This window comes from Lactuca sativa, chromosome 6, assembly GCF_002870075.4.
Source record: "Lactuca sativa cultivar Salinas chromosome 6, Lsat_Salinas_v11, whole genome shotgun sequence".
In the NCBI taxonomy this organism is placed as follows: Eukaryota; Viridiplantae; Streptophyta; class Magnoliopsida; order Asterales; family Asteraceae; genus Lactuca; species Lactuca sativa.
In genome coordinates, this window is record NC_056628.2 from 51,730,464 (window position 1) to 51,802,552 (window position 72,089).

Sequence of the window (72,089 nt, forward strand, 5' to 3'; positions counted from 1 at the left end):
GAAGAGGAAGGCTTCGTCTAAGAACTATCGCAAGGTAAAAGCCCGAGATGGTGCCTCTTCTAGTGGGACCAAAGTTGATCCTGCTAAACCCTGCCCTAACCCGAAGGAGGCAGAGTGCCACCACTACCACATGATACGACATTGGAAGAGAAGTTGCCCAGAGTAGCTGCAAGCCATCAAGGAAGGAAAGATCAAGCCATCTTTTGCAGGTATATACACAATTAAATCTAACGATTTTAATCATGCTATTTCTTGGGTTCTTGATACCGGTTGTGGTTACCACATTTGCTCTAATGTGCAGGGACTAAGAAGAAGTAGGGATGTGGAGCAAGGAAGGATCAATCTAATCATGGGGAACAGAAGATCGTCGCCTGTGACCAAGATTGGAGTGTATTCTTTAGTGCTTAGGAATAGTTTATGTTTAGATTTGAACAATTGTTGCTATTCGCCAGAAATGGCTAGAAACATCATTTCATTGCATGGTTTGTTTAGACAAGGTTTTAGATTTTCTTTTAATAATGAGAATGGTTCTATTTTAGCTTATCTAAATGGTGTCTTTTATTTTGAAGATATACCATGTAATGGAATATATGAAACCGTTATGATTGTTGATAACTTAGGAAATGATGTTTTGAACATAGATTCTTCCAATACTATGGATAGAGCATCCTTGTGGCATTGTCGTCTTGGACGTGTCAACAAGAAACGCATAGCCCAACTCCAAAAGGATGGAGTGTTGGAGTCATTCGACCTTAGGGAAGATGACACGTGCAAGTCTTGTTTACTTGGAAAGATGACTAAGTTACCCTTCACAAGTACTTGCGAAAGGGGTGAGGGTCTATTGGACCTAATACATACCGATGTATGTGGACCGTTTAAATCAATCAGGAAGGATGGGAACCGCTTCTACGTGACTTTTACCGATGACTATAGTAGATATGGGTATATCTACTTAATCAAGCAAAATTCAGAAACTTTTGAAAAGTTCAAAGAGTTCAAGAATGAAGTGGAGAATCATTGGGCAGGAAAATCAAGATGCTTCGATCTGATCGAGGAGGAGAGTACCTAAGTCTTGAATTCCATGATTATCTCAAGGAGTGTGGAATAGTTTCACAATTGACGCCACCTAGGACACCACAATTGAATGGTGTGGCAGAAAGGCGTAATCGAACCTTATTGGATATGGTTCGCTCTATGATGAGTCGTGCTTCACTATCAATCTCTTTTTGGGGGTATGCCTTAGAGACTGCCGCCCATATCCTTAACCGAGTCCCTACTAAGAAGGTTGCCAAAACACCTCACGAGATGTGGACAGGGAAAGCCCCCCGTTAGCACATATCAAGGTTTGGGGTTGCGAGGCTTTCGTAAGACGAGATACTCACGACAAGCTCGAACCTCGTAGTGAGCGATGTATTTTCATCGGCTACCCGCAGAAATCCTTTGGATATCTCTTCTATAGACCGAAGGACAATGTTGTCTTTGTTGCGAGGAGAGGGGTTTTCCGAGAGCGAGAACTCATAAGCCAAGGAGACAGTGGGAGGCAAATCGAACTTGAAGAGATTCAAGAGTCGATAGATGAAGGAACCTCTACCGCTGGCATTCAACCCGAGGAGGAAACTCCGGTTGAACCGATTGACGAGTCCTTACCTCTTAGACGTTCCGATAGAGTTAGAGTTCAACCCCAGTTTTATGGTTTTCATATTACTACCGAAGGAGATACATATATTAGTGATGGTACACTAATTAATCTTGATGAACCTAATAGCTATAAGGCAGCCATGGCAGGCCCAGAGTCTGAGAAATGGAAAGAGGCAATGGATAGCGAGATCCAATCCATGTATGATAACCAAGTTTGGAATTTGGTTGATTATGTGCCCGGACGTAAGACCGTTGGGTGCAAATGGATCTTCAAGAAGAAGACCGACGTGGATGGAAACGTACACACATATAAAGCGCGATTGGTCGCAAAGGGCTTTACTCAAACTCCCGGAGTTGACTATGATGAGACCTTCTCACCAGTTGCGAAGATAAAATCTATTAGAGTAATGCTAGCGATTGTCGCATTTCATGATTATGAGATTTGGCAAATGGATGTCAAGACCGCTTTTCTTAATGGAAAGTTGGCTGAGGATGTTTACATGGCTCAGCCAGAGGGGTTTGAGGATCCGAAGCATCCGAATAGAGTGTGTAAGCTTGAGAAGTCCATTTATGGACTTAAGCAAGCGTCTCGCAGATGGAATCTTTTCTTCGATGAGAAAGTCAAAGAGTTTGGATTTGTACGAAGCGAAGATGAATCGTGTGTATATGTCAAAGCCAGTGGGAGTATAGTAAGCTTCCTCGTTCTATATGTCGATGACATATTACTCATAGGAAACGACATCCCGACTCTGCAGGAGGTTAAGTCCTGGCTTGGGAAGTGCTTCGCTATGAAGGACCTCGGAGAGGCTTCTTATATTTTGGGAATAAGGATAGTAAGAGAGAGAAGTAAAAGACTAATAGGACTTAGTCAGAACACTTACTTAGAGAAGGTACTAAAACATTTTAGTATGGAAAACTCGAAGAAGGGAGAATTACCGATACAAAGTAATGGCAAGTTGAGTAAGACTCAAAGTCCGAGTACCGAAGCTGAAATAGCATAAATAAGCCGAGTACCATACGCTTCCGCAGTTGGCTCAATCATGTACGCTATGACTTGTACTCGCCCTGATGTAGCCTTTGCTTTGAGCATGGTTAGTAGATATCAAGGGAACCCTGGCAGAGCCCATTGGATTGCGGTGAAGAATATCCTTAAGTACCTTCGGAGGACAAAGGAATGGTTCTTAGTCCTCGGAGGGAGTGATGACTTGAAGGTGCGAGGGTATAGTGACGCCAGCTTTCAGATCGACAGGGACAACTACCGTTCGCAGTCGGGCTGGGTCTTTACCCTGAATGGAGGAGTAGTGACTTGGAAAAGTTCCAAACAAGAAACCGTTGCTGATTCAACGTGCGAATCAGAGTACATTGCAGCGAGCGAAGCGTCGAAGGAGGCAATATGGCTGAAGAACTTCATCGGTGATCTTGGAGTTGTACTCGCCATAAAGGAACCCATGGAGATTTTCTGTGATAATGAAGGAGCGGTTGCCTTGACTAAGGAACTGAGGGATCATGGTAGATCTAGACATATCGACAGAAAATATCACTTTATTAGACATCGTGTAGAAGAAGGACAACTCGTAGTGAAGAGGATATCATCAGAAGATAACCCAGCAGATCCGCTTATGAAGGGACTGAGCAGGGTTAAGCACTTGCAGCATGCTAGGAGTATTGGGCTGAAGGATGATATTAGCATAGATTAGATAGTATTAGAAACGTGTAATAGATAAATGTAATTAACATTTGATGATTAAATAAAGGAGTTTTATTTATGAGTAATGTTACTGTCTTATGTTGATTGTTTAACTATTGTTTCATTTTGCATGTTTTGACTTCCAGAATAATTGAATTTGTTAAGAATAATTGAATTATTGAAATTGTCCACAATCGTTCATATGTTGGAAGTAGATATGAATGAAGATTGTCGTGAATTGGTGCGTAGATTGTCTAAATGGTATTAGACATAGCAAAAGATTGATGCGACGTTCATGAGTGCTTATGAACTGGATTTGAGCATTGGAACAAACTCGTGCTTGCTGGAATCACCTTATGGAATATGATATAAAAGGGTGATCGCAAGACGATAATATCATATAGTCTTAAAACCTAGATATATGGTTTGTTATTTGTTAATTGGTTGTACATTGATAATGCGAAAACGCATCAGTAACTCGTTGTTATAAAACGCATTGTTGTGTATAGTTGATTAATGAATAAGTAAATGCATATAAGTCGAAGTTTATCTGTAACTTTTATCCTAAGAAGTTAAAAGTGATATCTTGGCCGCTCGATGATTTGATTTGACTTATGTGTCGGGCCTGGTCAGAACTGAATTGATGTGTTTGATTAAGTTCTATGTCAAATAAATCGGAAATCGAGAAACCAAAATGCTAGACTAATCATTCCATAGAATTGTCAGCATGATATCTAAACAGAGGACTGTACGATCCCTTATCTAAAGGACAAGATTGATTAGATCAGAGTTTGACAGCGTCTTTGAGAGCTACGATTGCAGATCGAGTTGTACTTGTGCATATAGTTACTAGACTTATCCAAGTGGGAGACTGTTGGAATAGTGTCTAAGGCTGCAACTATATTAGGCAAGTATTTGACCCGATTGTGCATGGTCCTTTTGGGTTGCCTTCACCATAGCAACTTGATAGGATGATTTATTATGAGAGAATAAATATTATTAATATATTATGAGAATAATATAAGGAATAATAATATTGTTATTTGATTAATATAATTCATAAATTAATTAGTATTAATTTGGTGACTTAAAGAGATTAATTAAATAAGAGGGTATAAACTGTCAATTGTTTGATAGTTACACTTTAGACTGTAAATCCTTAAGAGATAAGGATTGGACGGATTCTAGAGCTTTGGATAGCTCAAAATCGTCCATGACTTATCTATGATAAGGATTTGGATTGCTTTAAGGAAAGGATTATCCAACTAGGGTTTAAGGTGAAACCCTTAAGGAGTCTACAAGTATAAATAGACCCTATGGCATAGGGAAATCGGCACCTCTTAAGAAGAAAGAAACCCTGGCCAAATCTTCTCTCTCCTCTCTCTCTCTCAAATCATCTTCTTTGCTTATTGGTGTTTGTAAGCCATTAGAGGAGTGACAATTGTGACTCTAGAGCTCCAAGACAACAAGATCAAACAAGATTTTCAAAGGTATACTTCTAGATCTGATTTTGTATTGTTTTATACCTAATTAGTTGTTAGAAGTCTTGGATTCAAAGCATGTTTAATTAGAAAGCCTAGATCCAAGCATTAGGGTTTTGCATGCGCACATAGGAAAGTTCTTATGGCTAAAACCCATCATAAGGTCCATGACCACATTTCACTCCTAGTTTCTAGTTGATTTCCCATTATTTAAGTATTATGTAATCTCTTTTGAAGGCACAACTTATAAACCAAAAGTAGGTTCTGACTACCCTCATCATAGAAATGCTCGCAGATGATATAATCAAAGCTTACTAGAGTCCCTACTCATCACCAGTCCTATTGGTTTGAAAAAAGATGGAACTTAGAGATTTTTCATAAACTACCAGGCGCTCAATATAACATAGTCAAGGATCGATTTTCGATTCCCACAGTCAACGAACTTTTCGATGAAATTCATAATGCAATGGTATTCTCCAAAATCAACTCCGCACTTTGTATCAACAAATCCTTGTTGCTCCACACCACACCCACAAAATGAAATTTCACATCGCCAATGGACGCTATGAGTTTCTTGCCATATCTATTGGTCTCTCCAATGATCCGTCCACATTCCAAGCTATGTTGAATGATTTGTTTCATGAAGTGATACGCCGCTATGTGCTTCTTTTTCAACGACATTTTGATCCACATTTCCTCCATGGACCATCATTACTCGAAATTAGAATAGGTCCTCCTCAAATTAACTCAAAATCAGTTTCATGAAAAGAGATACAAATGTATGTTTGCAATGGACACCATCCATTATTTTGGGCACATTATCTCAGCCCAAGGAGTACAAGTTAATCAAAATAAGCTTATTCTTATCCAAACAAAGCCACAACCCACCAGTTTTACACACTTATGTGGTTTTCTAGGTCTTATAGGTTACTATCACAAATTTTTACAGAGCTATGCCACCATAGCCGCAAGTCACACTAACCTACTTCATAAAACCACCTTTATTTGGACCAAGGAAGCCACCACCTCCTTCCAACATCTCAAAGCAGCTATGACCAAGCTCATCACTCTCACTCCTACGAACTTCAGTAAACCATTACCATCATAGGGGTTGTACTCTCTCAAGGTGACCATCCCATCGATTTTTTATCAACTGTTTTTGTCCAAGAATGCAGGTTGTTTTCTCCTATGTTCGAGATCTTTTCACCATTACAGAGGCCATAAAAATGGCAACAATATCTCATTCGTAGGAGAAAGAGAGAAAGAGAGAGAGAGAGAGAATGAATTATTAATTTATTATATGGTTAATAAATTGATTAGAAATCATAATAAGTGATTTATTAATATATTGTGAGAATAATATATTAATTGGAAATCCTATTATTATTCATTTAATAATTACTTATAATTAATTTGGGGTTAATTGGATCAACTAAATGTGCAGGGTCTGTTTGGTTATTTATTGAAAGTTGAGAAATGAGTCAATGGACCTCATTGAATGAGGTAGACGAAAATCACTTTGGCAACCCCAAGGAATTTCGTCCAAACCCTTGCATTAGGAAGGGAATAGGTGGTGTGGTCATCAAGCAAAGGGATTAGGGTTTCCTCCTTAAACCCTAGCTTTGACACCAAGCTACCTCATCTATATAAAGGCCTCCCTAGAACATAATTTCGGCCATGCCTTCCCTCTAAGAGCCTTGGAAAAAATCTTGGTCCTCTCTCTCTCTCTCTCTCTCTCTCTCTCTCTTTATAGTTTTCCTCTTGCTAGCTTGGGTGGGAACCATCAGAGGCACGACATTTGTGGTGTTTGCTTCCAAAAGATATTCAAAGGAGAATTGTAGTTGTTTTCTATAACAACTAAAAGGCATGTAACACTAAACCTTTTCTTTATTATTTTCGAAGATACCTAGGTATCCCTAAGGTTCTTATTTGATGTTTAATATTCTATGTTCAATTAAAGAAAACATAGATCAAGAATTAAGGTTGCATGCACACATAGTTTTTTGTTTGTTATACTCAAAACCTATCTGTGGTATCAGAGCTTTGTCTTGTTTTCTATTGAATTGATTACAATAGTTGAATTTTTCAAATTAGGGTTTGTGGCATTTAAACCCTAATGGACTCGGGTTTTTGAAATTAGGGTTGCTTAGGCCCTAAGTCTCGAATTTTATGAAAGGGTTGTAACCATTTGCCTTGCCCTACGAGTTTCAATCTTGAGGGATTTCTTCCCTCCTATGATTTCAACATTTAAGTAAGGATTGAAATCCTTACCATCCCCCCAAAGTCCACATTTTCGAAAATTGCTAGATATAATAGGGATTATCTTATTTTCGGTAATTATCTGGTTACTTGATATATAGGATAATTCAAAATTTTGTTTTATCCCTCCCATGATTTTCGAAAATTAGGGGGAGAGGATTTTGATTAAATTATCTTGATTAATTAAATTGGATAATCGTCAATTGATTTGATCAATTAATACAATTTTTAATTAATAGATAATTATTAAATCATTTTTTAATTTTAAATTTAAATTATTTTTTTTTTAATTTCGATATTTAAAGATTAAAAAACCCTAGTATTTTTAAATGTTTAAAATACACTATAGGTAAAATTAAATGTTTAATATTACTATATGTATAAGAATAAGCAGTTGAACCGTTACTATGCCTCATTCACAAAGTCCATCTATCAGAGGAGTATAAGCAAACTACCTATAAATTAGTAGTTGAATGGGTGTCCACTCTCACCCACCACTTCCTTGATTGGTGGAGGGTCATTAGCCGAATGGGTTTGATATAACCTCGTTACAAGTATAATGATCAAAAGTAACTAAACTATTCTCTAAAATCCCACTCTTAGTTACTTTAAGAAAAATGTGAATTTCATGCTAATCCATTAAATTGCACATTACACTTTATAAGTCGTTAGTGGAGCGTGTGTGGCTAACCGACACACTAATATGGGACTAATAAAGAATGGTAATGGCTATCTTAAAAAATTATCATTGATTAATAGAGCATGTGTGGTTAAGCGGCACATTAAAAGGAGACGATAAATGACATCGAGAGTTCCAAGCTAATTTGCATGGTTATTCACATCTCGTTTGCGATCCTTAGCATCTTAGTCACAAAAGTGAGAGCATAAACGAGATTAAACATGCCATTGAATAGTTCAGTGAATCTCAAATGACCTCGGAGTTTCATGAGATTGAATTTGGTAAATGTTTTACCTACCTAAAATAGATTCGAATTTGATTACGACATCCCTTCAAAGTTCGAATCGAAAATATGGATCCTAGCCTCAATTTAATTTCATGGGTTAATAATAAAGGATTAAAATTAACTAACTTGAATTCTCTTTTCTCCTATTATAGATGTCAAGTCAAGACAACAATGGTCTTCCTCATTCTTTGGGAAGTGTTTTTTCACTTCCTTCTGAAGACAAGCCTCCACATTCTAGTCAAGGTGAAAGTATGTTCCATTCTTCGAGCAATGCTAGAAATAGAGGTCATGCGTCTTCAACTCTTCCTCCTCCTCCACCAGTGACTCTCCCTAATTCATGTTTTCTTCAAGCTGAAAAATACAAAGTTACTCAAGCCCTGTTGGCATGTAAAAATTAAGATGGAAAGTTTATGTGTGTGCATGTTCTGAAAATGAAATCGTACATTGACAAATTGGATAATTTGGGTGTCGTTTTCCTAAAGGAGCTAGCTATTGACTTGGTTCTACTTTTGCTTACTGAGTCATATAGTCAGTTCATTAAGGACTATTAAATGATCGACCACGACGTGACCCTAATTGATCTGACACATATGTTGATTATTGTTGAAGCAAAAATGCTAAAGAGTACAAGTCAAGAAAAAGTGTTTAAAGGATTTGTCTCCAAATTTTCCATGGACAATGGGAACAATGGTAGTCCAGAAAAGGTTTCTCTTCCCAATGGAAAGGGATCGACCAAGGTCAATCCATTTGACCATATGCTAAAGAGAAAGGCTAGTTCTGAGGTAGTTCCATGTGCTAATCTAAAAATGTCAATATGTTTCATTGCCAATGATTGGGCATTGGTTGCGAAGCTGCCCTAACTACCTGAAAGATCTTAGAGATGGTAATGTCAAGTCATGTGACTCTACTTCAGGTACATCCATTATCTAACTCCATTATTTTAATAAGGTCCTATTCGTAGATTCTTAAGACATGATGTGATGATCACATTTTGATGTTTTTAGGATCTAAGAGAAATAAGGAAGCTTAAGAAGAGTGAGCTGAATCTAATCGTGAGATATGGATTTCGGTCGCATGGCTTGATGATCATATTTTGGAAGCTAGTACTTGGAAGTTATGGTTATTTAATAGATTGCTTAGGAAATTTGGAGAAACATTGTTTTCATATTTTTTTAATTGTAAGGACAAATTTTTTCCGCTTATTCTCAATAAAAATGAATTTTCGATTTATCTAGTTTATATTTACCTGCAATGGCATTTATGAAAATTGGTGGCTACATTTCTATTATTGGCAATGTTAAATGTGGATTTGATTCTTAATAATATCATTTGTGGTAGTATAATTATAAACCAAGTGAAAAGGAATTCTCATCACCCAAGTTCTAACTAAATAGAATCATTGAGTCATACAATTCGAATGTGATGTATGAGAATCTTAATGTTTGGAAAATTATGACCAATTCATTGATCACATGTTTATGTGAGTCAAAGTAAAGGACTAATGGATCTAGTACATATTGATATGGACTGATTAGTTCCACCACAAAGGACGATAAGTCTACTCGTCATGATTTACTGATGCTTCAAAAAACATGGTTGTGTATATAAGATTAAGAATGATTCTGATACTTTAAAAAGATTCAAAGAGTAACAAAATGTATAAAAGAATCTATTAGGCAGAAAGATAAAAGTTTCTCCAATTTGGAATGAAAGGAGTGTACTTTAGTATCGTGTTTTGTGATCATCTTAATGATTGTGGAACTATATCACAATTGATCCTCAAAGAACATATCAGTGCAATTGCTTGACTAAGTAAAGGAATCGGATATTGTTGAAATGGTTCAATCAAGAGATGAGTCACACTTCATTTTCCAATCAAGTATTAGAGCCATCCTCTAGATATTACAAATCGTATCTTGAAGCTTGTTTCGTACTAATTAGGTTTACAACACCTAATGAAATGTGAAGTAATAATTTTTTATTACTCTAGCACATTTGATATTGAAAATTGTGATGTATTGGTTAAAACAAAAGATGAACTAAGGCCAATTCCATGAAGTGTTTCTTGTCGAGAATCCACACAAACTTTTGAATATTTGTTTTTGATCGTCAAGGAATGTTCCTTGAGAGTGAAACTTATATGTCAAGAAGTCACTGGGAGTCTTAATGATCTTGAAGAGTTTTGGGAGTCAATCAAGAATAAACCTTTTAGTTAACACTAGCGCACAACCTATGGTTGATGACCTATAGTGTTAAGTTGACACATTCTTGTTTCTATGCATCTTCCAATTGGGTTGGCAATGCTTATGATTTCTATGGTTCTCATTTGATTGCAAAGGGCAGAGCACATTGCTACCAGAAGGCAAGAAATTAAGAACAAATAAAGTTTAGCCAATGAAAGCTAAATTAGAATTTGAATTTGTCATAAACCATGTCTTATAATTGTAGGTTGGAAATGATAGATTCACATGGATGGGAACACATATACCAGAAAATCTTGGTGGAAAAAGATTTCGCTGTAATTCATGAGAATGATTATGAGAAAACACTTTCGTTAGTAGATTTTTTAGATTTGATAAATATCATTATGGTTAGTTTTTGTGATAATTGCATTCTCAAATTTGCAATATGATTACGACATCTCTTTTCATAGTTCAAATTGTGAGAAATGGAAAGTAACTGGTTGAACTTTTGGGATATATGGCTATAAGTTCTGAAAAGGGTTTAAACACACACACACACACACACACACACACACATATATATATATATATATATATATATATATATATATATATATATGGTATCTACTAAATGTGTATAAGCTTGAGAAGTCTAGATGAAGACTTATCGAAGCATCATGTATCAAAAATCTGCACTTTAGTAATGAAGTCAAAAGGTATTAATTTCTAGAAGTCCAATTGATTTCTAGGTACATGTCAAAGCCAGTGAAAGCATAATTGTTATCCTAAAGTGTTGCAAGTTGGCAATACCAGTTGTAGGATACAAAGATTTCAAATTTTCAAATTGCAAATTTAGGAATTGTTTCGCTATAAAAGGATTTAGGGGAGAGGGAACTCATACTTCATTTCAAAGCTAAAAGTTTAAATTGAAGGGTTTAAAAGAACTTAATCTTGGATATATATATATATATATATATATATATATATATATATATATATATATATATATATATATATATATATATATATATATATATATATGAATATCATGTTGAAATGGTTCAACATAGGAAGTTCAATATATGGAAATATTATAGCAACAGAGACTAAATAGATATCATGTCTTTATGTAAGAAATTGTGAATCAAGTCCCATAGGCTTCAGATATAGGATTGATTACATATGTTATAATATTCACTTGTTCTGATTTTTCCAAATGCCTAGGGCATTCAGAGGGAAAAGGAATAGAACTGAATGTGACTAAAGTTGTTGAACAACTGTCAAGAACATTATGAGGTTATACCAAAGGATTGGTTGCTTGTGGACAGTTGGAAGTATAGTATTGATTGGAAGGACCATCGTAACATGTTTTAGATTGGGATGATTATTGATCAAAACTGATGATCATATGGGAATATGGAAAATTTTCCATAATGGGAGTTGATTATTAAAATCTATATTTAAGTTAGGAACTTTAATGCAAGGAAGGTATTCAAGGAGTTTACCTTGAATTTGAAACTTCGTTACCATGGAATTGCTCTTAGTAACAAGATGTTTAATGGAAATTTTTTGTAATATCGTTGCCAAAGTCGTCGTGACTTTGAGGCCTCAACATCACAAAAGGACATTGCATGTAAAGTTGGAATTCTAACACTTTTAGTAGTGAAAAGAATTTAAAATTGTAAAATGAGCATCATTGGAATAGTGTCTAATCGATTTGTTCACAAATGAAGGATCATAGAGAAACATAGTATACGTGTTTATAACATGGCATGACTGATGTTTAATTCAAGTGTTTAGTTGATTGCTCGAAACATTATACAATAAATAAAGTCTAATTAATATGTTGATTAAATAATAAGAGTTTATTTATATTCAATAGTTTTGAGACCATAGTTAATCATGTTATTATTGTGTTTCACTTTGCATGTTTTACTTCCCGAATAATTGGATTATTCAAAAACTTCACAGTCGATCATACTTTTGGATGTAAGTAGCGAATTAAGACTGTCATGAATTGAATTGTAGATTGTCTATGGATATTAGACATAGCAATTGTTTGTGGAAATGTTCATGAGTACTTAGAAAATGGGGATTTTGAGTAATGGATAAAGCCACGTTCAGAGGATTACTTCATGGATTTTATCTCGAGTAATTTTGAGATGATAATATCTTATATTCTAGAAACAAAGATATATGAGTTGTAGTTTACATGTCAATTTTGCACTGATAATGTGTAAACGCATTAGTAATTTGATGTTATAAAACATATTGTTGTACATGATTTGATGAATAAATAGTGCAAGCGTATAAGTCAAATTTTATTCGTTCCTTTTGCCCTAACAAGAAAAAAAGATATATTTGGGCCTCTCGATGATTTGATGTTGACATCTAAAGCGCTTGGCTAAGCCTGGACTGAATTGATGTATTCAATTGGTAGTCTGATTTTGGTCGTCATAAATCAGAAATCGGGAAACAAATATTGGACAATATGATTGATTATAATGCCTGTCTCATGTCTATATGATATCTTCTAGAACAGAGAAATATTTGATCACTTATCTTAGGACACGCAACTAACTAGTTAGAGTTCGACAACGGCCTCTGCAACCTACAATTTGCTAATCAGTTTGGAAGTTATAGTGGCAATTATAATTATTAGATTTATCCAAGTGGGAGACTGTTGGATTAAGTGTCTAAGACCATAACTATAACTGGTATAAACTTGAATTGATAGTAGCACGGTCCTTTTGGGTTGTCCTAAAACCTAGCAATTAAATAGGATAGCTTTTAGAGAGAGAGAGAGAGAGAGAGAGAGAGAGAGAGAAAATGATTTATTGATTTATTATATGGTTAATAAATTAATTAGAAATCATAATAAAAGATTTATTAATATATTGTGAGAATAATATATTAATTGGAAATCATATTATTTAATTAATGATTAATCAGAAATTAACTTGAATTAATTTTCGAATTAATTGGATTAATTCAAGGTGCAGGTTTTATTTGGTTATTTATTGAAAGTTGAGAAAAGGAGTCCATGGACCTCATTGGATGAGGTGGACAAAAATCACTTGGGAAAGCCTAAGGAATTTCGTCTAAGCCCTAGCATTAGGAAGGGGATGGGCTGCTTGGTCACCAAGCAAAGAGATTAGGGATTCCTCCATAAACCCTAACTTTGACACCAAGCTACCTCAGCTATATAAAGGCCTCCTTAGAACATAATTCTGTCCATGCCTTCTCTTTAGGATCCTTAGACTAAATCTTCGTCCTCACTCTCTCTCTCTCTCTCTCATAGTTTTCCTCTTGCTAGCTTGGTTTTGAACCATCAGAGGCATGACATTTGTGGTGCTTGCTTCCAAGAGATCTTAAAAAGACAATTTTAGATGTTTTCTATGACAACTAAAAGGCATGTAACACTAAACCTTTTCTTTAGTATTTTTGAAAATACCTAGGTATCCCTAGGGTTCGTATGGATCATTTGATAGTTGCTAAATGAGTTAGAACTGACTGAGTTAGAAGTTCTGACTGAGTTAACTTCTAATTGAAACTTGTTGTTTGATTTTCATCTAACTGATTGTGAAAAATAACTATATTACCCTTAAAAAATATTTTTTATAATATATCAAGAATCGAATTTTCTTTGTTTTATATCACTAACCTCCATCATTTGATTTCATTATAGTTTTCCAAATGGTTCACAAGTCATATATAATCCCAAAAAGACAACACATGAAATTCCAAATAAATCAAAAGTAATATATGAATCTGATAATGTCAATATGATATATAGTTTGTTCCAGTAACAAACAAATAGATGTTGAATTAGTTGATATATGGATTAGTTGATACATGGATCTAGTCTCAATGAAAGTATGGGAATCAAAAATTCAACAATCAATAACATAATACCAAATGAAATATCAAAAACAAAATAAAAATTGATTATTATATATTAATAGTGATACCACAATAATTACCCATTTAACTTATCAAATACAAAAAGGTTCCAATTGAAGACCTAGCAATAAAAACACTCTTCCCGAGTTGAAACAAAACATAATGACGTCGACAACCTTCCTTGGACCGAATCAACACAAAAATGGGGACTGGATCCTTGATTTGGAGCGAGTCCAAAGGTGTAGAAAGGAAAACAAACAAGCTGACTTCGGACTGAGGAACGGTTCCTAACTTCGGACCCAGTTAGAAAGCAAATAAAACGACCCGTTATTTGATGTGCAAAGTTGTATGTTCAATTAGAGAAAACATAGATCAAGAATTAGGGTTGCGTGCACACATATTTTTTTTCTTTGTTATGGTCAAAATCCATCACCACACACATAGACTAAATTTGTGTTTCTAGCAGAATTTTGGTACAACTCCTCTCATCACAATGCCATCAACATACCCCCTATTTGAAGCTCTTTACAGTTGAATCATCCGGACCTCAATGCTACGAGGATGCCTATCACGAACTCCATCGAATCCAGCCTTAAAGAACATCAACGCCTAACCACTATAACGACTGGTTCCTGGTACATAACTTAAATAAAAATTTTTGCACTTTTACTCTGGGACTCAACGAGTTAGAGGCCCCAACTCGTCGAGTGGAGGCTAAATTTGGACACAGGTGGAAGAATCAACTCGCTGAGTCAGAAGTCTCGACTCGATGAGTAAACCTGTCTGGATGAAACCCTAAATTTAAGGGTTTGCACACTATTTAAACACATTAATTGGCCTCCGCTCAAACTTCAATCACCCTCAGACCCCATTCTCGAAATCCTAATCAGTTGTTAGTGTTCTTGAACTTTTTTGGAGCCATTTTTGTGATTTGAAGCTTAGAGAAGGAAGGAAAGGCTTGGAGGTTCAAGAAGAAGGTAGTAGATCCAGAGTCTTGGTTGCATTTCTAGCTTTTTTGAGGTAAAATTCTTCAACCTTGACTTCCCATTTGTTAGATCTTCTTTAGGGCTTGAATCTTGTCATTTTTGGGGCATTTCTGAGTCATCTTCGGGTTTAGAGCATAATGTAGGGTGTTGACTTTAGATCTTGAACCTTGGAGGGTTCTCATGAAATAAAGGTACCAACTTTATTGCTATAAGAGTCCTATTCACCATATAAACCTCTTTTTAGGACTATTTGAGCCAAATACCCCATGCATGAACGTCAAGTTTGTAACTTTATGTATAATATGGAACCGAAGAGGTCAGATCTATGTTTTGAATGCATTAAGCCAGAATGAAGTCGACTAGATAGTTTTGGAGATAGAGGGGCTCGACGAGTAACTCATGTGACTCGGCGAGTCGGGTTGCAGTTTTCCCCAAACCTCTTCTGATAATGGGCAATGTGCTGAGCTGGAAGAACACACAACCCATTGGGTTCATTGTGGGCCTGAAGATCATGGAACTCGGCGAGTTCAAGAACAGAACTCGGCAAGTTCAAGACTAAGTCCCAAATGCATGAAGACGAAGTCGACGAGTTCATAAGGAACTTATCAGGTCCAGGACTAGACGTGCCTTCTTGCATGAAGAAGGACTCGATGAGTTCAAGAATGAACTTGGCGAGATAGTGGTAGAAAGTCTTGGCCTTGTATGAAGGAGAACTCGGCGATTTCTTGAAAGACTTGGCAAGTAGGGTCGAACCTTTTAGTGTTCTAAGGACTAAGGAACTCGGCGAGTTGAGTCAACCAGATGTTGAATTTGACCCAAAGTTGAATTTGACCAAGGTGTTGGCCTTGACTTTGACTTTGACTTTGACATGAGTTTACCATGAAATGGTAATTAAGGAAGATTGTTATGTGTACGAATCGAGAGGAGTTGATCTCGACAGCGAGGAAAGTTCAGACACTTCACGACACTGAGGTGAGTTACCTTCTAGTCGAAGTGGGTCTAAGGCACCAAGGCCGGCCCACTAGTAAGAGATCATAGTAGAGATGATTGTCGTTGTGATAATTACCTGTTATGTTGCTATATGTTATGATTATGTGCTAGGATGTTAAATGTTTTAGTCGTAGTAGGGGCGGAACATTCCCCAGTTACCTGTTGAAAGATACCGAAAGGGTAGATAACACCCATGCAAGCCTAGATATATATGTTCATGATATGTTATTATGTGGCAGTGGTAGGGGTGAAATAGTCCCCAGTTACCGGGTGAAAGATACTGAAGGGGAGGTAAGCTCCCGGATACCGGTTGAAAGATATCGAAGGGGAGGTTAGCTCCTGGTTATCAGTTGTAAGATACCGAAGGGGAGGTTAGCTCCCAGCTACCGGTTGTAAGATACCGAAGGGGATCCCAACTCCCAGTCATGCAAGTTAGATACCAGTTGAAAGATACCGAGGGACAGGCCTTATGTGGTATGTGGTATGATGGGGGAACTCACTAAGCTTTGTGCTTATAGTTTTCAGTTTTGTTTCAGGTACCTCTTCAGCTTAGGGGCAGGAGTCGGCACGGTAGCAACGCATCGCACACACATGATTTTCGCACTATGATGTTCTTAGGATTGTACTCAGACATTAATATTATTCCACAACATCTTTTATGACATTTGATGTATGGTATTATGGAAGGATATGATATCGATGATGTTTTTCAGTAAAAAAATTTATAAGCTACTTAATTAGAAAATATACTTTTGGTCATGATTTATGGGGTGTTACAACCACCCTATTGAAAGCAAACCTGAGATGAGTGCAACAGTTCATGGAAACGCTAGAAAACTCTTATATACTAGACAAAGAATTCGAGATTGGTGATATGCTTTATCTTCAACTTAGACACTACCACTAGAATTCAGTCCATTCATGGGACACAAAAAACTAACTAAACGCTGTTTGGATCCTTCAAAGTTATAGAAAGAGTGGGTCGGGTCTCCTACTGCCTCCAATTACCAACTACAACTCGCATGCATCCTTTCTTTCATGTTTCATTGCTCCGCCAAGAACATGGGAATCCCATTCCTATTCCACTATCCCCACAACACCAAGTTGATGAACCAGATATAACACCCAATGCACTTCTTCAACATTGCAAAGAAAACAATTCAGCTAATGTTTTTGTTAAACAAGATAACTGGGATACCAATACGACAACATGGGAACCGTTTGAATATTTTCAAATTTGTTTTCCAGAATCATGTGCCAGCAGTCCCATCATATCATCGCTCAACAACGAGCACATTGTAAAGGAGGGGAAATTGATATCAGTCTCTATCACATTGTAAAGGAGGGGAAATTGATATCATTCTAAGTGATAACAGTGCAACATGAGTCCAACAACGGCCTAAGAGACCGATCTGCACACCTGCTAGGATATTGGATTAACGATAAGAAGGTCTCCAAGATAACCAATCGTAGTTGAATTGGCATTTTCCCATGAAGTCAAGTAGTAGTTTCTATAGAATATTTCACGTCTTAGCTCAAGAATAGTGTCCATGATCATATTTCACTCCTAGTTTCTAGTTTATTTCCTATTATTTAAGTATTTTGTAATCTCTATTGGATGAATGAGTTGTAAACCAGAAAAGTGCTTCACTTACTGTATTGTTTCTTTTGGAGAATTTCCATCTCAAATCAACAACTATCACATACTTTGTGTTTAACGAACCATTTGTTTGGTTGGAAATTAAAGGCATTCTATTGAGTGCATAGAGTCTTAGTTTCCTTCCATATTATTGCTAGTATGCGGGGTGAAATCTTTTATGTGAAACCATTCCAACCGGACAATATATATAATCATAAGGTGTGCATTAAAACAAATACTTGGAAAATATTGTTATATCACTGAATGTGTAAGAGTGAGAAAAGTTTTTGGGTGGATCCCACATTTTAAAGAACTGGATACGACTTTAATTATGAAGTCAAAATGTGATTAGGTTCAGGTAGAGGAATATTTAATGAAAATGTGCAAGAGATGTTTGTGCAAGATGCTTTCCAATCGAATGGAAGAAAAATGTTATGGATTAAGAGGAATTAATTAACATCTCTAAAGTGGTGAACTTTGGGATGATAACCTACAACGACTAAAGACTAGTCATTTTGGGTTAAATTTTATATATACTTATAGTCTCCAATGTATGGAGCCTACTATGGAACCGACTATTTAGCAACCGTATGAACGAAGACCAATATTGTTGATTCCAATCTTGGATCGGTTGTCCTACCACAACATCAATTTTGGTTGGATGTCTAATATCCATACCAATATGGGCTAACTGTCTAACAATCCCACAATGTCATTGATCTGATTGTGTAATAGCGGATGTATATATAGCTCACTACAAGCCTAAACTCATTGCCAATGGTTCCGACTAGCGTCTTATCATCGATTTTGATGAGACTTTCAGCCTATTTCTCAAAACAAAAACCAATTATATTGTTCTTAGTCTTTTCGTTTCACATAATTGGTCGATCAAGCAACTAGATGTCAAGAATGCTTTTATCCATGAATATCTTAAAAATAGAATGTTTATATGCATCACCTTTAGGATTTCATGATGGGAACCAACCATACTATGTGTGTCTCTTACAGTGAACATTGTATGGCCTTAAATTGTCCCTACGAGATTAGGTTCACTGCTCTGCAACATTTTTATCTAAGCTCGGGTTTTCTTATGGTCATTGTAACTTTTCATCAAAGTCCTAAAATTGCTTATCTTCTTCTTTATGTGGATGACATTATGCTCACTGTGTCCTCATATGAGTTCCTGTAATATATTACAATCATCTTGGGTAATGAGTTCTCTATGACGGATCTCAGGTGTCTCATTTATTTTCTTTGTGTTGTTACATGTGATCGTTGAGGCATGTTTTTATCTCAGAAAAAAATATTAAATTAAAATCTTGGAATGGGAAAATATGATAAATTGTAAACCAGATCATACCCTAGTCGACACATCAACTAAATTAAATGGCACTGGTCCTATCAATGATCCAACTTTGTGTCAAGTCTCTTTGGGGCACTTAACATTTTATGAGGCCCAATATTACTTTTGATGTGCATCATGTATTCCTTTACATGCATGACCTTATCAGCCACATTACACAACTCTAAAAAGGGTACATCAATATGTCCATGATACAACCAATCACGGACTTCAATTTTTTTCTTCTCCATCTCACAGTCTCATAGCTTATTCAGACACAAATTGGGCTAGTTACTACACCACACGACGCTCCACATCTGAGTATTGTGTTTTTGTTAGTCAAAACCTCTTATCAAGATCATCGTAATGTCAAGGTACCGTTTCCTAATCTAGCGCTGAGGTTGAAACATGTTGGCTTCGAAAGCTTCTTCGTAAGTTGTACCTGTTGGAAAATTTAGTATAAATATTTATATTTTTACTAACTTTGGACATATATAATTATATGCATATGTTGTATATATAACTAACTCTAAGTGGGTTTGTGTTCTCCTCCACAAAGACTACGAAACGATATATTATATGTCCAAAATGGAGTATATGTGAATGAGATATCGATACTCAAAGAAGGGTATTTGAGAATAAATTTTGCAAAAAGTGATGAATGTGAGAATGAGTCCCACACAGGTAGAAAGACCAAACTCAACAACGTCTATAAGCTTGAATGCATGTAAGACTTACAAGATTGTGTCTATGGTTTTATTACAATTCCTACCCGCATGCAGGGGGTGCAAATCTTGGATTTCATAGACCAAAAACACTGAACTTGTGCGTGGGAGCGACCTGCGAACACGAACGCAGCTCCGAAAACTCGGGCTCGCACTACCCTCGTTTTTGCTAAACTTGGCAGTCTTGGTCCCTATTTTTGAATTCTGTAACGGATGCATTAATTACGTAATTAATGACATTTATGATGGGTTTTGGTCATAAGAACATCCTATGTGCTCATACAAACCCTAATGCTTGGATCTAGGTTTCTCTATTGTACATGCAATTTATCCAAGACTATAAACCCTAGATCTAGCATATGATAATCAATATAAGATATAAATAAGGGTTTAGATCATACCTTGATTGTTATGTAGCAATAACAATCTCAAATCCTTCTTGTATTGACTCTAGAAAGCTTAGAGTCACAAATGTCACTCCTCTAATGGTTCACAAACACCAAGAGCAAGAGGATGAAGAGGAGAAGAGAAAGAGGCTACCCAAAACGTGTGGAAACCCTAGAAGAAAGCTAATCCACGTTTTTGGGGCATAAGGGCTCTATATATAGTGAGGCTATTAGGGTTATCTAACAAGGAAACCCTAATTTGGATGCTTAAGCCCTAAGCAACCCATGGACTCCTTTCCTTAAAGGCCTTGGACGATTTCTAATGGGTTTCCCCATAGAATTTGTCCACTCCTTAATATAAGGCAATCTATAGCCCAAATTGCAATTATATTATAATTACAATTACAGTCCCTTAAGTTTAATTAATCTCTTTTAGTCACAAACTTAATTGTTATTAATTCTTGACTAATATTAATTAAACAATATGATTTCTCCTTTAATATATTATTCTCATAATATATTAATAAATCATATTTAATCCTTTTTCTCCATAATTCATCCCATCAAGATGCTTTGGTGAAGGCAACCCAAAAGGACCATGCACCATCGGGTCAAGTACATATCAAAATTGTTATGGACTTAGACACTAATCCAACAGTCTCCCACTTGGATAAGTCTAATAACTATTCTGCGTATGACTTCAGATCCTGATCTGCAATCGTAGCTTTCCAAAGCCGTTGTCAACTCTGATCCTATCAGATATGCGTGTCCTTTAGATAAGGGATCATATATTCCTCCATTCTATATAAGACATGATTTCTAATCATTCTCTCTGTACTATTTCTCGACTTCCGATTTATGACGACTGACTAATTGAACAAATCAAATTAGCCCTAGCTCGGCCGAGCATTTACGTTTGTCATCAGTAAATCATCGAGGGGCCCAAAGATATCGCTTTTATCCTACTTTGGATAAAAGGAACGGATAAACTTTGATTCAATGCTTGCTTGTACTTACTCACCGAATCACACACAACAATATGTTTTATAACACCAAGTTACTGGTGCGTTTACATATTATCAATGTGCAACCGATTTGCAAGATACAACTCATACATCTCGGTTTCAAGAATATAAGATGTTATCGTCTCACCAATCACTCGTGATACATTTCATGGAGTGATCCAAGTGAGCGTGGGTTTAATCCAATGCTTAAATCTTATTCATAAGCACTCATAAACGTTGTAGCAAACATTTGCTTATGTCTAATACTCTTTGGACAATCCACACACCAATTCACGACAGTCTTCATTCATACCTACTTCCAACATATGAACGACTGTGGCCCGTTCGAATAAGTTGACTGTTCTAAACCAATTAAATTATTCAGAAAGTCAAAACATGCAAAGTGAAACACAAGGATAATACTAATCCCATATGGCCTCAAACTTTTGAGTATAAATAAAACACCTTTTATTTATCACCATATCGATTACTCATTATTTGTTGTTTCGGGTAATCAACTTTTTACTTGAATTATTACAACACTTGTCCCATGCTCTTAGCATGCACACAATGTTCACCTATGGTTCTTACTTTGTGAAATAGATCAAATGAACACATTTCCAATCATACTCATTTCACAACTCCCAATCCTTTTCACAAGTGAAAGAATATCAAATTCTTGCCACCTATGGAATATGCTAGATTCTAACATTTTATGCAATGATCATTTCGTAATGTCATAGCACAAAAGTCACAATGACTATTTCCAATGATATTACAAAGTCCTCTATCGGAGATTGTTACAAGACAATTCCTTAGATATGATGTCTCTCACTCAAATTACATTCCTTTGAACATCCTTTTGCATAAAAGTTTCTAATCTAGACATTGATTCTCAATATCTAACTCCCAATACGGAAAACTTTCCATACTTACCATATGACAACTCATTCTCAATAGAATCTTATCTATTCATAATAATGTCGATATGGTCCATCCAATATCATGCTTCCAACTACTCACAAGCGACCAATCATTGGCGAACTTTGGATTGTCCTTTGATAGTTGTTTAATTATCTTAGTCAAAACCGATTCTTGTCCTTTTTCCCTCAAAATGCGCTAGACATTTGGAAAATTTTAGAATGGTCAAATATTATAGCATTTGCAATCAATCCTATACCCGAAGCGTATGGGATACGATGCATAATGTCTTACATGAAGATTCGATACATTATCAATCTTCTGTCATAATATATTATGTGCTACGTTCTCAAAATTCGAACTATGAAGAGGAATGTCGTAATCATAATCGAAATTTGAGAACACACTATGTTTCCTTGACTAAATTTATTAACATTTCACAACCTAAACCTTTAAATTTTGAAATGAAGCATAATATTCTCTCCCTTAATTATAGCAAAACAACTTTTTAACCCTTACAACTTTGCAAAGTATAACTCTTGTTTTCTATAATTAATATTTCTAACTTGCAATACTTTCCATAATAATCATACAATCATAACATTTATGCTCCCACTATCATGATAATTATTATAAACATAACACTTATGCTCTCACTAGCTTTGACATGTATTCAGAAACCAGCTTAACTTCCAGAAAAACAATACTTATTGAATTTCTTAAGTTCATGTTTCTAATACCTAATGCTTTGATAATCCTTTATCAAGGCTTCTTAAATTTATACACCTTTGCCTTAGATTGTTCATATGTGTGTCTAAACAATTCAGACCAATTGCCAAATCTCACAATTCGAATCATGGAAAGGGATACCGTAACCATAATCGAATTCGAGAATACAGTTTCACAATCACTATCTTCTTAAAATCTCTATTAGTGAAAGCATTTCCTCACAGTCATTTTCATGAAGGAGGGAATCTTATGACACTTAGATTTTAATGGTGTATGTTTTCCTATCCATGTGAATTTGTCAAAACCAAACTTTCTTAATCTTGATTTCTTGCCTTATGGTAGCACAGATGCCCACAATGTCTTCCAAGTAGTTAAGCAGCTCACCCTTTCCTATCAATGTACCTTCCATTGATCAAGATGCCTGCCTTTTATGCGTTCAAATGAGAACTCATAGAACTCACATGCATAATTAACTCAATTGGAATGACACAGAAACAAAATAGTGTCAACACGATAGGTTGTAAACCTCAACTCGTGTGCTAGTGATGATCAATGAGGTCTATTTTGATTTGTTATTGAAACCTTTCAAGACCATTAAGACTCCCACTGACTCCTTGACATATAAGATTCTTTTGCCAATAAACATTTCTTGACAAACAAATATTCAAGAGTTAGTGCAGTTTTTATCAAAACACTTCATAAATAGGTCCTAGTTGGTCTTTGTCTTATCCAAGACATCATAACATTCCTCATTTGATGAATGTTACAAATCTTCTTAATACTTATCACTCAATGTCACAATCTTAACTCTAAGACTTGTTTTGGAACGAAGTATGATTGACTTCTTGATTTAACCATTTCTTCAATACTTGATTCCTCTTCTTAGACATACAATTGTACTAAGACTCTCTTACAGGATCAATTGAGATATGGTTCTTAATCATTAAGACCTATCATAAAGCATGAAAGGTACTCTCCCTTCTTCTTAGAATGGAGAAACTTTTATCTTTCTGTCTACTTGATTCTTCTTATTCGTTCTGCTATTGATTTAAACTTTTTCAATCAATTCAGAATTACACTTAATCTTATAAGTATAATCATATTTACTAAACCTTTAGTAAATCATGACGAATATCTTTGTTACTCTTATGGTGGACTTGATCAACACGCAACTTTGTGTGCTCGATCTCCTATTCCTTCACTTGACACTTTGTCAATGAATTACTCTAATTTCCAAATATGAAATTTCTCATTCATCTTTCAACCAAGTTGCATGATTCCAAGTTTCTGTCCAATTGAAACTTGGGCGATAAGAAACTTTCCCTATTTGATAAATTCTTGACATTTCCACAAACAACCTAATTAAGAATCAAATCCATTATTGCTAATATTAGAAACATTTAAACATCAATTTTTCATATACGGCATTGCAAGGATAAATAAATAATATAAAATCAAAATTTATTTTATTGCGGAAATAATTTGTCCTTACAATGCAATTCATTGAAAAACTATGCTAATACATATTTCTTAGCAATCTAATTCTAACTCTAAGTAGTAGCTCAAGAATCTAATCTTCAAGTAATGCGATCGGAATCCATTTTAGATTCTGCTCACTTCTTCCCTTAAGCTTCCTCTCTTTTCTTCGATCCCACAAAACATCAATTCTAATCTTATCACATTATGTATTAAGAATCTAGAATAGGAGCTTAAAAGAGTTAGTCAATGGATTTTACCTAAAGCAGAGCCATACGTTTTGACTCTCCCATCTCTTAGATCTCTTAGGTAAATAGGGAAGCTTCGTCTCTAATGCCCCTTCTCTTGGCAATAAAAGCAAATCGACTCTTTTGGAATAGCAGATGGAACTACTTCAGATATTGCCTTTCTCTTATGATCAAACTCTTTGATCATGGCATGTCTTTCATTGCCATTGCCTATATCCATAGAGGTCTGGAAGGCAGATTCACCAATCAACTTTGCTTTTCTATTGCACCAAACCATTGTTGATTCAACAGCAATAAGCATATAGGTGAGATCTATAAGGGTCACGTTGCCGTTCATCATATAGTACTCTCTTACGAACTCACTATACGAGTTAGGAAGTGACTGAAGAACCCAGTCAACAGCCATCTCCTCATAGACAACGGATCCCAACATTCTTAACCTATCAATGTGTGACTTCATCCCTAGGACGTGTGCACACACCCACTTTCCTTCTTTAAGTTTACTTGCCAAAAGGGCTTGAGTGAGCTTGAACTTTTCAAGTCTTCGAACTTGTGGGTTAGGGAGAATAATTGGAGGAGGTGGAGGAAGTGAAGTATGATTTCTTTTTCCTCGATCGAATCATGGAATATCATCTTCATGTGGAATTCTTGTTCCACGGGATTTGGGAAGACCATAGTTGTCATACTTTGACATCTACAAAACGGGAGAAAACGAATTCAAGTTAGTTGATTGATTGAGTCCTTAATAAAACACCCAAATGAGATATTAAGGCTAGGACCCAACACAATATGCTACAACCTAGAAAAGGGATGCCATAATCTAGTTGCATAATATTTGAAGATAAGTGAATGACGATTCACTAATTTCCACCATGAAAAACGAAAAAGAAATTTAAGTTTTAAATCTATGAAAACTCCTAGATCCTTTGAGATTCATTGAACATTTCAATGGCATGTTTAAATCTCGATATGCCCCTCTAGTTTGTGACTGGGATGCCGAGGATCACAAAGCGGGTGTGAATAACCATGCAAACTTACATGGTGCCCTCACATGTTACAGTCACCTATTCGAGGTACCGGTAAACCACACACGCTCCACCGAACTATGACAAACATTGAGTCACCCTTTGCTACCTTTGCTTAGAACCATTTAGTGTGCCGGTAAACCACACACGCTCCACTAACGTCTTCGCAAGGGCACAAAGTGTAATTTCATGGAGTTGCATTAATTCACTTTTGCCTAAGTAACTAAGATTGGGAATTTGTAAAACATTTAGTTACTTTTGTACTTCATTATACTTATAATGGAAGGTTTCTGTCCTATCCTACCCGTTCGGCTAACGACCATCCACTAGTCAAGAGTGCGGCGGGTAAGAGTGGATACTCATTCAATCGCCATTTTATAGGCAATTTCCTTAAACACCCCTTATAGACCAGCTTCGTGAATGAGGCCTACTAAGGGTAAGACTGACTTTTACTCATACATATATATAATGTTAGACCTTTAATGTTATATATAGTATAGGGTGTATTTTACACTTTTAAAATACTAGGAGGTCAAATTTAACAATTATACTTTTAATTCAATTAAATTGTAAACCTAAACTTTTATGGATTTATTAAACCTCTTTTAATTATATACCTTAATTAATTAATAAAACCATAAGGGTTTGATTTGAACTTTTCAAACAATACTAGGGTTTTAGAATTTAACATTCCTAAATTAAACTTTTAATCAACTTTTAAATTCCAAAACTTGAGGGCAAGTTTTGAAACATTTCAAAACGTTAGGTTTAGAATTTAAATATAAATCAAAAATAAACTTTTAATCAAAATTTAAATTCCAAAACTTGAGGACAAGTTTTTTGAAACCTTTTCAAAACATTAGGGTTTCAACTATTTAAATTTCAAAACTAAACTTTTTGAGTTTAAATTTAAACTATAAAACCTAAAGGGGAAAAATTGAAACTTTTCATAGCACAAAGACCAAATAACAAATAATATAAATTAAACAATTAATTTCATCATTATCTATATTTGACATAATTTCAATTTCTTGCAAAATAAGTTACCCAATTAATACAAATAATCAACTTTAATCATATAAGGAAGTTATTATCTAATAAATTGGTAATTATCTTTTGTTTAATCAAGGATATACTTATAAATATGATTAAAATCGGATTTTAATGACCTAAAACAGATAAGGCAATTATTCATGAGAAAAACAGCAAGAAATCCTGAAATCCCCTCTTTCTGACGCTCGAACTCACCGAGTACCCATATGGACTCGCCGAGTAGGAGCCTACTCGCCGAGTCCACAATGGGATTTGCCGAGTTCATCAGGCAGTTTCACAAAAATCGAATTTTTTCAACTTGAACAAACATACAAGGCATCAATACAATAGAAACCAACCTGGCTCCGATACCACTGATGGGTTTTGGTCATAAGAACATCTTATGTGCTCATACAAACCCTAATGCTTGGATCTAGGTTTCTCTATTGTACATGCAATTTCTCTATTGTAGCTTGATTGTTATGTAGCAATAACAATCTCCAATCCTTCTTATACTGACTTTAGAAAGCTTAGAGTCACAAATGTCACTCCTCTAATGGTTCACAAACACCAAGAGCAAGAGGATGAAGAGGAGAAGAAAAGGAGGCTACCCAAAACGTGTGGAAACCATAGAAGAAAGCTTATCCACGTTTTTGGGGCATAAGGGCTCTATATATAGTGAGGCTATTAGGGTTATCTAACAAGGAAACCCTAATTTGGATGCTTAAGCCCTAAGCAACCCATGGACTCCTTTCCTTAAAGGCCTTGGACGATTTCTAATGGGTTTCCCCATTGAATTCCTCCACTCCTTAATATAAGGCAATCCATAGCCCAAATTGCAATTATCTTATAATTACAATTCCAGTCCCTTAAGTTTAATTAATCTCTTTTAGTCACAAACTTAATTCTTATTAATTCTTGACTAATATTAATTAAACAATATGATTTCTCCTTTAATATATTATTCTCATAATATATTAATAAATCATATTTACTCCTTTCTCTCCATAATTCATCCCATCAAGTTGCTTTGGTGAAGGCAACCCAAAAGGACCATGCACCATCGGGTCAAGTACATACCAAAATAGTTATGGACTTAGACACTAATCCAACAATTTATTGGCATTAAACTCTCGATCAATCATTGCTTTGTTTCCATTACACTAACAGTCTTAAACAGATTTATTCTTTGTTCTAAACCTTTCGTTTTTTTGTTCTTTTATTCTAAATCGATTTTGTATCGACTTTTTCCTGTAATCTTTTAACTGTGGTTACGACTCTTTCAGAATGTCTGGAAGTATCGTTGCTATTGGAACTCCTGCTATTGGTGCCACCCCTGCTGTGGACCCAAATGCACCGGTTCCAAACATCACGGCAAATCATGCTGAGAGACTTGAAAAAATTGTTGGTCTGAACATCAAAAGGTCGCAGCAGAAGATGCTATTCTACTTGACCACCTTGAACCTGGCTTGGTTCCTAACAGAAACTGCTCCTGTGATTGTTGATGGGCAGGTTGATGCTCAATCTGTGAATGTAGTGGACGCATGGAAGCATTCATAATTTTTGTGCTACAACTATGTGTTAAATGGCCTAATTGATGCACTTTACAATGTTTATTGTAAAGTTGCAATTGCTAAGGAACTATGGGAGTCTTTAGAAAGGAAGTATAAGACAGAAGATGCTGGAACCAAGAAGCATGTTGTTGCTAAGTTCTTGGAATACAAAATGGTTTACTTAAAATCTGTTATGAGTCAAGTCCAAGATCTTCAAGTCATCATACATGATAACAAATGCGGAAGGTATGGATCTTAATGAGTCATTTCAAGTTGCATCAATGGTTGAAAAGTTTCCTCCTGGTTGGATAGACTTCAAAAATTACCTTAAGCATAAGCGAAATGAGATGTCTGTGGAGGAACTGTTGGTGCGTCTTCGCATTGAAGAAGATAATCGAATGGCCTTGAAGAAAGGCAGTGAAGTTGAATCTTCTAAGGGTCATATGGTGGAAGTTGGTCAAACTTCCAAGAGCAAAAGCAAGGGACCTCACAAAGGGAAAGTTAAGGGCAAAAACCTAGGCCCCAAGACAGAAACTTTCAAGAAGAAGTTTAAGTGTTACAACTGTGGCCAACTGGGTCACAAGGCTTCGGAGTGCCCACAACCTAAGAGGGAAAACCGTCAAGCAAACATGGTGAATGATAAGATGGAGTTGGTGGCCATGATAACTGATCTCGCAGCTTTGGTTTCTGAAGTGAATCTCATGAATACAAATTCAAAGGATTGGTGGATTGACACGGGGGCTACTCGTCATGTATGTCATGACAAGAGTGTTTTCAACACCTACAAAGAAGTTGAAGATGGTGAAAAGCTCTACATGGGAAATGCAGCTACTATAGATATCAAAGGTGTTGGTGATGTCATTCTAAAAATGACTTTGGGGAAAGAAGTGAAGCTTAGGGATGTTTTGTATGTTCCTTAACTTTGTAAGAATCTAGTGTCAGGTGGTTTGTTGAACCAATTTGGTTTTAAGCTAGTGTTTGAGTCGGACAAGTTTGTTTTGTCCAAAAATGGTATGTTTGTGAGAAAAGGATATGCCTTGAATGGCATGTTCAAATTGAATCTAATGGTGACAAACAAAATAAATAATACAAGTTCTAGTTCTGCTTATTTTCTTGAGTGTTCAAATGTTTGGCATGGTCACTTACGACATGTAAATTACAATTCTATTAAGCGGTTAATTAAACTAGAATACATACCAAAACTTAATATTGACTCAAATCACAAATGCCCCACATGTGTTGAAGCCAAACAAACTAGATTATATTTCCAAGCAATCAAAAGAAACATCGTACCTCTTGATGTAATTCACACTGATGTGTGTGATTTAAAGTCAATTCCTACTCAAGGTGGGAACAAATACATCATTACATTCATCGATGATAACACGAAATATTGCTACATATATTTATTTAAGAGTAAAGATGAAGCAATAGACAAGTTTGTCTTGTACAAAAATGAAGTTGAGAATCAACTCAACAAGAGGATTAAAGTGGTTAGAAGTGATAGGGGTGGAGAATATGTTTCTCCCTAAGCTGAGTTTTGTGTGAAAAATGGAATTCGTCATGAATTCACATCACCCTATTCACCTCAACCCAATGGAATTGCTGAAAAAAAGAACCGTACCTTGAAAGAAATGGTCAATTTCATGATAATTAGTTCGGGTGTAAATCAGTCAATGTGGGGGGAAGCTATTTTGTCGGCTAACTATCTTCTAAATAAGATACCTCGCAAAGAAAAGAATGAAACACCATATGAACTTTGGATGGGAAGAAAGCCATCATATAAGTACTTACGAGTATGGGGGTGCCTAGCTAAAGTTGTTGTACCACCGCCTAAGGTACAAAAGTTAGGTCCTAAAACAATAGATTGTGTATCCATTGGGTATGTACAAAGTAGTAGTGCTTATCGGTTCCTTATGCATGATTCTAAAAATCCTAAAATACACAAGAATACCATAATGGAATCAAGTAATTCTTCATTCTTTGAAGATGTATTTCCTTGTTTGAACAAGGAAGTTGAAAGCCCATCTTTACCAAACAACGAAGTTGTTCGAGAGGAAGAACAAGTTCAATCTGAGGAAGAAGATATAGAACTCAGAAGAAGTAAGGGGGCTAGAGTTGAAAAATCATTTGTTGATGATTTTTAGACCTATGTGGTGGAAAGTGAGCCTAAAACCTACCAAGAGGTGGTTACTTCTTCTGACGGACCTCAATGGAAAGAAGCCATAAAAAATGAGGTAGAATCTATCTTACAAAAATCATATGTGGGAGCTAGTGGATCTACCTCCAGGTAGCAAGCCATTGGGTTACCACTGGATTTTTAAAAGAAAGATGAAACATGATGGTAGTATTGATAAATACAAGGCAAGACTAGTAATCAAAGGTTATATACAAAAGGAAGGTCTAGATTACTTTGATATGTATTCGCCAGTAACGGGAATAACATCCATTAGATTAGTTCTTGCCATTGCAGCTATTAGAAACCTGCAAGTTCATCAAATGGATGTGAAAACTGCTTTCCTAAATGGGGAGTTAGAAGAAGAAATTTATATGTAGCAACCTGAGAGTTTCATTGCCTCAGGACAGGAGAACAAGCTCCAAAACAATGGCATCAAAAGTTTGATCAAGTTATGATAAAAAGTCGCTTTAGAATCAATGAGTGTGATAAGTGTATCTATGTGAAAAGCACCACTCATGGGTATGTCATCTTGTGTTTGTATGTTGATCATATGCCTATCATTGGTAGTGATGACAAGATAATAAGATCTACGAAGGATATGCTGAAATCCAGGTTTAACATGAAAGACATGGGTTTACCAGATGTGATTCTTGGAGTCAAGATCATAAGAACCCAAAGTGGTTTGATTTTAAGTCAAACTCACTATGTGGACAAGATTCTTGAAAATTTTGCTAACGGAGATACTAGCATAGCTAGAACTCCAATTGACACTAGTCAACATCTACGTAAAAATAGAGGTGACAGTGTTAATCAGGTGGAATATTCGAGAATTATTGGCAGTCGGATGTATCTAATGAGTTGTACCAGACCTGACTTAGCATATGATTTTAGCAGACTAATTAGATAGACTAGTAAACCCAGTTATGAATACTGGAAGAGTATTACTAGGTTGCTAAGGTATGTGAGATACATGCGAGAATATGGATTGCATTATGGCAGACATCCAACAGTTATCGAAGGATACACAGATGCAAATTGGATATTTGACATAAAAGATTCCAGATCTACAAGTGGATATGTGTTTAAACTTGGAGGTGTTGTTGTAGCATGGATATCATCCAAGTAAAAAGTTATATATAGATTCACGATGGAATTTGAATTTAGCGCCTTAGATATTTGTGCTGAAGAGGCGGAGTGGCTACGTCAATTTGTAGAGGACATTCCTGAATGGCCTAAGCCGGTAACGGCCATATGTATACATTGTGATAACCAATCGGCAATTGGTAGAGCTCAAAGTACAATGTATAATGGGAAATCAAGGCACATTAGACGTAGACATAAAACGATATGATAACTAATCTCTACGGGGGTTATCACGGTTGACTGGGTAAAGTCAAAAGATAACATAGTGGATCTGCTTACAAAAGATTTTGAGTAGAGATGTAGTTTCTAAGTCATCAAGAGGAATGGGACTAAAGCCCATGAATGAATAAATTCATACAAAGGATACCTTACCCAGAAGACTGGAGATCCCAAGATCTGGGTTCAAAAGGATAACCTAATTGTATGAGTGAGGCAAATCATTGTAGGAGGAGTTAACACTACTTCCTAGTCCATTCCTATATGTAGTGACAAAATTAGGCTAAACAAATGGTTTTTAATGATTCTTGGAATCATCTATGTGAGAGAGAAGTGGGGTTGCTTTAAAGGGAATTATAGCGGCACAATTCCTAAAGCTCTTACAGGGAGAGTCCTATGAGATTTACATTGTCGTCTACATAAATGGCAGCTTAGTTCAAAGACATCCAGATCTACTAACTACTAGGAGATTAAGTGTAACATCTTAAGGGAGGGTTCAAAGGGTAATACCTACATATCCTATGCATGATTCAACTATTGAAAATTTCGTTTGGAAATTGGATGTGCAGAGATCGATCTTCTTTCATGTGGGGGATTGTTGGAAAATTTAGTATAAATATTTTATATTTTTACTAACTTTGGACATATATAATTATATGCATGTGTTGTATATATAACTAACTCTAAGTGAGTTTGTGTTCTCCTCCACGAGGACTTCAAAACGATATATTATATGTCCAAAATGGAGTACATATGAATGAGATATCGATACTCAAAGAAGGGTATTTGAGAATAAATTTAGCAAAAAGGGATGAATGTGGGAATGAGTCCCACATTGGTAGAAAGACCAAACTCAGCAAGGTTTATAAGCTTTAATGCATGTAAGGCTTACAAGCTTGTGTTTATGGTTTTACTACAAATCCTACCCGCGCGCAGGGGGGTTGCAAATCTTGGATTTTGTAGACCAAAAACACCGAACTCGTGCATGGGCGCAACCTGCGGACACCAATGCAGCTCCGAAAACTCGGGCTCGCGCTACCCTCATTTTTGCTAAACTTGACAATTTTTGTCTCTATTTTTGAATTCTGTAACGGATGCATTAATTACGTAATTAATGACATTTATTGACATTAAACACTCGATCAATCATTGATTTGTTTCCATTACACGATTCAAGTATAAAAGGAGACCTTTACCATCTCATTCTACACACGAATGAAAATACTCTTCTTTCTCCTCCTTCCTTCCTTGTACTCCCACTTCCGGCAACTCTTTCAGACAAGTGAAATATCCGGCAGTACACCATTGTTAAGGTTGTTGTACCCTGGAAACAGACGGCGAATCTGTTTAAGGGAATCGAGTCCAACTCGAGCCTTAGCCACCATGTTTTGCTACTAACATTTTCATTATAGGAAACTTTCAAGAGGAAAACGAAGTCTTTAAACTAACAGTACCATCCAACTGACATGGCAACAATTGACCATTGCGACAATGTTAGTGCATTGTACTTATCAAACAATACACTTCCACATCAGAGAACCAAGTATACTGTGATTGACATACACATCGTACATGAGAAAAATGGAGATGGGCAAATTCTTGGTTTGCATGTTTCTTCCTCATCTCGATATGTTGATATCTTCATCAAATGTCTTCCATCCGTTTTCTAGATTTTGGGGATAGTTTAAACGTTTGTGACAGATCTCATGTTCAAAATCAAAGTATCGGAGGATATTAGTATGATTATATTTAAATAAGCTTTAAATTCTTATTGAGCTTGTATTATATTTCTGGTAACCAGCCTAATTTTGGTATATATTTCTGATTAAACGACAAGGGATAGTATACAGGAAATATTATGTTTAGCAAAAACGACGTTCAAGAACAAGTCTATTTTATTGATACCTACGAGAAACTAATCACATGTAAATTTAAAACCAGAGTCATAAAATATTAATATTATATTTTAATCATTAAACAAGTATTATTTTAGATGAAGTTTCCAACAAAATGATATTTTCCATTTAAAAGTAGATTTTTTTTTATTGATCCACGTGAATGGACCAATCATACTCAACACTCTTTTGTTTTATTTGCAATATGTCTACCCACAATGGTCACGCACTATGTAATTAAAGTGCAAATGTTTCTTTCCTACGCATAATTCCAAAATCTAAATACATATTATAATAATAACTTATATATTATACATCAAGATGCATACGGTTTTTTGGGACTTGTCTTAATCAAGACTTCCTCAACTTCTCTAAAGTGATATAACCTTACCAGTTCATTTCTTCAACACCTAAGACACAAGAATGGCACCATGGATATTTCTCATGTTCCATTCATTACTATTTTTGCAATCGGCTCCCTCATCTTTTGCAAAGTTTCCATATAGGTACTTCCCTTCATCGATCATCCGCCCTGAAACACCATCTCTCTCAAGCAACAACAAGCTTTACAAAACAAAATACTTTACTCAAATCCTTGATCACTTCAATTACAATCCACAAAGTTACCAAACCTTCCAACAACGGTATCTGATCAATGACACCTCTTGGGGTGGCCCCAAAAGCAAAGCACCAATCTTTGTGTACACTGGGAATGAAGGAAATATCGAATGGTTCGCTGAGAACACTGGCTTCATGTATGATATCGCCCCTAAGTTCAAGGCCCTTCTCGTTTTCATAGAGGTAATCAGATTCATCACGCTAATCCATTTTCTTGAAAAAGTAGATCCTTAGTGTTTCTAATTTGTAAATGTGCAAATAATTATAGCATAGGTACTATGGAAAATCGATACCATATGGAGGTGATAGGAAGAAAGCGTACAAGAATTCAAAACGTTTGGGATACTTGAGCTCCACACAAGCATTAGCTGATTATGCTACACTCATTCTTGATCTCAAGAACAATATGACAGCCATGGATTCTCCGGTTATTGTCTTTGGAGGTTCCTATGGTGGAAGTATGATTTCTTTTCTTTTATTTAATCTTATTTAAATATTCTTATTGTCATATTCAGAAAAAAAAATGAATAATTAAAGGTTTAACGGGTTTCTTTTTGTTATGTAGTGTTGGCTGCATGGTTTAGGCTAAAGTATCCACATGTGGCCATTGGGGCATTGTCATCTTCTGCACCAATCCTTCAATTTGAGAACATTACATCTCAATATTCTTTCAACAATATTATTACCCAAGACTTTAAGGTAGCTATTTTTCATGCATTATTGGCATGTAGAACCTTGTTATAAAACAAAAAAGAAATATGCATATTAATCGTATAAAATCATAGAGTGAGAGCGAAAATTGTTACAAAGTAATAAAAGGATCGTGGAAACAAATCGAGGATACGGCTAGTTCACATGGGGGACTCGAATTGCTTCGAAAATCCTTTCATATATGCAAGTAAGATGGTATTTTCCATGAGTTAATTAAGTTATTTGTTATATGAAATTATAAGCTTGAGATTAGTTAAATTTAAGATATTTTTTTGATGCAGAAATTATATTAGCGGAGGTTACCTAGAAGGGTGGCTGGAGACGGCATTTACTTATGCATCAATGACGGATTATCCAACACCGTCAGATTTTCTTGCTCCATTGCCCGCTTTCCCTGTCAAACAGGTATTAAATTGATTTGATATAATAATTTAAAAATAAAGCTTTTATTCGTTATTAAATATATATAAATTACTTTTTAATGAGATAAAGTTTAGAAACGTTCTGGACATACAATCAAATTTATCTGCATTTTAACTATTGCTAACAAAGAAATAGATAAGCTGCAAGGATTTTTTTTATAAGCCAATTTTGTGGAGCGGGGTACAAAATGAAGAGTGTTGCATATTTCATGAATAAATAAGTATTCAACATTTCAATAAGAATATTTATTTATTATGTATGTATTTTTATTTTCATGATCATATTACTTATTTATTTTATTTAATTTGATCATATTCAGCATAATTAATCTAGAACACAGAAATATGATGAATAACTGAATAAATGAGAACTATTAGTCATTTCATTTACTAGTAATAAATTATATCTAGATAAGTTGATTAAAAATATAAAAATACAATATGTTTTATATATTATACATCCGATTCATTTTGTTTATTAGTCATAATTTATTAAATAATATAGTTAACGAATAATGAACTTGTGACCCTATCTAATACAAACAAATCTAACCAAAAAATAGCATGTCATGACCTATCACAAATGTATTTTAATAAATGACCTATCACAAATTTATTACATATTTAATTTTTATTAAATTCCACATAATATTTAAATTTAATAATTTGCAATAAATATATTAATAAATGGATATCAATTTCATTAATCAACTTACCTTTTCATTTAAAATTTCTAAAATTAAAGCTCATTAGTTTTTTGTTTATTTATTTAAGTTATTTATTTAAATTTAAAAGATAAAAAAAATTCTCATTATAATAATTCATTATTTTTCTTATTTTCTTATACATTCAAAGTTCTCAAATATTTTGATCTTTATATTTAACTTTTTTTTAAATTGACTCATGTACACAAAGTATTATTTACATTTATTTTTGTATTTGTTTAGTTTTCTTTATTATAAAAACTATTAATAAGGTATATTTATATCAAAACTAAATAAATGGTTTTTATGGTTTAGCACTTTGGTCTTTTCTTCGGCCCGTCCCAAAAAATGGGTAATAGTGGACAAACGCTTGGATTCAATTTTTTTAAGGGGTCGAAATTTTTTATGGATTATATATATATATATATATATATATATATATATATATATATATATATATATATATATATATATATATATATATATATATATATATATATATATATATATATATATATAACCAAATCAAATAAGAAGGGAAAATTTGGTAGGAAAATAAGAATTATATATATATATATATATATATATATATATATATATATATATATATATATATATATATATATATATATATATATATATATAGCAAACACACAAAACAAATCATTAGATGATTCAAAAGTAAGTTGATTTAAAAAAATTAAAAAGACACCTTCATAATTAATTTTAAAGTAATTATATATATAGGGGCGGAGCTTGAACAATTAATTTGGGACTATAAATATTAGAAACCAAAAAAGTAAGTTGATTTAAAAAAATTAAAAAGGCACCTTCATAATTAATTTTAAAGTAATTATATATATAGGGGCGGAGCTTGAACAATTAATTTGGGACTATAAATATTAGAAACCAAAATACTCAGTTCTTTCAAATGTCATGCATCCACTATAAATATGATCTTTTTGATAGCTATCCATTGCCTTTTAGTATTTTGCTATTACATATGTACTATTTTTAGTTGTCTTTATAATTTCTTTTTGATAGCTATCCATTGCCTTTTAGTATTTTGCTATTACATATGTACTATTTTTAGTTGTCTTTATAATTTCAGGAAAGTGTGTTGTTTTTACTTATTACATACATCAAGATCAATTTAAGTTTAATGCCTACCAAATATTATTATACTTGGTCTATATATCTGTACTTTCTTATTACTTATTAGTGATATTACCTACACACAAATCATAATAGAACCTACACTAATACAAGAGATTTTGGCCAATTATTATTGGTTTCCAAAGCTGAAAGGTGGAAATTGTTAACAAAGTTGCTTGCATGAGGGTTAGCATTCGTTGAGGCTAATCAATGGGAAACACATAAAAAGATTATCGATACGACATTCCATGTCGAAATGCTTAAGGTTTATGTACTTAATGGGAAGCAAATAAGTAATACTAAGAAAGTATTGGAGTAAAACAAGTAAAATCAGACATTCATTATGAAGATATGTAGATAAATGGATAGAACACTAGAGTGCTAAACATGGTGCCCGATGATTGCAAATTGGGAGGTGTCAGCTTCAATATCATCAACCATCGAAGGATGTCAGGAGGAAGGAGCGAATGATAGACTGAGTGAGGATTAGAGAGTCACTGATTCTGGTTTGGAGTTTGGACTATCGGCCTAGCAAGGGGGCAAGAACCTATTTCTTTTAATTTTTGGCCAATATGTATTAAAATTATTAGGCTAATGACTACTACTAACCAAAAAACCAGGGAGGGTGTTTGTCTCTCTCTCTCTCTTTCTCTCTCTCTCTCTCTCTCTCTCTCTCTCTATATATATATATATATATATATATATATATATATATATATATATATATATATATATATATATATATATATATATATATGATCAGAAAATGTTATATTTAGAATCTAATGCAACTAATTTTTTCTCAATTATTGAGTTATTATAAAAAAAAAAAAAAAAAAAACTTGATGAAATTTGTATATTTTAAGGGTAATGTGTTCTCTCTCTCCCCATACCCAAAATATGTTTGGAACGACTTTTTTCTTTCTTTCTATTATATGTTACAACGTCAATACATTTGGTATGTCTTAATAATGACATCGATCCTTGTTGTCGTTAAATCTAAGGCTGAAGTGAGTAGTAGCACGCTTAGCACACTATCGCATTTTCTTTTTCGATATCATATCTTTTTTTAAGTCTTACCGACTAGAAAATACAATAAAAGAAAAAAGAAAAAGGAAAAAGGAAACAGATTCCTTGTCTGTTTAAACTTCACAAACGCCTTTCCATCATTATCTATTACGGCGCTACCTTGTGAAGTGTTGGATCACTGCCCTATTTTGTTGTTAACTAATGAAATACACATTTGTGACATCCCCAAATTCACGGTCAGAAAAGACTGATTTGTTTATGTTTTGTTTTATAAAATCATAGTAATCATTTAATTAAAAGAGTTGCGGAATTCGTGCCCAAAAACAAAATATGATAAAATTTATCAAAAGATTTCTTAAAGAGAATGTATTTTCATTAAATAATAAAACCTCGGGATGTCATGTTCCGATATAGACCAAAAGCATAAACAGTACAATTCGACCTTACACCAGCTATTTACAACTACTGGTCTATTATCCAAAATCTCTCGTCAAGTCCACCAACTTATACTCTTGTGTCATTACCTGTAATGCAAAGAAAAAACTTAGTGGGTCAGGCTTGGGGGCCTGGTGAGCATATAGGGTTTTCAACCCACAATAATACAATTATTATATTCAATCATCCAACAATCAACCCAATTACCCATCCCCATTATCTCTTTTATTTCTTAAGGATTTACCCTAAGAATCAATTATCATTTATTCATTTATTCCTAAGGATTGACCTAAGGAATTGAAACAAAGTCCACCACTGCCAAGGTCCTCAGATTACAACCGGTGAACACATAGTTCAACAAACTTAACGAACACCTAGTTCTAACACTCCTAGTGAACACTTAATTCAAAACATCTGGTGAATACTTAGTTCTTAAACACTTAGTGAACATACTCAGTTCAACAACACCAAGTGAACACCTCTTGTTCAAAAATACTTAATGAATAACTTGAGTTCAAAATACCAAGTGAACACATAGAGTTCAAAAATACCTAATGAACACGTTGAGTTCAAATACCAAGTGAACACAAAGAGTTCAAAAATACCTAACGAACACATAAAGTTCAAATACACCAAGTGAACATATAGAGTTCAAAATACCTAATGAACACGTTGAGTTCAAAAACACTTATTATTTCATCTCACATCAACTATTTCATCTACCCATGTTCTACCCAACATTTATCTTGTAGATATAAAATACACATATAGTTTTAATCATTTATAACCTGTATAAAACATCAAATCGATACTCATCTCAAATAAACAAACAATATATAACACATAGCACGTATTTCATAGCAAACACTTCATATTTATGTGTTAGAAGAAAATTACTACACACTCACTCATAACATAGATGTAATACATTCAACCAATACTTGTATTAAAATCGTGTTTATGAAAGGGACTATACACTCACTTGATAATACTATGATCGGACGGCACTACGGCTCTAAATGTAGTATTCTTCGGTGAAATCGAGATGCTTCCATGAAAACTGGGCCTCTCGCAGGCAGAGGTTCGGCTCGGAAACTCTTTTATTCTCGGGATCTTCTGAGCTTCGGGTCTCGATATGATAATGGGGCTTTGGGGGTACTTCTTTGCACGTAAAACGATGTAATACGGGAGAGAGTGTGAGAAAGGAACAACCAAACCTGGTTGCCCCTTTGATTTCTATTTATTGAGCAAAAATGTTTTGCTCACGTCGTGAGCCTCTTATACTCACGTCGTTAGCTCGATCATCATCCAGTTCGTAGGTGACATTATGCTCTACAACTCTCGTTTAGAATCCGTCGGCTAGTTTTGACTTCAACTTTTATTATATTATTTTAGTAGGTCGGGACAGGAAAACTCCATTAGAAAATCATATTTTCTTCATCGGACATCTGTTTTCGTCTGTCTTTTCACCGTTGGGCTACTATCGATGAGATCTTCGATTCTCGTTTAGATCGTTATCTCATATTCGAACTTCGAGTTGCATACTGCTAAGCTAAAACTTAGAAAAATCATAACTTCCTCATACGAAGTCAAACTTGGACCTTCTTTTTATGCACGCTCTCGATTTAACGTATTCTACAACTTTCATTTAGATCGCTAAGGCCAAATATCGCTCTAACGTAAATTCACTATTTACATCGCGTTGTGTCGTGCCAGTACTATCGTGAAACTTCAACAGGTCATAACTTTTTCGTTATAACTCAGATTTCGGTGTTCTTTATATGTACGGAATCCTTGTAACATATACTACAACTTAGTTAAGATTACTCCTTCTAAATAATCTTCCATCAAAAAGTCATTGTTGATGCTTATCGTCTCTAAATTGACTAGCCCGGATCTATGGGCGTTACAATTATCTCCACCTTAGGATAATTACGTCCCGGAATCATCAACGAAATAGGACTTGTATAATGATTTAATATGTTATCTCTTCATCCTAGGTAATAACCGTAACTTCTATTTTTCCTCGAAAGAGTATCTAACTCTTGGACTTCTCAATAGCAGTTAGTGCTCAATCCTGCATCTACTCTTCGTACTATGTTGGACTTTCAATCGTAACCTTCGAGTTACAAAATAAATCCTTTTTGAAGACTCCTTCTTCTTCTTAGGATAGGTACTTTCCTTTATCCATTGTAACAGACCGATGGGTCACGTTCTAACGACCTCTCATTGTATGAAGCACCGTTTAGACTCAAGTCTCTTAGAGTCAAATTCCATAATGGAATATACCTTCCCTCATATTCTAATGTGATGTAATCATATTTTACCATGTAGCATCTCTAGCTACAAACTTCTTTATCAACGAGCGTGATGCTATTGGTCGCATTGATTTCAATCTTTTGACCTCAGTCAGATGCTACATCGAACTTGGTTCTCGGAACCACGTAACAAACTCACTGTAGTCGGACTCAACTTGATATGACCACTAGGGTCGGAATAACAACCATCTTACTAGTCATCACCGAAACAATGGTAATGACATACTTTGAACAAAACGGAATCAATTACTAGCTTCTTGGTAACCTTGTGACTTTCCCTGATCCAAGTGTTAGTCCTGTGCATCCAGTGGTATAGCCCTCTACTACCATTCACACCTACTCATACTCGTCCCAAGTATTGTCTCGCAGTTAACCAAGTCACCATATAACAACAAAAATCACACTATTATCCAACAATCAGATATTAACACCATAGATATCATATAGACATCCAAACAATAAATATCACATAGATATCAAAACCAGCGGTTATACTATTTCTTGAAACGATTACACAAAGGTTAAAGTTCACCCTACACTATGCCGCTAATAGGCTACACTTCCAGATACTAGCCATATCTTAATACAAAGTTTTCATCCTTGATTTCTCGTATTGACATCTGCTTCGTCAAGGATCATGTGGAATGCCTTTGCCTTTGCTGATTCTTTCTTCTTTGGGCAATTGATCGAGATATGCCCTTTCTCGTTACACTCATAACACACTTTCTTACTAGATGCACACTCATTGGCGTAGTGCCCAGACTTTTAACACTTGAAACATGTGACCTCCTCGCCACATCTTCCCAAATGTTTCTTCTTGCACTCATCGCACCATCTTGCTTCATCTCTTCCTCCTTCGAACTTTTTCAAACCAGACTTTGAGAATTTTCTCTTCTCGTTGGATCTTGGGGATCCCTCAAACTTTCTTTTCTCACCAACTTCAACCTTGTTAGCGGTTCTGCCCTTGATCATTTCTTCGATGGACTTAGCAACCCAGATGGCCGCCTCAAGGATAGGTGTCTGGCGTACTGGCACAGTGTACTCCCATGGTAGTCCCTTTGCATACCTATCTATCTTTGCCAGCCTGTCTGGGACAATGCGCAGAGCAGACTCCATCTGATCTATGAAGGCATTGGTGTATTCATCAATGGACATGCTGTCCTTCTTTAATGTCAGAAATTAGTTCTCTAGTTCTAGCAGATCTTGGGCCGAGCAAAACTTTCGTTTGAATTGCACCAAAATTTTTTCCCAAGTCAGTTACAATGGCTCATTGGGGATTATGGTTTTCCCTAGAGTGTTCCACCAGCGAACAGCGCTGCCTCTGAACTGGCGCACTGCATATGTGGTTTGTAGCTTGCCCTTGCAACCACATGTTATGAACGCCAACTACATCTCCGATATCCAATCCATAACTCCAGTTGGGTTTTCTTTTCCAGTTAAAGTCGATGGCATGCAAGTTAGAAAATCTTTATACTTGCATCCATTTCTTTCGACCCCGTCGTCTCGGTTGTTTCTCCTAATCACTGGCGGATCGGCTTGACCAACAATTCCACTGTAGTTCCCTCCTTCCAACTGGCCTCCATTCACTTCGGGCTCTTCAACTTGTATTGAAAGTTCTTCCTGATTCTGCCGAAGCAGGCACCTAGGTTCTTCCATCTAACGATCCAACATCATTTGAATCATCAATTGTACTCCAGCCATTGATATCGGCTCAGGTGCTGCTGCTGCAACAACTACTTGTTCAATCACAGGTGGTTGATTCTTGTTTTCGTTCATGTTTCCAGCTCCACTTCTGGTTCTTGCCATTTTTGATCTATACACCGAATAAGGTGAATTTAGATCTCTATATTGATAGACGTTCAAATCATCCTTATCACTCCGAAACGTTTACATGCTAGTTCTAATATCGTCGCCGTACGCTTAGAATCCTAAACACATAAGGTTTCCAAATCCAGTCGGCAACAGACCATAGATCCGAACAAACAATATCATATATGGAAAACATATAGCATTTAGCACTTAAAAGCATTTTAGGCATCTTTCCTAAAATATACAAGTCCTAGTGCCTAAAATATGGCAGACACTCATCTCAGAATCTTCAGTTAGCATTCTAAGTTTAAGTCTAGAAATCCTACAAATTCCTAGTTCGCTTAAACTAATGCTCTGATACCAACAGTGACATCCCCAAATTCACGGCCAGAAAAGACCGATTTGTTTATGCTTTGTTTTATAAAATCAGAGTAATCATTTAATTAAAAGAGTTGCGGAATTCGTGCCCAAAAACAAAATATGATAAAATTTATCAAAAGATTTCTTAAAGAGAATGTATTTTCATTAAATAATAAAACCTCGGGATGTCATGTTCCGATATAGACCAAAAGCATAAACAGTACAATTTGACCTTACACCAGTTATTTACAACTACTGGTCTATTATCCAAAATCTCTCGTCAAGTCCACCAACTTATACTCTTGTGTCATTACCTGTAATGCAAAGAAAAAACTTAGTGGGTCAGGCTTGGGGGCCTGGTGAGCATATAGGGTTTTCAACCCACAATAATACAATTATTATATTCAATCATCCAACAATCAACCCAATTACCCATCCCCATTATCTCATTTATTTCTTAAGGATTTACCCTAAGAATCAATTATCATTTATTCATTTATTCCTGAGGATTGACCTAAGGAATTGAAACAAAGTCCACCACTGCCAAGGTCCTCAAATTACAACCGGTGAACACTTAGTTCAACAAACTTAACGAACACCTAGTTCTAACACTTCATATTTATGTGTTAGAAGAAAATTACTACACACTCACTCATAACATAGATGTAATACATTCAACCAATACTTGTATTAAAATCGTGTTTATGAAAGGGACTATACAATCACTTGATAATACTATGATCGGACGACACTACGGCTCTAAATGTAGTATTCTTCGGTGAAATCGAGATGCTTCCATGAAAATTGGACCTCTCGCGGGCAGAGCTTTGGCTCGGAAACTCTTTTATTCTCGGGATCTTCGGAGCTTCGGGACTCGCTTCGCATCTCGGGATGATAACGGCGCTTTGGGGGTACTTCTTTGCACGTAAAACGATGTAATACGGGAGAGAGAGTGAGAAAGGAACAACCAAACCCAACTGCCCCTTTGATTTCCATTTATAGGCCAAAAATGTAATGCTCACGTCGTGAGCCTCTTATACTCACGTCATGAGCTCAATCATCATCCATTGCGTCGTTGCAACTTGCCTGTTCACGTCGTGAGTACCCTGCTCACGTCGTGCGTTCTGACAGACCTTGAAGTTTGTGTTCCGAACTTTGGAAATTCATATCTTTCGCATATGAGCTCCATTTTTGACGTTCTTTATATCCACGCGTAGGTGAGATTATGTTCTACAACTCTCATTTAGACTCCGTCGGCTAATTTTGACTTTAACTTTTATTATATTATTTTAGTAGGCCGGAATAAGAAAACTCCGTTAGAAAACCATATCTTCTTCATCGGACATCCGTTGTCGTCTGTCTTTTCACCGTTGGGCTACTATCAATGAGATCTTCGATTCTCGTTTAGATCGTTTTGGCTAGAAATCACTCAATCTCATATTCGAACTTCGGGCTACATACTGTTAAGCTGGAACTTAGAAAAATCATAACTTCCTCATACGAAGTCAGACTTGGACATTCTTTTTATGCACGCTCTTGGTTTAACGTATTCTACGACTTTCATTTAGATCGCTAAGGCCAAATATCGCTCTAACGTAAATTCACTATTTACATCGCACTGTGTCATGCCGGTTCTGTTGCGAAACTTCGACAGGTCATAATTCTCCGTTATAACTCGCATTTCGGCGTTCTTTATATATACGGAATCCTTGTAACATATACTACAACTTAGGTAACATTAATCCTTCTAAATAATCTTCAATCAAAAATTCATTTTTGATGTTTATCGTCTCTAAATTTACTAGCCCGGATCTATGGGCGTTACAACTTTGGCCCTGGTCCCTTTCATTTCTTCAACACATGGATGGCTTCGAGATAATGGTTAGAAACACTTGGACGAGGTGTATGGTATTGCGGATGCATATGTCTTAGCCAAGTTGAAATTCTTAAGGAATGAGATCAAGAAGTGGAGGGTACTAGACTATACTAAATAAATTGACAATCCTAAAAAACTCAAGGCTAGGGTAGATGACATCGACACACTGGTTGGATCTAGGGATCTAATTGAGATGGAAATATAAGAATGGAGAAAAAGAATTAAGCAAAGAATTGAGATGGAAAAAGTGGTTTTTTTAGATTTAAAATAGAAATCTTGAATCAAGTGGTCATAGACGGGGACGGAAACTTAATATTCAGCAAATAATTGAGATGGAAAAAGTGGTTGTTTTAGACTCTTCTCAGCGTGGTCATTGTTGAAGTGGCAAGGAACTGAGGAAGACACAAGGCATATACTTACATGATTTTGTTTTACAACAACAGTATGGGAGTGGATCTTCAAATAGTGCCGTATTACAATTCCACAGTGCAATGATGTTTGTAATATTCTTAATTTTGCGGCTAAATGGGGACACTGTCCCAAACAGAGACAAATACTCGTAACTATCTGTCATGGTACTTTGTGGTGGATTAGGAAGGAAAAAAATGAGAGGTTGTTTAACAACATATTAATCTCTCCTACCAAGGTGGAAGATAATATCATGTCGATGGTATTTACATGGATTAAACATAGGAGAAACAAATGTGCTTTCAGTTGAATAGATTGATGTGTTTGCCCCTTTCTTTGTCTGTAATTCTGTAAAATTGTACTATTGCCCCCCTCGTCTAGTTACTTGCTTGGTGTGGGTCTCTATTTTAATATATATATTTCAGTTCTAAAAAAACTTACAATGCTTAGGGTTAGTTTGATCATACATTGAATGGGAGGAAGGTATAAGTGGGAGTGGTGAAACATGGTGAGCTTTATAATTTAAGAAAATATTTATAAACAAAAAATATGACAAGAAAAAGTCATTTTACACACACTTGACGAGTCCATAGTTTGATTTATTGGCAAAGGGATGAACATTATAAATAATACATACCATATAGATCGATGCTAGCCTGACAATTTTTGACACGACCCGAAATAAACGGATTTTGGTTGAATTTTTCAACACGTCAACGTGTTTATTAAACAGATCATATATTGGTTTGTCAAAAAACGTTTTGGTTGACCCGTCAACCCATTAAAATTTTAATAATTTTTTAAATGTATTAAGTATTATTCATAGGAATGTAGGATTAATGTATGTATCTATGTTTGTATTAATGTGGGTATTACATTAGCACTTGAATTTATTTAGGATTGTATTAATGTTTTAGTTTGAACATGTTTCCATAAATGTTTTTAGTTTTTCTTTGCATCTAGAATTTACTCATGTTTAATTATATATTTTATTTATGAAATCTTACCCACGAACCCACAAACTCAAATCAGATCCACGAAGCTCCAACTTGTGAACCCGTATAAATAAGTGGGTTGATTGGTCGTATAGTTAAATGTTTCGTGTTCGGGTTTGTGTATTTTAACCTGTCAACTCGCGACCCGTCAATCCAAACACGACACGATTGTTAGACTTAATCGATGCTATAAAAATAAAAATAAAAATAAAAATAAAAATAAAAAGTCGAACCAAAGTAGCTTATTATGAGAAACCACGTGCATAATTTATACAAATTTGTGTTTTTTAAATATATAAATAATTGTAGGTCAAGGAGTATGAAATACGACCAACCTCAATTCAATAATGGATCGTCATAATTTAATACGTCAAGGAAAATGAACCTCAATACCAATAATTGATTGTTATAATTTAATTCACAATGAACTTACCCTTTTTCTTTTATATCTTTTGTAATGAATCAATATTATAAAATAATTTTAGATTTTTCTATCTATACCTGTATTTTATTTCTAAAATAAAACCCTTATTTTCCAATTTCAACGTTTTTTAGCATGTTTATCTACAACTCTCAAAAAAACCAAATTCAAAAATAAAAAATAAAAAATAACCAACTTTTGCTTAAAACAAAAAACCATAATAATTGACAAACATTTGGTTTTGGTTAACAATCTCATTATTATCATTTACAACCCTACTTCAAAGCTTATTTTTTACATTATTTGTGTAAACGAGCCTCCAAACATCACTTCATTTCTTGCATCATCTTGTCACTAATATGACACAAAATTTTCTATCGTAGTATTGGGGTAGACAAAAATAGGCATGATCAAACGGACCAAACCGGCCTGAACCGGCCTGACCCGGATCGGTCCAGGGAACCGGCTTCAGCCAAAATCTAGAATCGAATCGGTCTGGCGGTTCTACCGGTTCTGGTTCCGGTTTTTGTCGGGTTTTCGATTTTGAAACTAATCTGATTTGACATGCTTCATTGTGGGGCTTGTAACTTATTCAATTTTAACCAAATCAAGCGCTTTTATAATCTAAACTTAACTGCAAAACCTAAACTACGTGTACGAAAAAGATTAAGGTAAAAAAAACTTAAATTGAATGAGTTATACACATTTGAACAACAAAGTTAGATTACATTTAATTACTGAAACATAAAAAATAAAAAAAATAAAAAAAAAAAAAAAAAAAAAAACAATTCTGATTTGACACCCTTCCTTGCGGGGCTTGTAACTCATTCAATTTTTAACCAAATCAAGCGTTTTTATAGTCGAAACTTAACTACAAATCCTAATATGCATGTAGGAAAAAGATTCAGGTAAAAACATGTTAAATTGAGTGAGTTATTCACATTTGAACAACAAAGTCATATTACATTTAATTGCTGAAACATTAAAATAAAAAATTCTGATTTGACACCCTTCCTTGCGGGGCTTGTAACTCATTCAGTTTTTTAACCAAATCAAGCGTTTTATAGTTTAAACTTAACTACAAATCATAATCTACATATAGGAAAAAGATTCAGGTAAAAAAAAGTTAAATTGAGTGACTTATGCAACTTTCAAAATTTGAGTGAGTTATCCGGTCCGGTTTCCGATTTTGCGCCGGTTCCAACGACCGATTCTTACCGGGTCCCGATTCCAAAAATTGACGAAATTATAGTATCGGTCCCAGCCCGACCGGTTCCATCGGGTTCCGATTCCGGTACAGGTTCCGGTCGGTTTCCCGGTCCATATGCTCATCCCTAGACCAAAACATTATAGTATAAGTTTTAGGGAAATTATCAGAAAAGTTCCAATATTTTCGAAAACATTTTACTTTAGTCCCAAAATTTATTTTTTGAAAATAAAAGTCCCGATTATTTCATTTTGTCTCAAATTAACAAAAAATATTTTTTTTCCTTTTAATAGGAAACTACACATTATATTGTAAAATCAAATAATCAGAATTTTTCTGTTAAAAAAAAATTTGTGAGTAAAGTGAAACTTTTCTGAAAATATTAGGACTATTCTGACAATTTCCCTAACTTTTATATGTTAATTTTGCTCCCTCAAGTTTTATATTTCTTCATTTTTTTGGTTTATATAAGGTAGCTAGGTACATTCTAAATATTATAACAATTAATTATAATTATGATATATAATTAATAAAAAATCTGTAAAATATACATTATTTGTTTCAAGTTATAAAAGACAACCGTGTATATTCAAAACTAGGTGATAACTCATGTATTATACGGTTGGTTGACATTAATAAAACAACATAGAGATTATAAGAATCACAATCATTAATCCTGCAAACAAATATTTTTTTTAGATAATTTGTAAATCTAATCATTTAAAGTATCTAACTTGATTCGTTTTTCAATAGTTGTTTATTTATAGCATTTTGAAAATAGAATGTTGATTTTATGAGATTATATCTTTATTTCTTAACTGACATTTATTGAAGGCAAATTTAAAGTTAAGTAGCAATAAAGCGACACATGACATAATATTAATTATGATGTGTATTAAAGTGGCACATGAAGAATAAAACTATTTTTTAGTAGTACAGGGAGATGTCGTTATAATAAAATAACAACTAATGCAAATTAATAATATACAAATATTTTTTATTATATTTTTGTCATATATTTTGTAAAGTTAGTAGAATGATATTTTGACAATCTATATAACTTTCTTTTAAATATAATATGAAATATAGTTTTGACATAAAAAAACGTTGTAAATATGATATAGGTTTAAAAATAAAATATTATTAGCACCATTTTTATGCTATTCAATTATATAAAAAAATAAAAAATAAAATAAAAAAGTTGGATTATAGATGCTCTTACTAGTTCATATGTGTATATGCAGATGTGCAAGGCAATCGACAATCCTACCCTCGGAAACGACACGTTTGCAAAATTATATCATGCAGCTAACGTCTATTATAATTACACTGGAGATGTCAAATGTTTTGACCTTAATGACAATTCTGACCCCCATGATCTTGGAGGATGGCAATGGCAGGTAAGAAATATTTTCACTATTGTGAAAAAATCATTTATGATATCATTAATGAAAAAAAATTATGTTTATATTAATTTTTATAGTTAAAAGAGATATTTGTTTGACTTTGAAAAGTCAAACCAAGTGCTAATACGATTTAAGCCAGGCTTGCACAGAGATGATAATGCCAACAAGTGGAAGTAATGAAGACAGCATATTTCCAGTTTATACAGAGACTTACACGGGCCATTCTCGATACTGTGAAAAAACTTATAAGGTCCAACCCAGGCCTACTTGGATTACGACGGAATTTGGTGGCCATGTATGTACACATAGTATCCTTCTAATTTCATATTTTTATATATACTATACTTTAAATTTCTTTTTTATAATTTAACGTATATATTTTGTTTGGCTCAATTAATGTTACCTGTTTTTCGAAGAAATTTCTATCGTGACCACTACGCCCTTTATTAACTGAATTTAAACCCTCATGTGTGTATATATATTTCATATGTGATTCCTAAAATAGCATATAACTTTCTGAAATTTGTTTCATTTGTCTATTTGGTATATGTGTATAATGTTGCTAAGCCAGGAAATAAAAAGTCATTTCAGAAAGTAAAATTCTATTTCGTGTACATATGATATTGTGTGCATAAACGATAAGTTATATCACTTTTGTTAAACCGGATTGTTTTGTGGCCACAATGGAAATTTTATAAAAAATGGTGGTTTTCATTGACTATATAAGATCTAGTGGTTAATAAGGTGTAGTTTTTCTTTTGGATTTTATAAAGATGATATTTGTTTCTAGCAAGACATAAATATAATGATTTAGATAGTTTAACTCAAATAATATTGTTATGGTGAGTGAATTGAATCTAATTTTCTTGGTGAAATTTCACATGAAACAGGATATTAGAAGAGTATTAAAACATTTTGGTAGTAATATCATCTTTTTCAACGGTTTACGAGACCCTTGGAGTGGTGGCGGGTATTTCTCTTTTCTTCTTTAGATATCCCTCTTTTGTGTGTGTGTAAGTATGAAAACCCAATGCTTTGTTTTGTATGTAAACAGGGTGCTAAAGAATATATCAAAAAGCATTATTGCCATAGTTGAGAAAGAAGGTATTTAAGTTGTATCATAATCATTCATGCTTACATATCTCATTGTATGATGAAATCAATAAAAAAGAGCTTCTACAAAAGTGTCTTTAAGTTAAAGCTATCATAAGATACATATCCCTGAAGAGAAATACATGAATGATACTTGCAACTCTAAGAATAAATATGTTTATTTTATTTTGTAAAATTCACTATTTTGGCACGTCATCGCAGGGGCACATCATGTTGACCTAAGATTTGCAACCAATGAAGATCCCATGTGGCTTCGAGATGTAAGAAAGAGAGAAATTAGTATCATGCAAGCTTGGATTTCTGAATACCATCAAAATCTTGTTGATTCAGACACATTCTAGTAACATAGATACCATCCACCTCTTGTTGTTTAAAATTTTTATAACTTTGGCACTATCAATACAATAATTAGGCAAGAACAAAATAGACTAAGGTGTATTTAACAATACCCACATATAATTTTTACTTTGTTGTTATTTTGTTTAATGTGACTTTTTGTCATCATTTCCCGATTTTGACTCTAAAGATTCCATAAATAAAATTTTGGAACGATGGAACTGTATTTCAAATTAGTAATAAAGTGAACAAGAACGAAATCAAAATACCTCTTTGATTGTATTAGGAAAATAAAACTGAAAACCTAATTACAATTGTTATCACAATCATAAAGTCTATTATAGACATGTATATATAGATGCTAATGACCGACTTGTATTAGAACATAATTAGGAAATTAGGAACCGACTTGAAAATGGTTTCCTACAACTAGGTTGCCTAAATTGGGTTGCTTAATCCTCAAACTTAGGATTTCGACAATCACCCCCGAATCTCTAAGTCCTTCTAGAGACATCTTCAATCCCGATCAAGCTCTACATTTCCTTGAACTTGGTTCGAGCTAATGGTTTGGTAAGAATGTATGCCTTTTGTTCCTCCCTGGGAATGTACTCCACCTCCACTTGTTCATTTTCAACACAATTACGAATAAAGTGAAACCTCGTGGGAATGTGCTCACTCCTTTCATGAAAAACGGGATTCTTTGTTAGTTCGATAGCCAACTTGATATCAACTCTAAGTACCACTTTCTCTTGCGCTTTGTTCATGATTTCTCCGAGCAAATCTTGAAGCCATATGTACGCCATGAATTCCGCCTCGCAAGATAATAAAGCAACGGTATCTTGCTTTTGCGAACACCATGTAATTGGAGATGACCTGTAGTAGAAAATGTGTCCAGTTGTGCTTTTTCTGTCATCTAGGTCAACATTATGACTATTATCACTATAACCAATAAGTCGGTTTTTTCCCATCCTCTCGTACTTGATTTCGTATTCCGATGTTCCTTGTAAGTACCTTAGGATGTGTTTGATTGCACCACCATGTGATTCTCTTAGACTTTGCATGTATCAGCTAACAACTCCAACCGCATATGCCATATCGGGTCTTGTTTGCAAGAGATATCTAAGGCATCCTACCACCTTTCGATATTGTTTCGGGTCGATTTCGGGTTTATCTTCGGCCTTTGACAATTTATTTCCTGGTTCCATTGGAATGTGGGTCGGATTGCAATCATGTAAACCGAATTCTTTTAGAATGCGTTGAGCATATGCTTCTTGGTTTATAGTAATCCACGATTCCTCTTGCTTAACTTCAATGCCAAGGTAATAAGTCAATCTTCCAAGATCCAATGTCTTAAAGTTCTTGGACATCTCTAATTTGAACCTCTTGATCATGCTCAAATTTGTACATGTGACAAATAAATCATCAACATAAATTGCTAAAATTAGCAAATTAGATCCTTCATTTTTCCAGTACATCGACGGTTCTTTCTTGCACTTTCAAAATTTCATACTCTTCAAAATCCCATCAAGCTTCGTGTTCCATGCTCGAGGTGTTTGTCGTAGACCATATAGTGATTTTGTAATGCGATATACTTTATGCTCGTTGCCTTTCTTTATATAACCTTGTGGTTGCAATATGTAAACGGTTTCCTTCAATTCTACATGTAAGAACGCCCTTTTAACATCAAAGTGGTGAAGCTCCCATCTATAAGTAGCAGCTAAGGCTATAAGAAATTGAATGGTTCCGATTCGAGCTACTGGAGCAAATACTTCTTGAAAATCAATATCGGGTTGTTGCACGTAACCTTTAGCAACCAACCTTGCCTTGGATTTATTAACGGTACCGTATGCATTTTTCTTTCGTTTGAACACCTACTTGATTCCAATTGGCTTCACCCCCATAGGCTTGTTCTCGAGAGTCCACGTATTATTTTTGTTTATCGAATTGATTTCTGCATTCATGGCTTTGACCCACTCTGGTTCTTTCTTCGCTTCTTCAACCGATATCGGCTCGTCATTGGTTGTAAGAAGAAGTTCTTCGAGATTATCAAGATCAAGCTCATAATCTTGAAATCGTCTTGGAGGTACTCTTGGTCTTGAGGGCCTTTGGTTTGCAGCTCCTTGTTGAACATTATTATTAACCGAACTAGGTTGTTCATTATCTTGTACTTCCGTTCCATATTCAAACTCATGATCCAATTCAACTAGTTCAATTGGATCGTTGTTTACATCGTTTCCTTGATTGTTGCTCGTCTCGTCTTCTGGGTAGTCCCATGGTATTATGAATGAGCCAGGTTCTTCATTGTTGGTTCCCGCTTCTTTAATCCAATCCCACCCTTTGCTTTCATCAAAAATAACATATCGACTCACGATTATTTTTTGTGTCGCTAAGTTAAATAGTCGATAAGCTTCCGTACCCGGTTCAGAACCAACATGCACTAGTGGTCTTGATCTTGCATCCAACTTCTTCAGATTTAACGGTTCAACTTTTGCATGTTCTAGACACCCAAATATACGAACATTTTCTAAATTCGGTTTTCTTTTGTATAACTTTTCGTATGGAGTTGTATTACCAAGGAATCTTGTGTAAACGCGATTGATTAGATTTGTAGAGTGATTTACCACTTCTCCCCATAAGTAGTTTGGAACAAGCATTGCCTTCGTTAAACTTCTTGTCATGTCCATAATTGTTCGGTTTCTTCGTTCCACAATTCTGTTTTGTTGTGGAGAGTATGGAGCAGTAAGTTGGCGTTTGACTCCTTTTTGTTCACAAAAAGTATTATACTTGAGAGAAGTAAACTCACATCCTCGATCACTTCTAAACACTTTCAAAGGCTTCCCAATTTCATTCTCCACCAAAGCTTTGAATTTTTTGAAGTGTGTAAACGCCTCACTCTTTTCTTTCATGAGATAAATCCACATAAATCGTGAAAGACCATCAATTAGTGTTAAAATATACCGATTTTGACCCTTGGTTGTCGGCGTGATCGGACCACATAAATCACCGTGAACTAGTTCCAATGGTCGTTTTATTTTGTATGTTGTCATAGTCGGGAATGACTTTCTCGTTTGCTTACCCACCAAGCAAGACTCACACAATTGATTCTCATGATCAAATTGGGGTAACCCTTTGACTAGACATCTATTGGAAATCTTTTTCATTGACTCGAAATTGATGTGCCCAAGTCTTGCATGTCATTGCCACTTATCTTCGCTTAGTCTCGAATGAAGACAAATTGGTGCTCCAATTTGTAATTTTATTTTATAAAGGCGATTTGGAGTTCTTTGTACTTTTACTAATAAGCAATTATCAGCATTGTGCATGGTCAAATAGTTGTCTTTCATTCGAATATCACACCCCGCTTTGGTTGCTTTTCCGAGACTTATAATATTGTTCTTTAGATACGGTATGTAGTAAATCTCCGTCATCAGCCTTTGTTGACCCCGCTTGCCTTGGAAAAGTATAGCACCTTTTCCCTTGATCTTTACACACGAATTACCTCCGAATTGAACCCTCCCGGTTATGCCTTCATCAAGTTCGGAGAAAAATAACCGGTTACCCGTTATATGATTACCTGCCCCGTTATCCAAGTACCACACATCATTATCTAGTGAGTTGTATCGAGACGGTATCACCTTTTCTTCATTTAAAAACACGGTATCGGGTAAAAATACGGCCACATTGGAATCGTCAAATTTGGTAAAATTACTTTCTTGTAATTTTTGGATTCGGTTCGGACATTAGGACGCAAAGTGGCCTGGTTTATCGCACCGGTAACAAATAATTTTGGATCGGTCCTTTTTCGGTTTACGGTTTGGATCATAATTTGAATTGGGCCTGTTGTTAGACTGTTTATTATTGGACCGGGTGTTATTAGGCCTTCCACAGTGGGTCTGCTTTGTTTTAAATCCACTTGGGCCTGATCCACTAAACCCATTCGACCCGATTCCCTGGTTAAAACCACTTGACCCACCATTCTCCTTCGAGCTCCCTCTTTGTAACGCCCCGTCCTTAGAAGTACTTATTTATGAGTCCCTGGAATTTAGGAGGAAGGGTATTTTGGTCCTTTTGTGGGAAAAGTGGAAAAAGAGGGTCAAATATGAAAATTGGGACACGCCGAGTACGCCCAGCGTAGGCTAGGTTACGCCCAGCATAAGTGTATGAATGGACGCGGGTGCGAGGTCGAGTACGCCCAGCGTACTCTTAGAGTCCTAAAACCCTAATTTTAGGGACAGCCACTATAAAAGGAACATGTTGGTTCTTACCCTAGCCACCATAAGCACTCTCTTAACCTCAGAAACCCTAGATAGTCGTTCCACCTCCATTGTTGGGTGTGTTTGGCCTTGGAAAGCTTGTTTTGGCAAAAGACAGGCTAGAAGAAGAAAGAGGAAGTTGCCAAGGAAGGAGTTGAGTGGCTGGAGCTTATACATCTGGAAAGATATCATCCTTTGGAGCCTATCTGAGGTATAAAGCTTCTTGCTTAACATCTCTAATGCATAGATCTAAGTGTTGTGAAGTTTTGACATCATTCTTGTCCCAAAAGTCCTCATCTTGATGCATGTTTTGAGTTGGTCAAGACTATCTGTCCTTTTAGACCTTTGGAGAGGTCTTGAGTGAGAAAATGAGGTCCCAGGGGTTGTGGTTGTTCCATGTGTGAGATAAGTAGGTCTTAATGGATTAAGACCTTGGATTAAGAGCTTTATGGACGTCCCAAGTGATAAAGTTTGAGACTTTATGAATCTTAGGTATTTGGCCTAAGGATCTGAAGTTTGGGCTTAAGAGCTTAAGCCATTAAGAAGTTATGTGGACTTGTTGAGCAGCGAGGTTACGCCCCGCGTAACGGGTCAGTGCCCCGATCCCCAATTCCAAATCAGCGTTGTACGCCCAGCGTACTCCCTCTGTTGGGTTTTCATTTTGGGCCTTAGGGAATGGGTTGTTATTGGGCTGCTGGATTTTGGGCCGTGGTTGGACATTATGGATGGTGTATTGTGGATCCATTAGTTGTTATGGACCATGGGTTTAGGCCCATTTGGTGAGATGGGCCCAATTTAGTAAATTGGGCCAATAGTGGCTTTGCTTCGGACTTTTGGTCTTTGGGCCATTAGTGGGCTTGAGAGCTTATCCAGTGTTGGGCCTTTCATAATTTGTTTGTGGACCTTAGTCATGGGCCGGATTTAGTTAAGGGTAAATTGGTCAATTTACCCTTGGAAGGGTATTGTGCTTAGCCTAATGATTATTTTGCTATGTTGGCTAGTTCGGGAGTTTCGGTGAGTCGATGATTCGAGAATCTGCTTCCTCAGTTCAGAGTTTCGGCAGTGGCAAGGTGAGTTATCCTCACTATACCAAGAGGGTCTAAGGCACCAAAGTTGGCCCTTTATCGGATTGAGATCCGGGTATTGTTGTTATGTTATTGCTTTGATATGTTGCATCCTAGTATCTAGGATGGTATACGCTAGTGACCGGTTAGGTCAGTATCCTAGTTAGGATGATGATATGTTATGTGATCTGCTAGATCGGCTTGTTGACTTTGAATTGTTATATGATTGTATGTTTATGTGCACATGGTTGTTGGACTGGGGTTGGGTTGAGGCGGGTCCTGCTTTGTGTTGTAGGCCAAGATACCCAGGGCGTACCGGTTGTCCCGAAGGCCCAGCGAGCGGTCCGGATAGGCTGTAGGCCCCAAGAGGGCGGACCAGACGTGCCGAGGCTCGGAGAGTGGACCAGGCCAACTGAAGGTCCAGTACGGGCGGACCAGTCATACTATAGACTCAGAGAGTGGACCAGGTGGATTGAAGGCCCAGTGCGGGCGGACCAATCACACTGCAGACTCGATGTATATGGCTAGACTCGGAGGGTGGACCAGGTGGACTGTTGGCCGGTGCGGCGGACCAGTCACACAGTAGACCCGAAGTGCATGGCTGTTCTGTGTTCTGATATGATATGGCATGTTATGCGTGTATGATATATGTGGTTGGTATTTTGGGGGTATCTCACTAAGCTTTCGGGCTTATAGTTGTGGTTTAATGTTTTTCAGGTTCTTCAGGAGACCGTGGCAAGGCAAAGGCGTGATCGTACCGCTCCTCATGATTATGTTTTATGATGTGATTCTGGGAAGACTCTGATAATAATTGTATTGAAAACTTTTTTGTAATAACATTAAGAAAATGGGTTGTTTTTGAAAAGTTAAAATTGGTTGTAATTTTATGGTCGTTACAAGTTGGTATCAGAGCCTTGGTTTGAGTGAATTGGAGGAACATTCGTGTGAATCCAGTCTCAAATCAGGGAGAGTTTTTAAAAAAAGAATTCAAATGGTTTTCAAAATGAGTAAAAGGAGGATGTGGAGGTACGATCAGCCGGAGCCAGTAATTAACCCCAAAATACCATGCATGATATTTGTTTTTGAGCTTTGATAGAACAACATGCTAGTATTAGGCTAGAGATCTTCAGGATTTCATGATAGTGTTTCCTGATGTATGATGCCTACTAGCCTAGGGTTCCTTTGTGGGAGATTTTCGGTGTTCCTCTAGGAGTGAGGGATTGAGCGCTTGTGTTGTATGTTTTTCACTAGGGTGTTGTGGTAGTACTTCATACAAATATGGGTAGGTGTGGAAGGTAGTATGGGCCCGTACTACTAAAAGCATAGGACCCATATGCGTATCAGGGAAACCATGACCTCTAGGGTTGGGTTGGGAGTTGGTTCCCGGATAGTGGGAAGTATCTGAGATCTTGTGGTGTTTTTTTTTTCAGTATGGTGGTCATGAGACACGCTAGGAGCGGATCCGGGTCAGGATCGGGAGCAGGAGAGGGAGGTCAGGGCGGGTCGGTACCGCCCGAGGTTATTGGTCAGATGAGCACAGGCGAGTTAGATTCAAGGATTCATGAGATCCTGCATGATGAGGTTGTTGCGTTGTTCCGGGCCGAGCTGCCGGAACTGTTTGGGTCGATCAAGACCGCCATGGTTGAGTATTTTGATGAGCGGTATGCAGCTGTCGCAGAGACGGCTGCCGCGGCAGCTACGATGGCTGTAGCAGCGGCAGGGGGAGGAGCCGGTCGAGGTTTTCAGTATCAGGACTTCGATAATACGAAGCCTCCTACCTTCGATGGGGTACAGGATCCGATTGTTGCTATGAGATGGTTGTCGGACGTGGAGGGGTGTTTCTTCACGTGTTCATGCCCTGCTGATCAGAGGGTGAGGTGTGCTCTGAACCTGTTGAGGCTCGGGGCGAAGGATTGGTGGAGCTTGACCATGGGGTCATATTTAGATGCGCAGAGGGTTACGGTTTCATGGGATCATTTCAGAGAGATGTTCAGCACTCGTTATGTTCCGCGGGTTGAGAGGGAGAGATTGGCTCATGAGTTCCTTGAGTTGAAGCAGGATTTGGAGTCGGTGACGGAGATCACCAGGATGTTCACTGAGAGGGAGATGTTTTGCCCTGAGTTCGCTTCGGAGCAGGCTCAGATGTCCCGATATCTGAGTATGCTCAAGAGGGATATCAGACAGTTTGTGTCTACGCAGAGGTGCGAGACCTTGTTGGAGTTGCAGGAGGCCGCCAGGCGGCATGAGTTGGAGATTGAGTTGCAGTTGCAAGAGCTGAGGCAGGCTCCGGTGCAGTTGCAGCCGAAGCCGAAACGGTCCAAGACCGTTGATTCTAGATTGGGAGATCAGAGCAGTCACACTTGTGGGAAGTGTGGGAAGAGTCACACCGGGCTTTGTAGGTCCGGTGGTGCATGCCGCAAGTGCGGGAAGGAGGGGCACTATGCTAGGGATTGTCGGCAGGTAGCCCCGGGTCGGGATTTGAGGATTTGTTATCATTGCCATCAGGTTGGACACTTGAGAGTCAACTGTCCACAACTTGTTGCAGGACCGGTGCAGGCTCCAGCACCGGCCACTTTGAGGATCACAGGTGGAGGTCAGGGTGGAGCGGAGCCCCCAAGGGCTCAGGGTCGTGCTTATCAGCTTGCAGCGGAGGAGGTCAGAGTAGTGTCGGATGCAGCTGCGGGTATGTTTCCTCCTTGATGTCTTGTTATCCTGTGTTTGTTGTGGAGTGTTGTTTATCTGTTAGTCTCGTTGTGTGGTTTCGGTATGGTATTCGTTGTTCTTTGAGGGTTGGTATGGTTATGGGTTTAGTGTTGGGAATCTCGTTGGTTATCATGTATGAGGGTTATTAATGGAAATCTGGCGTTTGGTTTGAATGTCGGGGAGCATCTGCAGTCTGAGGATTGGTTAGCTGAAGATCGAGTTTCTTTCGAGCTCGGGATGGTCAGTGTTCATATGTGATTTCGTGAAGGTTGCTCGTGTTAGTGGGAAGCAGTTCGCGTGTAAGTTTTTGTGTTGTGTAGGGTTGTTGAGGGAGGTCGGTGATGGCGACCGGTGGTTGATAGTCAGTGCTATAAGTGGGGTAGAATTGGAAAATTCTCCGGAAGATCGATGAGCTTGTGAGGTTGTTTAGCTGCTTGGGATTCAGCGGTGTTTCTTCAGCCAAGAGCGTAGGCTGGTATGAGTAAGTGGCAGGTGCGGGGCGGGATACAGACCAAGGGTATTTGGTTGTGGAGGGCCTGGGATCAGGCCGGGATTGAGTATGTATGATGGAGATAGAGTTTGTAACCCATAGAGGGCTAGAACAGTATGCATGGGAGGGTTTCCCGAGGGGATAACTCGGAAGGATGAATGCTAGTTGAGCGGTCCAGATAGACTGAAGGCCGGTAGGCGTACCAGTCAGGCCGAAGGCTCGGAGAACGGTCCAGCCAGGCTGAAGGCCCTGGAGGGCGGTCCAGATCGGTTGAAGGTTCTGAGAGTGGTCCAGATTGGCTGAAGGCCTGGTAAGACGGTCCAGTCATGCTGAAGACTCTGCAGGTATTGTTAGATCGGTTCGAGGAAGTGGATTGAGTATATCGCGATGTGTTAGCATTAGAAGGTTTGGCCCTGGGTATTGATCTCGATTAGTGGAGTTAGTGCATGGACTCGAGGGTCCTTGTGAGCAGATTCAGAGTATGTGTGTCGCATGGGATAGCGGTTATGCTATAGGGGAGTGGTGTAGCGTTGGACGAGCACCGTGGGCCTTGTCATAGTGACAAGGCGGCCAAGTGGATTTCCTTGGTAAGGAAAGATAGAGGAATGTAGCTCCGAGAGGGAATGTAAATTCATGGAAGTGAAAGCAGCAGCGCAGAGTTATGATTGGAGTGGTCCAATTATGGTCATCGAGCAGTGTGTTTACGGCATTGGTATGGGATCACATCCGGATTGGGTGTCTGCTGAGGTCGCGGAAGGAATTCCGCGGGTGTAGAGCCAAGAGGCTCGGAAGGGATGCATAGATGGAGTCTTGGACTCCCAGTTTGATTCGGATCAAGGATCGTGTATGTTGTGGTGATTCATCCTGGGGGATGTTTGGAGGTGTCGTCAGTATGACGGGTTTTCCCAACCCGAGGGTGTTAGAGCTAGTGCAGCATGTGCATGCGATTGCAAGAGGAGAACTCATGGGAGTTGCTCTGAGGCTGAAGAAGGTGTCCTTTTGTCAGCATGGAGTGGATAAAGATGGACTCAGATCGGGAACCCGGTGGTTCAGAGTTGTATCTAGCTCGTAAGAGTCAAGTGATTGTTGTGATCAGGATCAAGAAAAGTGCCATGGAGTGGTACTCGGTTGATAAAGTGTAGAATCCGATAGGTGTGGTTATCAGAGGGTAAAGCCGGTGGCTGGCTTGAGGCGGTAGTCAGGACACCGCAAGAAAGCAGAAAGTGAGTTTCGGGTTTCGATGGTTGTGTCTTAAGGAACCTGGTCTGGTTAATGCCAGGTGGTGCGTTGCGGGAGAAGTTCTGGAGTCGAGTTACCGCAGGCTTCGAGGGCGAAGCCTAATTTAAGTGGGGGAGAATTGTAACGCCCCGTCCTTAGAAGTACTTATTTATGAGTCCCCGGGATTTAGGAGGAAGGGTATTTTGGTCCTTTTGTGGGAAAAGTGGAAAAAGAGGGTCAAATATGAAAATTGGGACACGCCGAGTACGCCCAGCGTAGGCTGGGTTACGCCAAGCGTAAGTGTATGAATGGACGTGGGTGCGAGGTCGAGTATGCCCAACGTACTAGAGGTACGCCCAGCGTACTCTCAGAGTCCTAAAACCCTAATTTTAGGGACAACCACTATAAAAGGAACATGTTGGTTCTTACCCTAGCCTCCATAAGCACTCTCTTAACCTCAGAAACCCTAGATAACCGTTCCACCTCCATTGTTGGGTGTGTTTAGCCTTGGAAAGCTTGTTTTGGCAAAAGAGAGGCTAGAAGAAGAAAGAGGAAGTTGCCAAGGAAGGAGTTGAGTGGCTGGAGCTTATACATCTAGAAAGATATCATCCTTTGGAGCCTATCTGAGGTATAAAGCTTCTTGCTTGACATTTATATTGCATAGATCTAAGTGTTGTGAAGTTTTGACATCATTCTTGTCCCAAAAGTCCTCATCTTGATGCATGTTTTGAGTTGGTCGAGATTATATGTCCTTTCAGACCTTTAGATAGGTCTTGAGTGAGAAAAATGAGGTCCCAAGGGCTGTGGTTGTTCCATGTGTGAGATGAGTAGGTCTTAATGGATTAAGACCTTGGATTAAGAGCTTTATGGACGTCCCAAGTGATAAAGTTTGAGACTTTATGAATCTTAGGCATATTTGGCCTAAGAATCTGAAGTTTGGGCTTAAGAGCTTAAGCCATTAAGAAGTTATGTGGACTTGTTGAGCAGCGAGGTTACGCCCCGCGTAACAGAGGAGTACGCCCCGCGTAACGGGTTAGTGCCCCGATCCCTAATTCCAAATCAATATTGTACGCCCAGCGTACCAAGGAGGATACGCCCAGTGTACTCCCTCTGTTGGGTCTTCATTTTGGGCCTTAGGGAATGGGCTGTTATTGGGCTGCTGGATTTTGGGCCGTGGCTGGACATTATGGATGGTGTATTGTGGATCCATTAGTTGTTATGGACCATGGGTTTAGGCCCATTTGGTGAGATGGGCCCAATTTAGTAAATTGGGCCAATAGTGGACTTTGCTTCGGGCTTTTGGTCTTTGGGCCATTAGTGGGCTTGAGAGCTTATCCAGTGTTGGGCCTTTCATAATTTGTTTGTGGACCTTAGTCATGGGCCGGATTTAGTTAAGGGTAAATTGGTCAATTTACCCTTGGAAGGGTATTGTGCTTAGCCTAATGATTATTTTGCTATGTTGGCTAGTTCGGGAGTTTCGGTGAGTCGGTGATTCGAGAATCTACTTCCTCAGTTCAGAGTTTCGGCAGTGGCAAGGTGAGTTATCCTCACTATACCAACAGGGTCTAAGGCACCAAGGTCGACCCTTTATCGGATTGAGATCCGGGTATTGTTGTTACGTTATTGCTTTGATATGTTGCATCCTAGTAGCTAGGATGGTATATGCTAGTGACCGGTTAGGTCGGTATCCTAGTTAGGATGATGATATGTTATGTGATCTGCTAGATCGGCTTGTTGACTTTGAATTGTTATATGATTGTATGTTTATGTGCACATGGTTGTTGGACTGGGGTTGGGTTGAGGCGGGTCCTGCTTTGTGCTGTAGGCCAAGATACCCAGGGCGTACCGGTTGTCCTGAAGGCCCAGCGAGCGGTCCGGATAGGTTGTAGGCCCCAAGAGGGCGGACCAGACGTGCCGAGGCTCGGAGAGTGGACCAGGCCAACTGAAGGCCCAGTACGGGCGGACCAGTCATACTATAGACTCAGAGAGTGGACCAGGTGGATTGAAGGCCCAGTGCGGGCGGACCAATCACACTGCAGACTCGATGTATATGGCTAGACTCGGAGGGTGGACCAGGTGGACTGTTGGCCGGTGCGGCGGACCAGTCACACAGTAGACCCGAAGTGCATGGTTGTTCTGTGTTCTGATATGATATGGCATGTTATGCGTGTATGATATATGTGGTTGGTATTTTGGGGGTATCTCACTAAGCTTTCGGGCTTATAGTTGTGGTTTAATGTTTTTCAGGTTCTTCAGGAGACCATGGCAAGGCAAAGGCGTGATCGTAACGCTCCTCATGATTATGTTTGATGATGTGATTCTGGGAAGACTCTGATAATAATTGTATTGAAAACCTTTTTGTAATAACATTAAGAAAATGGGTTGTTTTTGAAAAGTTAAAATTGGTTGTAATTTTATGGTCGTTACACTCTTCCTTTTCCCTATTGCTGATACCCCGATGATCCACCAAAGCCAGACGACGACGATTTTGTGAGCATCGCTCTCACCTGATCCCCTCCATCGTTGTCGTCCTCCTTAATCCTTTCCTCGTACACCTTAAGTCATCCCACTACATCTTCAAAGCCAACAAATTTTAGGTCCAAGACCTGTTCTAGTGATGCTACAATATGGATGAATTTTGATCGGGGTAGGGTTTTCAGAAACTTCTTAACCAACTTGGATTCGTATATGATTTCTTGGAGGGGTGCTAATTTCGAAGCGATATCGGATAGTTTTCTGGCATACGCGTCAATTGACTCCAACTCTGACATCGTAAGTCGATCGAATTCGGCGGTTAGGATTTGCAGGCGGGCCTCCTTCACACGATCACCCCCAATATGTCGAGCCTTGATTGCTTCCCAGAGCGTTTTTGCAAAATCCACATCACTGATTTGAATAATCAAGATCTCTGGTATAGCTTGATAAATCAACCCAATCACTAGGTACTTGTTTTCTTTGTTTTCTTTTATTCCTGGATCGATTATGGTCCAGGCCTGATGAATTTTCAATACTACTTTCATCCTTTGTGACCAGACCATGTAATTTGTTGAGTTCAGCATGGGACATGCTATGGTGGTTGACGCAATCTCCTTCACTCTCACTGGAGGAGGCTCTGAACCCTCTTCAACAATGTAAATGTTGACCTAGCTTATCAGCAGGTAACAAAATCGATCTCATAGCCTTCGATTCCTTAGCTCTGATACCAATTAAAGTGAACAAGATTCATCATTTACCCACCTTCAAATTCGTTTTCGTTTTTCGTGCTGGAAATTGGTAAATCGTCATTTACCCACCTTCAAATATTTTGCAGTTTGGATTACGACATCCCTCTTCCAAATTGTGAAATATTGTGTTGGATCCTAACCTTAATATTTCATTTGGGTGTTATATTAAGGACTAAATCAACTAACTTGAATTTCTCCCATTGTAGATGTCCAGTTCAGACAATTATGGATTTCCCAAATCCTTTGGAACAAGGTTTCTTCTTGAAGATGATGTCCTGCGGTTGGATCGTAGGAGTCATACTTCACTTGCTCCACCTCCTCCAATAATTCTCTATAAACCACAAGTTCAAAGGCTTGAGAAATTCAATGTCAGTCAAGCCCTACTTGCAATGAAACATCAAGATGGAAGTCCTATGTGTACTCATGTCTTGGAGATGAAGTCACATATTAACAGGATGAGAGTATTGGGTGTCGTTGTCTCAAGGAAGTTAGCGGTTGACTGGGTTCTTCAGTTACTTCCGGAGTCATATAGTGAGTTCATTAAGGACTACTACATGACAGACCACGACATGAACCTTATTAATCTTGCCTATTTGCTTGTTGTTGCTGAATCAGCAATGATTTGGTGCACTAGAAAAGCAAATTTGATTGGAAGATCTACTCCCCAAACTTGCATGGACATCGAAAATGAAAGTCCATAAAAGATTTCTCTTTCCAAGGGAAAGAGAAATGCTAAGTCTGAGATTGTCCTGTGTATCATTCCCAAAGATTCTATATGTTTCTATTGCCAAGAAAAGGGGCATTGGTTACGAAGCTGCCCTGACTACCTGAAAGATCTGAGAAAAGGTAGAATCGAAAAGTTTGACTATGCTTCAGGTAAGTCTACTGTCTAATTCTACTAAGTTCCTAATTGTTGATTCTTAATACATGATGTGACAAGGTTACATTTTGATGGTTTGTAGGATCATGCAAAGTGAAGGAAGCTTAAAGGAAGAGTATGCTGAATCTGGCCGCGAAAATTGATTTCTATCGCATGGTTCGATGATCAGATTTTTGACCTGCTACTTAGGAGTTATGATAGATTGCTAGGAAATACGTAATAACATAGTTTTCATTTGTAGTCGCATTGTAAGGAAAAGTTTTTTTCTGCATTTTTTTATTTTTTATATCTACTTGCAATGGCATTTGTGAAAATTGATGTTTGTATATTTCTATGTTTAGCAATGGATTTGATTCTTTTATTTATGGTAATGTCTAAATTTACCAAATAAGGAAAGATTCTCATCACCCAAGTTTCAATTGGACAGAAACTTGGAATCATGCAAGTTGTATTGCATAATGAATGAGAGTTTTCATCTTTGGTAAATTAAGACTAATTCTTGTTCACATGTATATGTGAGTCAAGTGAAGGACTAGGGGATTGGGTACACTGGGTGTGTGCTGGTCAAGATCCACCATAAGGATTGATAAGACTATTCCTCATGATTTACTAAAGTTTAGTAAACATGGTTATGCTTACAAGTGTTTAAGTATAATTCTGAAACACTGGAAAAAGGTTCAATGTATGGCAGGATGAATTTGAAGAATCAAATTAGGCAGAAAGATAAAAGTTTCTCCAATCTGAAAAGATGGGAGAGTACTTTAGTATCATGTTTTATGATCATCTTAATGTTTATGGAAAAACCATATCACAATTGATCCTTTAAAGACATCTTAGTGCATTTGTATGTCTAAGACGAGGAACCGTGAATTGTTGAAAATAGTTTAAATCAAGAAGATGAGTTATACTTCGTTCCCAAAACAAGTCTTAGAGTCATACTCCAAGATTATAACCTTAAGTGACATTATCTTAAGAAAGGTTTAAAACACTTATCAAATGTAGAGTAAAAGTTTTCTACTCATGTACATTTGAAATTGCTAAGTTGTGATGTTTTTGGATAAAATAAAGACCAACTAAGGCCAATTGTGTGAAGTGTTTGTCTTGATAAGAATTCGCACTAACTCTTGAATATTTGATTTTTCAAGGAATGATTCATGACAAGAGAATCTTATATGTCAAGAGGGCAGTGGGAGTCTTAAAGATATTGACTAGTTTCAAGAACTAATCAAGAATAAAACCTATTGTTTATCACTAACACACGACTTGAGGTTTATAACCTATCATGTTGACATATTCTTATTTTTGTGCCCATTCCAGTTAAAGTTGACTATGCATGTGAGTTCTATGAGTTCTTAGTTGTTTGCATAACAACTTGGAAGCAATGGCAAGCCCTTGTGCTGCCAAGTGGCAAGAAAATAAGATTGAACAAGTTCAATCCATATGAGTTTGGATTTGTCACTAACCATGTCTTGTGATTATGGTTTTGACAAATTCACATGGATAGGAACACATACACCATAAAAATCTAAGTGTCAAAAGGTTTCTCTCCAATTCATGAAAATGATTGTGTGGAAACGCTTTCACTAAGTAGATTTTAGGGAGATAGAATTGTGATATTTGCATTCTCCAATTCAGTTATGATTACGGCATCCCTATTCATAATTTGAATTGTGAGAATTGGCAAAGGGTCTAAACATTTGAGACTTATTGTTGTAAGTTCTAAAATTGTTAAGACACACATGTGAGCTACCTAAGAAAGGTGTATGATTTTGAGAAGCTTAGATAAAGTCTTATCGAAGCATCTCGTATCAGAAATATGAACATTGGTAATGAAAGTCAATAAGTATTTATTTCTAGAAGTCCAGATGATTTCTGAATACATGTCAAAGCTAGTGGGAGCATAAGTGTTATGCTAGTAAGTTAAGAATTATTATGCTAGTGGGAGCATAATTATTATGGAAAATGCTGCAGGTTAGAAATGGTAATTATCAATGTTAATTATAGAAAACAAAAGTTTCAATTTGCAAAGATGAAGGGCTTGAAAAGTTGTTTTGTTATAGTTAAGGGAGAGGAATACATACTTCATTTCAAATCTAAAAGCTTAGATTGAGTTATTAATCAATTTTAGTCAAATATATATGAATGTTATGTTGGAATGGTTCAACATCAGGAAATTCTATATATGGAAAGGTTAATTGCGGTCACAAAATTTGATTATAATTACGGCATACCTCTTTATAATCAAAATTATGAGAACATGGAAAATAGAAATATTATAGCAAATGACTGATTGACTATCATGTCATTATGTTAGACATTATGAATCGTATCTCATATGCTTCGGGTATAGGATTGATTGTATATGCTATAATATTCTCATGTTTTGAATTTTTCAAATGCCTAGGGCATTAAGAGGGAAAAAGAATAGAACCGGATATGACTAAAGTGGTTAAATAACTGTTAAGGACAATCTAAGGTTTGCCAAAGATTGGTCGCTTAAGGACAGTTGGAAGTATAGTAATGGAAGGACCATATTGACATTATTATTAATAGACAGGAGTCAATTAATAATGAGTTGTCGTATGGAAAATATGGAATGTTTCCATATTAGGATTTGAAGAATAGATGAGAAAGTTAGAAACTTTCATGCAAGAAGGATGTTCAAAGGAATGCACTTTGAATCTGAACTTCATTTCCATGGAATTTTCTTGTAACAATATCCAAAGGAATATTTTGTAATATCATTGGTCAAGTCTATGTGACTTTTGGTACCTAGACATTAAAAAAGAATAATTGCATGATAGTTTAGAATCTAACACTTCCTAGCAGTGACAAGAATTTGGAATTCTTACACTTACAATACGGATTTGGAGTTATGGAATGAGCATCATTGAAATGTTTTCAATTGATCTATTTCACAAAGTAAGGACCATAGACAAACATAGTGTGCATGCTTGGAGCATGGCATAACTATTGTTTAGAAAAACATAGTGTGCATGCTTGGAGCATGGCTTAGCTATTGTTTTAATTCAAGTATTAAGTTAATTATTCAAAACATTATACAATGAATCACTTCATGGATTTTATCACAAGTGATTGTGAGACGATAATATCTTATATTTTTGAAACGGAGACATGTGAGTTGTAGCTGCATGTCGGTTACACATTGACATATGTAAACGCACCAGTAACTTGGATGTTATAAAACATATAGTTGTATGTAATTTGATGAGTAAGTACAGGCAAACATTTGAGTCGAAGTTTATCCATTCCTTTTACCACATGTGGATAAAAGCGATATCTATGGGCCCCTCGATAATTTAGTGATGACACTAGGCCTGGACTGATTTGATTTGTTCAATTAGTCGGTCGTCATAAATCGGAAATCGGGAAAACAACAGATGGACAGAGAGAATTATTATAATCCATGGCTCATTCCATATGATATCTGGAATGGAGGAATATATGATACCTTATCTAATGAACAGGTCATTGACTAGGTCAGAGTTCGACATCGGCTTTTAAGAGCTACGATTGCTAGTCGGGTTGGATTCATGCTTGCAATAATAGTTATTAGACTTATCCAAGTGGGAGACTGTTGGATTAGTGTCTAAGTCCATAACTATAATTGGTACGTACTTGACCTGAGAGTAGCATGGTCCGTTTGGGTTGCATATCATAAGGACAATTTGATAGGATGGACTTTTGAGAGGAAGTTATTTATGGTTTATTAATATATTATAAGTTCTAATATATTAATATGAAATCATATTGTTTAATTAGTATTGATCAAGAATTAATTTGGAATTAATTCTTTGATCAAAAAGAGACTAGTTAAATATAAGGGGTGATTTGGTAAATCATTCATTCTTATAAAGTGGGCTTATGATCCATAATTATTCATGTTGGGCTAAACCCATGTGGTAACCCATGGATACTCCATAGAGGTTTTAAACCATGGAGCATGAGGGATATGGAAAGTCATTAGTGTTTACATGGTGTAACCCTAGTTTTCCACACTGTATAAGAACCCCTCTAGCTCATGAAATTGGCACTTAATTGGAATACTAAAGGGCTAGCCGATTTGTGTGTGCAAGGAATCTCTTCTCAAGTTATCCTTCGTTCTAGGTGTGTTGTTATTCCATTTGAGACATTCATACTATTGGTGTTAGGCTCTTAAAGCTCCAAGCAACAAGCTACAAGAAAAGGTATGTTATCTAACTGGTTTTATTACCCAAGTATCAAAGTCTTGTATGCTAGTTAGGGTAATACCTTGGATAGTTCAAGTTTTCATATATAATAGAGAAAACATAGATCCAAGGTATTTAGGGTTGCATGTACACCTTAGGAGTTTTAGAATGATCAAAACCCAACACATCTATCTAGTAGTAACTTAATATGTAATATACACATAGTACATTGATAGATTAATGAAGTTTAAGATTATTTAGTTACAAGAGTTGGTATTTACTTTTGAGAAAACTATAAAATGGTCCTTATGGTTTGCACTTTTCATTGACTAGAGTTCAAAATAGTTTAAACTTGCAAAAATCATCCTTTTTCTAGGTATTCATTATGGATATGGTCCCTAAAGCTAACATTTGTTACGTACTCGTTGTTTTCTCACCCATGTTCCCTCACATGCAGGCATTTAAGTCCTTTCATGTTGTGTGAGACGTCCAACTTATTACTATCTACCTAAAACTTTTCTTGCTTAAATTAGTTTTACCTTCGTCGCCTTCCTAATTGAGTTAGTCTAAACAATTAGAAAACTCTAAACAATTACAGAGTTTGAGTTCTTATTTCTTGACTAGAAACACAATCGATGCTTACAATGTGAACGATAAGACCTATGCACCGGTTCTTTGATGAAATGACTGTGTACGATGAGTATCATTCTCCCGTTTTAACCACTTTCTATCAATTTTAAATGATCAAGTAAAACGAGAACTTGATATTTTTTTTACTATTTGTGGTTCCATTTTTTGCTAAAGATGGTCATCCCATGTTGTTCACAATATACCTTCACTATGGTGGGAATTTCACATATTTTCCAAGAATAAGGTATGTACAAGGGGAATTTTATATGCGGATTTGGGCATTTGGCTGACATAGACAAGTTTTCACATATATGGTGCAACATTCCTAAAATTTTGAAAGATTTGGGTGTATCTGAACTTTAGTGTAAAAAGGGTGTTTTGGTCTTATATGAAAAATTTATGAAATGATAAGTATTAATATGACCAACGCATTGTTATAGTTTAAAATAAAAGCTAAAAAGTGTTACATTGGTCATTAAAACGGGAATTGATTATGTATTGGTCAAAATTTTATAAGCTAATTTCATAACCAAATTGGTAAGTGTGGTGTAATGTTTAAAATAAGATATATAAAACTAAAGTTCTCGAAATCTTAAGATATGTCAAAGATCTTGGTTGTGTACAAGACTATGGGAAGAAAGCTATAATACTCAAGAAATTGTTTAATAGATTTGATATGTTCTAAAGTGAAAATATGTGTATTTGAACTGATTGGGACAAAAATAGTGTTAAATTTGTTTAATAATTAAATTCATATAACAAATCTTAAGATACTAAAAAAGATATCGAGATACCATAGTATATCTAGACAATTTCGATAATGAAATCAGATCAACAAGCAAGTAAATATAAGAAAATGTTGAAATCGTTCAAACAACAATAAGTAATTAACAGGGAGTGAAAGAACACATTGATATACGAGTAAATCCTTTAATCCTTTTGGATCTCCGACATAAAACCCCAAGATGTGATGAAATCATGTTGGGTTATAAATGTATTGTGTCAAATGTATGTGCTAGTATAGGCTTATTTACCGGTTTGGGCTTGTCCATTCACGGTTTTTCGTTCTAGGGTAAGATTATTTAAAGTGCATGCATGTATCTATTAGGGTTAACGTTTTGGTTACCCTACCTCGCTCTTACAGAGAATTTCTTCCTTGAACTCTTCTAGAGCTATTCTAATCAAAGCGTTCAACACTATTTTGATCTTTCTTCTTGTCATTTAATTCTTGTTATTTAATATAGAATCTATCGATCGTATTTATTGTTCCCACAATTGGTATCAGAGCAGAAGATAGTGTAATAAATTTGTTACTCTTCTGTAGAGTTTTTGCTAGGGTTTTATGTAATACTTAGATTTATTCTTGTAGTCTCAATTGCTCTTATCGGTTGTAGACTTTAGATCTAGGTGTCAACTTTTTCCCTTGAACTCGATTCAAGTTTTTATACATCTAATTCTATATTTGTTTAAGTGAATTCTTGACATTATAAATAACGAAGATCCTTATACTCTTTCGTTCAATCTTTCCAGTAGTATTGGATCCACGACAAGGATCCCTATACTCCTTCCTCAAGATTATGATGTATGGGATTTGCACTTTGAAGATTACATTCTTGGAATAGAAGAACATGGTGCTGCTATATGGAATTCAATAACACATGAAAGGTTCGCGTATTCCGGTACAAGAGAGCCGGTCAAAACTTTGTCTCAGTACAATACACTCCTTCTTGAACATAAAGATGTTGCGAATGATGAAAAGAAAAAGTTAATCGCTAACATACAAGCTATGAGGATTATTCGATTCACTCTTCTTCCAGATAATTTTAGTCTTGTGAGCACATGTAGTACTGTGAAAGAAATATGGGATAGGCTGAAAGAAATTTATTCAAGCGATGTTAATTTAGAGCACTCTATGCAAACATTGCTCTTATCAGAGTTTGGAGCGTTTGTACAGAAATCAGATGAGAGGTTAGATCAGATGTTTAATCGATTTAATCATCTGTTAAGTAGAATGCTCAAACATAATCTTTTAGTCTTATGAGCACATGTAGTACTGTGAAAGAAATATGGGATAGGTTGAAAGAACTTTATTCAAGCGATGTTGATTTAGAGCACTTTGTGCAAACATTGCTCTTATCGGAGTTTGGAGCGTTTGTACAGAAATCAAATGAGAAGTTAGATCAGACGTTTAATCTATTTAATCATTTGTTAAGTAGAATGCTCAAACACAATCTTAGGCATGAATTCATTGAACAGAAAGTCACGTTCATGAATGGATTGAGATCTGAATGGAAAGTTGATGTGTCCATTATGAAGGAACACGAACAGTTCAAAAGCTAATTATTGGCCAAGCTTGTGGGAATTCTGAGATCCCATGAAGATGAAGTTATGAAGGATGTGAAGCTTGTTTCTAGTCTTGGTTCTTTGGAAATAGTTGCAAAAGGCAAGAAAGCAGCAGAGGAAGATTTTGAATCAGATCTTTCGGAAAGCGAAATCTCAAAAGAAGACA

The 72,089-nt window shown here is 36.4% G+C and overlaps 1 protein-coding gene across 1 annotated transcript; it reads left to right on the forward strand.

The window, feature by feature from the left end:
- The first annotated feature begins 33,928 nt into the window (after positions 1-33,928).
- On the forward strand, positions 33,929-51,078 carry LOC111892143 (uncharacterized). Its single transcript, XM_052764622.1, has 10 exons — positions 33,929-34,406; positions 34,492-34,681; positions 34,789-34,922; positions 35,009-35,121; positions 35,216-35,339; positions 49,318-49,473; positions 49,619-49,774; positions 50,370-50,449; positions 50,534-50,583; positions 50,794-51,078. The coding sequence occupies exons 1-10, from the start codon at positions 34,029-34,031 to the stop codon at positions 50,931-50,933; spliced, it is 1,521 nt and encodes a 506-aa protein (XP_052620582.1). The 5' UTR covers positions 33,929-34,028; the 3' UTR covers positions 50,934-51,078.
- The last annotated feature ends 21,011 nt before the right edge of the window (positions 51,079-72,089 follow it).

Excerpts from the sequence above, each read along its gene's own strand:
- LOC111892143 (XM_052764622.1), top strand. The coding sequence starts at position 34,029 with ATGGCACCATGGATATTTCTCATGTTCCATTCATTACTATTTTTGCAA. Across the intron at positions 34,407-34,491 it reads CCCTTCTCGTTTTCATAGAG|CATAGGTACTATGGAAAATC; the intron begins GTAATCAGATTC and ends AAATAATTATAG. Across the intron at positions 50,450-50,533 it reads GACCCTTGGAGTGGTGGCGG|GGTGCTAAAGAATATATCAA; the intron begins GTATTTCTCTTT and ends GTATGTAAACAG.